The sequence below is a fragment of the Euleptes europaea genome, chromosome 2, assembly GCF_029931775.1.
Source record: "Euleptes europaea isolate rEulEur1 chromosome 2, rEulEur1.hap1, whole genome shotgun sequence".
NCBI classification, from domain to species: domain Eukaryota; kingdom Metazoa; phylum Chordata; class Lepidosauria; order Squamata; family Sphaerodactylidae; genus Euleptes; species Euleptes europaea.
Genome location: NC_079313.1, coordinates 95059382 through 95131470, shown reverse-complemented (window position 1 = coordinate 95131470; position 72089 = coordinate 95059382).

The following is a 72089-nucleotide window of genomic DNA, read 5'->3' as shown; positions in this document are numbered from 1 at the left end:
ACCACGGTTACACAGCCCGGATAACCTACAAGAACCAATGACCCTATAGGGTTTGCAAGGCAAGAGGTGTTCAGAGGTGGTTCCTTGGTGGTCTCCCATCCAAGTACTAACCAGGACTGATCCTGCTTAGCTTCTGATATCTGATGAGATCAGACTAGCCTGGCCTATCCTGGTCAGGGCAAAAAATATTTTGTTGTGTGTTGGTGGATAGTGCCATTAAGTCACAGCTGACCTATGGCAACCACATAGGGTTTGCAAAGAAAGAGATGAACAGAGGTGGTTTGCTGTTGCCTGCCTCTGCATATTAATCCTGAACTTCCTTGGTACTCTCCCATTCAAGTACTAACCAAGGTCTACTCTACTTAGCTTCTGAGATCTGATATAAGGCTATCCTGGGCCTTCTAGGTCAGGGCTGGGTTTAAATAGCCTTCTCTTTTCAGCCACACCACTGACTGCAGTGCACAAGGCAGTCATTATATCTTCCTTATCCACAGTGTCCAATGCTTCCAGTTCCCTCAGAGAGGACAGAGTGCAAAATTACCTCTGCCACTTTTTAGGGTGGAAAACATACACACTGAAATGTTATGGGAGTCTAGAGCTGTGCCATGCATGCAGTTGTAACCCTATCAAAAGTTAAGCCTTACTGAGTTAACTAGGAGTTACTCCCTCGTAAGTATGCTCAGCACACAGAGGCCAACACTGCCTAATAAACCACTTCACATAGATACCTCCATAAATAATTAATAGAAGGCCTTTCTTGTGTTTATTCCCATTTCACAATTTGGCCACCCATTCTTCGGATCTCTCTCCCACCAGGTTCTTCTGAATCTGCTCAGTTCAAAGGTATTTGAGTTTTGCAGCAGCCCATCCCTAAATCCACAGAAGGAAAAGAAAAAGAAAAAGAAGAATCACCTTTGGATTTACATTCCCTTTATTGTCTAAGTAGCGGACATGAACTGACATGCTTTGCACAAGCTTTGCTGTAGACGAGGCATCAAGCAGAGCCTGGGGTAGCTGACATCACTCACTGTCTAGAAGATATATTTCATTTCACCATCTCACGCAAACCTTTCTGTGCCTGGACTTGCACATCCAGGTAGGGTCACAATTTTTGCAAAGCTTGCATTCCCCTCCTGCAAGAGATCTAAAGTGTCCCATAGTACATTAATCTAAATGCTATTTATCTCATATAAATCACCATTGAGATAGCGTGGCATGTGAGTGTGAATTGTAGAGAAGATGTAGGGACATGTGTGAGACAATCCAATCCAATATTATGCTCACATAATATTGGATTGTTGTGACATTACAAAGACATATATATTTAGCTTTTTCTGGATGCTTCCGTAAAGTCTCTCTCTCTCTCTGTCTCTCTCTCTCTCCCTCTCTCTCAGTGGCAACCAGAGTCACCCGTGAAGTAGACTGGAGCTTGTAAGGAGGTGAGTTGCTTCTAAAATGGAGGCTCCAGCTCATAGAAGTAGATAGTTCTATCCTTCATAAATGTATCTAATATTCTGAGAATAACCTATGGTTTCATGACATCCCACGTTAATGAATCCCAGTGGTTAGTTGTATGCATGAAGAAATACTTCCTCTTTCATCCAGAATCTGCTTCTCATTAAGGTCATTGAATGATCCTGAGTTTAAATATTTTTAGAAAATGTAAATAATCTTCCCTCATGCTCACCTCTTTTTTGTTAGCTAAAGCCTTTTATACAGGGACATTTCCCCACGGTCACCCCTACCGACAGGTTCGGGCATCCTTTTGATTATGCATGCCTTGTCCGCCTGTCAGAGGTTGCCTCGCTTTCCCCGTGCATTTGTTGGAGTGAGAGCAACTCAGCATTGGGGGGGGGGGGCGCTATGTTACTCTTAAGTTTGTAGTTGCTGTTTCTTTAATGAGATGTTACTGTTTGGCTGAACTTGGGGGGGCTGCACTCTAACTCCTCCTTCTCCTTTCTCAGCAGCCATTTTGTCTCTCTGCTTTTTCCACATGGTCTGAAAAGGAGGCAGACGTTTCTACAGGTCTCTCCTGCATAAACCATACAATCATACTTGCACTCACATGATGCTGGATTAGCTAGCCACTTGTATAGGGACATGTATTCTTTGGATGAGGCTTTCTATCTTTTATCAACTGCAACAAGAATGTTAACACACTGAACCTGAATAAATGTAAGTTCTACCTTTTTTTGCAATTTACTTCTTGGGAAGACTGAATTTATTGCACTCAATATCTCGCTTCCATGACTGGGCAAACTCTGCTATATTAACCAAATATAAAATCCCAACAGGGTTATGGTGGCCCAGAGTGAATTTTAAAGTTTTTTCCCCCTACTTATTTGCTTGTTCTCTTGCTTGTGCAACTACAAGGCCTTACAGCCTGCCAGCAAGGTGACAAAAGAAGCTGGGAATTTGCCCAACAGCTACTCCTAAGCTCTGAGTGCAGAAAGTTTTTCTCTCTTCCCCATTTCTTGGAATGCAAATATGGCACAGAGAAAGGCCATCCTTGAGAAACTAAACAGCAACAATTTTAATGCATGGCTTTTAAAATTGAGCATTAGCTCAAAGAGGAAAGAGCTAATTTTTCATTAACTGCTCCACGACCTTCAGGTCCTGAAAATGAAGTCATGAGATGGGACAATGCAGATGGCAAAGCACAAAATCTAATTATAAGTACACTGGCTAATTCCCAATTGGTCTACATAAAGGACAAGAAACAGCAAAAGGGAAAGGCAACTCGGCCTTCTTTTCCCAGAGTCAGAGGTGCTCTAAGCGACCCCTTGACCTAATTCACACTGACTTATGTGGGCCTATCAAACCAGCATTGACTGGGAATAACACTTATTTGTTATCTTTTATTGATGATTTCTCAAGCTATACAGTGTGTTATTTGGTGAAAGAAAAGTCGCAAACTGAGCAGAAGCTGAGAGACTATGTTGCCATGGTTTCTAACAAGTTGAACAGGAAATCCCAAGCCATCCAGTCTGATCGTGGTGGTGAGTACACATCCAGACCAGTGCAGGCATTCCTAAGGGAACAGGGAATCAACACAGACTCACTGTGGCTCACACACCTGAGCAAAATGGGGTTGCAGAGAGCAAAAATCGCTCTATAATGGACATGGTCAGGTGCATGCTGATTGACTCAGGCCTTCCCTATAGGCACTGGGGAGAAGCGGCAATGACCGCAGTTTACTTGCAGAACAGATTGGCAACCAAAGCCACAGAGAAAACTCCTTATGAGTTATGGCATAACAGAAAGACAAACGTAGAACACATCAGGGTATTTGGATCCAAGGTTTATGCTCATATACTAAAAGAAAAAAGATCCAAACTAGAACCCAGAGCCGAAGAAGGCATCTTTGTGGGATACTCTCCAGAGAGTAAGGGATACAGAATTCTAGACCCGAGTACTAACAAAATTACTACAAGCAGAGTGGTACAGTTCGATGAGCGACCAAGGAGCCATCAGACTGCTGTGACAGATGACTGTCCAGAGGGAGATGGCGACAATGACCAACTGCTGGTGTATTGCCCAGAGCCAATGGATGCAATCACTACGCAGACACAACCAGAGGCTCAACCAGAGGAGGCTGTGAGGGCAGAAATTCCTGAACAAGCAGGGGAGCCAGAGTCCGCTGCGGAGGCAGATGGGACCCTGAATCTCAGACGCTCATCGCGAGTCAACAAGGGAGTTTCAGCTAAGAAACTCACCTACCTCACAAGGACATCGCTACCACATGAACCAGCATCATGAGCTGAATTACTGCGCATGCCTGAACCAGAGGCAAGCAAGTGGAGGAAAGCAGCACAAGAGGAAATGGACGCGCTGCATAAGAACGAGACATGGATTCTCACCCAACTTCCTGAGGGTAAGAATGCCATTGGGTGCAAATGGGTTTTTAAGGCTAAGCAGAATGCAAAAGGTGAAGTTGAGAGATACAAAGCCAGACTAGTGGCAAAAGGATTCTTTCAGACTTATGGATCAGACTATGACCAAACGTTTGCACCAGTTGTGAAATACCCCACAATTAGGATGCTCCTAAGCATCGCAACATCCAGAAACATGCAAACAGAACACTTAGATATTAAGACTGCCTTTTTACATGGCGAAATAGAGGAAGAACTATACATGAAACAGCCACCAGGGTTTACAGATGAAAAGAATAAACATCTAGTCTGTAAACTTCAAAAAGGGGCTTTATGGGCTTAAACAAGCTGTGAAAGCGTAGTCAGACAAGCTGACCAAGATGCTACTCAATCAAGGCTTCAGACAAGGCAATGCTGACCCCTGTCTTTACAGTAGACCTAAAGATGGGAGATGGACATTTATTCTAACATATGTTGACGATCTGATTATTTGCCATGAAAATCAAAATGACTGAGATTATATTCCAACTAAACAAAGAAGTGGAAGTCAAACACTTAGGAAATGCTAACTTTTACTTGGGAATTCAGATTGAACGGGAACAAGATGGAAGTTATCTTCTTAGCTAAAAGCTGAAGATACTAGACCTGTTGCAAAGCCTGGGCCTGGAAGGTGTTAATCCAATGCCTACATCAATGGAATCAGGCGTCTACAGAGAAAAGGTACCCGATGAACCACTGCCAGACAACAATAACTACAGAGCTGCCATAGGCAAACTTCTGTATTTAGCAATGACAACAAGATCTGACATTGCAACAGGTGTAAGTATATTATCCAGAAGGGTTAGCACACCCAACACAAATGATTGGACTGCAGTTAAAAGGGTGATGAGATACTTAAAGGGTACTGCACACTTTAAACTGAGACTGCCAGCAACTAATAATCCCACACTATTGGGATATGCTGATGCAGACTGGGCTGGAGAAAGATCAGACCTAGGATCTACTAGTGGTTATATATTTTTCTATGGGGGTGGTGCCATTAGCTGGGCAAGTCGTAAACAAGAAATAGTTGCCCACTCATCTACTGAAGCAGAATTTGTATCCGCTTCTGAAGCGTGCAGAGAATTAGAGTGGCTTATAATGTTACTGGAGGATTTTGGTATTAAAGAGCCTTTGCCAGTTCAAATGCTAGATGATAACCAGAGTTGTATAGCCCTCTCTCTTTCAGAAAAGAACAGTGCGCGAACAAAGCATATTGGAATCAGGAACCAGTACGTAAGGGCCTTGCAGAGACAAGGAGTTGTCAAACTACACTACTGTCCCACTGGGAAAATGACAGCGGACATATTTACCAAACTGCTACCAAGAGACAAGTACCAAGGCCTGCGTGACAACCTGAATGTTGTGAACATTGACGGCATACAGAGTCGAGAGGGAGTGTTGGAGTGAGAGCGACTCAGCATGCCTGGACATTGGGGGGCGCTATGTTAAGTTTGTAGTTGCTGTTACTTTAATGAGATGTTGCTGTTTGGCTGAACGTGGGGGGGATGCACTCTAACTCCTCCTTCTCCTTTCTCAGCAGCCATTTTGTCTCTCTGATTTTTCCACATGGTCTGAAAAGGAGGCAGACGTTTCTACAGGTCTCCTGCATAAACCATACAATCATACTCGCACTCACATGACGCTGAATTAGCTAGCCACTTGTATAGGGACATGTATTCTTTCTATCTTTTATCAACTGCAACAAGAATGTTAACAAACTGAACCTGAATAAATGTAAGTTCTACCTTTTTTTGCAATTTACTTCTTGAGGAGACTAAATTTATTGCACTCAATATCTCGCTTCCATGACTGGGCAAACTCTGCTATATTAACCAAATATAAAGTCCCAACAGAATTTTGCCTGCAATTTCCAGATTCTGGCTAAAACCACATCTAGAGAACACAGGCAAAATGTGCAGGGAGGGTGAGGCAACCTCTGAAAAGGAATGCATAATCAAAAGGAAGCCCCGAAGCAGTCGGCAGAAGTGATAGCGGGGTAACGTCCCATCATAAAAGGCCAATATCTCCCCAGTTTCTTATGCTCTTTTTAAATGATGATCAACACCCTTGATAATTTTTAATGTACCTATTCAAAACTGCATCCTTGGAACCCTTTATCCACCTGTGTGTCTGTCAAGAGGGTCTTATGCATGAAGTCATGCTGGAGGTCCAAAAGGATTGGGGAGGAGAGAGTTCCCCCTCCCAATAAGCTCTGGCCATGAATGGCACAGAAATACCTGCTTCTGCCAATAGAAATATCACTGGCCACTAGTTCCGAAATTTGTATTAACAACTTTAAATCCATTGGTTTGAAGGGTTTATCGTGTTGCTTTCAAGAAGCAAGTGTGACTCCCTTTCCTGAGTCAAAAGAAGGAGGGGCAAATTCCTCCCTCTAACCGAGCTCTCCCTGCCTCTTCCCCTCTCCCTCCAAACTGACTATGGAGGGAAGAGCAGTGAGCTTACATTTTCTGAGCCCAGGTTTCTTCCAGTTTTCCTTAGGACTCCTTCAAGGAGGAGCTGGGAGGGTGGGAGCTCAATTCCTGCAAAGGAGACTGCTGGGGATAAATTTCTCTCACAGTTCATCCCTTCTCAATCTCCCATGAATTTCACAAAATCCCTAACGCTGAAAATGCTTATTCACTGCCATGACACACAGTGGTCTGATGTTTTCCGTGACCTTTGTTTTCGACTATGACTATTTTGCCCCCAAATAAAACATTGGTGAGGAGAGGAATCCATCATAAAAAACCAAATGTCATTCCGAGATAAATGAAAAGTCTGCCTAACATTCCTATTTTCTTTCCCGAGGAACAGAAAGAGGAATGGCACTTTCCCTTTCCATCAATGTGGCATGAACTCTCCCAATTACTTTCCTAAAAATGCATATTGTAAGTTCTGTTATGCTGTTATTTTATAATGAAAAGTTTTTTAAAAATGTATTCATAAAGTAGGAGAGTGGAAATTTTGTAGACTATATTCTGATATGAGAAACAGGCATGGAAGGTTCCTAGGTATGACTGCTGGACTCCGCCTTGATGGGAGACCTTCTGGAAACCCTTATAAGCACCCTTGATTTCCATGGTGGAAGGAAAGTAAAACATGTACCTAACAAAAAGAAGTATACAGAATTTTTCAATGACATTGGCATACTTAGGCCTCGGATTGGTTTTAGTTTCTCATTTGCTTTCATTCATGATTTCCCCCCTTTTCAAGGTCTCTATGTTTTTTAAGTCTTAATGTAGGGGAACAAGAGTGAGAAATTGCAGGAGCTGTAAATCACCCATACTCCATTGAAGACAACTTTGAATTACACCAGCTGAGAGTCTAACCTTTTTTACTTTTAGAAAAGAAGCAGGTGTATGTAGTTTCTGAAACTTCCATTCAAGAAATGTGTGTCTGGAGTAGCACTTTCTGTGTAAAAGAGCAAAGGAAAAGATTAAGCTTCACATTCATGTATGTGCTTCATTGATCTTGATTTGAGCATTTCTTCTACCCAGTGGCTGTCTCTTGCAATGCCTCTGTCTTCCTGATTAAAATTAAACATCACAGGTGTGTTTTGAAATAAAAGTCTCTGTTCTTTCAAGTATGATGTGCTGACAAGAACTGCCAAATAGTTTCACTCATTCAGCTCAGTACTTTGTGAGTGAGTTTAAAAGAGTTTATAAGCAAGGAGGGGTTGGGCTATGTAGTAGGAGGACAGGATGATTGCTGGGATCTGTTGAAACGTAGGCCTTCAGAAGATATTCAGATGTGAAAAGGAATAGGTAGCTATCAGAAAAGCTGTGGCTCAGGAGCTGAGCACATGGTTTGCTTGCAGATGTGGTTGGTCCTAGGTCCCATCTCTGGCATCTCCAACTTAGGACTGAAGGAAGGATGTGGTGGGAAAGAATTTTCTCTAGCTCAGGCTCTGGAGAAATGCAGCTAGTTTGAGTAGATGATACTAAGCTAGCTGAGGAGGGTGGGGTTTGGGGAGGGGAGGGACTTCAATGCCATAGAGTTCATTTGCCAAAGCAGCCATTTTTCTCCAGGTGAACTGATCTCTATTGGCTGGAGATCAGTTGAATTAGCAGGAGATCTCCTGCTACTACCTGGCAGTTGTCAACCCTATATATATAAATTATTGGACTTGGTGGAAGTTGTCACGCCCCGGGCTCGGAAGCGCGGAGCCGAGGGGGGGGGGGCTTGAGTGTCTACTCGAGGTTGTGGTGTTTCCTCGGCCTCAGACCACTCAGCCGGGGAATCTGAGTCTGCCTCCCCATTTGAGTCTGCCAGGATTTTGGGCTACAGCTCTCTAGCCCGTCCTAGCCAGCCATCCTCCTCGGCCTCCACGCCACAACCCCCTTTTAAGCCCGTCCTCCCCTCTTAGCCCCGCCCTCCCGAGACCATATAGGCTGGGCTTTTTCTCTACTTCCGGGATCCGCCTGTTGGAGGAGTCCTCCTGGTAACTCCCGTCGGCCCCTCCGAGCGGTCCTCCGCCTGCAGGAGAAAGAGGGGGGCCGTTTGAAGAGCCAGCCTGTCGAGCCGGCTCTTGGGTCTTAAGGCCCCCGAAGTTTTCCTGTCCGGCCTCTCCTCCCGGCTTCTTCCTCCCCCTCCCTCGCTCTCCGCTCCCCCCCTCTGGCCTGCCCCCATTCTGCCGGGCTCTTGACGTCTCCCGTCCCTCTTGGGCCCCAGGTAAGCTGGTCCGGGGCTGTGGAGGGCGCCAGGAGGGGACCGAGTCCGCCCCGTCCCACGGTTGCCCCGGCCTCCCGGCGAGGGGTGGGGTAGGGGCCAAGCCTGCGCCGGCCCGCGGCTCCCCCGGCTTCCCGGCAAGCGGCGGGGTGGGGGCCGAGCCTGCGCCGGCCCGCGGCTCCCCCGGCTTCCCGGCAAGCGGCGGGGTGGGGGCCGAGCCTGCGCCGGCCCGCGGCTCCCCCGGCCTCCCGGCAAGCGGCGGGGTGGGGGCCGAGCCTGTGCCGGCCCGCGGCTCCCCCGGCCTCCCGGCGAGCGGCGGGGTGGGGGCCGAGTCCGCGCCGCCCGGGGACGGGCTGGGCGCAGGACAGAAGTCAGCTTCATATATGTTCATAATGAAACATTTAGGAAGTATTTAAAGGTTCATATGTTGTTAGCAACTTTGTGGTCCTATCTAGGGTTGCCAACCTCCAGGTACTAGCTGGAAATCTATTACAACTGATCTCCAGCTGATAAAGATCAGTTCATCTGGAGAAAATGGCTGCTTTGGCATTGAAGTCCCTCTCCTCCCCAAACCCTGCCTTCCTCAAGCTCCACCCCAAAACCTCCCACCAGTGGCGAAGAGGGACCTGGCAACCCTATTCCTACCACTCTGGGCCTGACCTGGTCAGGGAAGGGTAGCTTAAAAATCCAATCAATCAATCAATCAATCAATCAAGGTGTATCAGACTTCTTGGGTAAGATTCTAAGGTAACGGGGATATTACCTATATAAGTTATATGACTGGGTTTTTTTAAGGCTTCAGACAGTCTTTGGTGCTTTAAAGTGCACTTTCCCAAAGTTCTTCACATACATTATCCATTTAATTTTCTTTTTTGAAATGGATCTGTCTGACAAGCTGTCTAGTGGATCCTGTGATGGATGGGAGGCCAGCGGCTGAACTGTTTTTCTAAATAGCTTTAACCACCAGCTTCTGAAGTAAGCCAGTCTCACTATCTTCACCACAGAGATGGGCAGAGGCTGAGCAATAGTGGCTTAGTGAAGGCCACCAGGGAGTTGGTAACCCTTTAAAATCTGATTTGAATCTCAAACTTTTCCCTCTTAAGATAACACGGGGAAACAAAGAATGTATTGTGAAAGAACAGCTAGTAGTATCCAGCAAGGGGTGGAACTGCTTGGGGTTGTTAAATGCAGGGCTGAGGTGGTAATAAAAAGAATCAGGCTGCAAGTCTCTCCCCCCCCCCATTTTTAAAGACGAAATTAAGGAAAAACAATAGGGATTATTTCCCCAGTGAGTGGGGGAGGAGAAGGGGAAAACAATAGATTAAAACAAAGGCAATACTCTCTTTTTTTTCATTCCTGAGTAAGGCTTTTTCTGGATGCTTCCTTAAAGCCTCTCTCTCTCTGCTTGTGTACAGTTGCAGTACATTTCTATAAAGACAGAAAGAGTCAGCCTGGGGCCTTGTAGTTACACCATTTATGCTGTTATTAATTTGGGATCAGCCATTATAACCCCTTACAATATTAGGACAAGTTTCTATAGTTTATCTGCAGGGACTTGTTTACAACTGTAGAAAGGCTGGAAAGGGGCACTGTGTTTCTTCTTAAATGATGAAAGAAATACAATGGAATGTAGTCAGTCTTAGCATATTTCTTAGCTCGACTCATAAACCCAAAATGTAAAAAACAATGAACAAAGAGCTTGGTGCAGGACAGGATTGGTGGGTCTTTCACAGGTGTTCCTTAGGAGGAAAATTGCCAGATGTTGCTTTTTTGCCTTTGGTAGTGGAGAAGATGCATTTTGCCCAGACTTTTCTTTTACAAAGCTATTAAATAGGCACAAGACTCACTCTTTATAAAAAATGGCAAACCTGCTGAACACTGACATCAGCAGCACAGAAGCAGACATTTTATGTATAACTGTAGAGATCCATTGCTCATCGTCCACTGGCGGCCATGTTTTTTGCTTTATGTAAGCTTTAGCAGTGCTTTAGAAGGATACAAGTGGGAACCCACAAGGACTTACAGGTTGAATTTCCCTCTCTCCCTCTATTTCCTCTTTCCCTTCCTCGAAAGCCCCCATATAGGGTTGCCAGGTCCCTTTTCGTCACCGGCGGGAGATTTTTGGGGCAGAGCCTGAGGAGGGCGGGGTTCGGGGAGGGGAGGGACTTCAATGCCATAGAGTTCAATTGCCAAAGCGGCCATTTTTCTCCAGGTGATCTGATCTCTATCGGCTGGAGATCAGTTGAATTAGCAGATCTCCTGCTACTACCTAGCATTTGGCAACCCTACCCCCATAGCCTCTCCCCCTCTCCTGCCTCCTCTCCTTCCCATCCTCCAGCCAACTTACCATTCTCTTCTCCCCATCTTCAGTTTTCTGCCTTACCCTACCTCTTACACCCTCTATCCAGGAAAACTACGGCCTAGGACCCCCATATCTAAAGGACTGACTCCCCCCATGGGCTTGATCCAACCACCTTTTTTGCTTAATTTATGCCAACCCCCCTCCTTATTACAGCTACACATGGCTTTTATCTATGGAGGTTCCATGATTCCAAACATAGCCTTTTTGGAGGTTAAAGGGTACCTGTTCCTCCCTTTTCCACCAGTGGAAAAACTGGTTAGATCCAACCTCATATATCCCCATGCACTGACTATGGTCCTCAGACTGCCATCCTCCGGTTTCCCCCCCAGATAAAGTAATCCATGTGGCATCAACAAGAACCCATGCTTTTCTATATTAATTCACACCTTGTAGAAAGAGATTCCTGAGGAGATAAGGAGCTGTCACCTTTACAAGATTTTAAGAGATGCTGGAAGGACATTTTAATCTCTAGCACTTTTAATGAGGAGTAAAATTGAGGAGTAAATGAGGAGTAAAACTGCAAGCATTTTCTAAGGGAGAGTGATTAATTAGGATTATATGTGTGTGTGTGTGTGTGTATATATATATATATATATATATATATATATATATATATATATATATATATATATATATATATATATATATATATAAAAATAAATAAAGCTGGGAATTGTAAGTCACCTTGAGCCACAAGGGAAAGGCAGGGTATAAGCAGACTGGGAGTGTGGTCTGAATAGGGTTGCCAATGCCAACCTCCAGGTGGTGGCTGGAGATCTCCTGCTATTACAACTGATCACCAGGCAACAGAGATCAGTTCACCTGTAGAAAATGGCTGCTTTGGAAGGTGGACTCTATTATACTCCACTGAAGTCCCTCCCCTCTCCAAACCCTGCCCTTCTCAGGCTCCATCCCCAAAATCTCCAGATATTTCCCAGTTCTGCCATGGAATCTCACTGGGTGACCTTGGGGCAGTCACATTCTCTCTGTCTAACTTACCTCACAGGAGGTTATTTTGAGGATAAAATGTAGGAGAGGAGTACAGCATTCCAAACTACTTCGAGTCTCCATTGGGGAGAAAAGAAGGGTATAAATATCTAAATGATATTTAAATACATACGTACATGAAAGAAGTGTTTAAAAAAGGCCTCATGAAAACAAAGGTCAGTTTTAGTCCATGTTATCATACTGATATATATATATATATATATATATATATATAAAACACAATAATAAAAGTACCAAATTAACACATCAGTTCTCCCCTCCCGCCCCTTTGATATGTGCTTGATGTCAGGACACCAGTGGGTATTAATGGGACTTACACAAATAAGGGGGAAAACATATAGTTTAAAAGATAAACCAATTTCAAAACATGGCATTTCCAATTAATGTTGCCCAATCCTATTGGGCCTTCCCATTTGAGGGAAGCAGATAGAGCACACTCTTGAGCCATGAATTCCAGACATTGGTTCTTGTGCTCAGTTTATTTTTTGCATTTTTAGGAAGTGAGAAAAAGAGTGCTTCCTTCACAAAGAGGGTAGCTCCTTTGTTTCATTCTGTATGGATTTGACAGGGGTGTATGTGCATGTATGGGGGGGTGTATCCACTTCTTAAATTACTTACTAAACTAACTCTTGCACTTATTGGATTTCTCATGCATTCCAATGTTAAGCTGGTCTGGCCTCAGGAAAGATAAAATCTGTCTTCGCACTGGGGAGTCTTCCAGTTCATGGCTAGCTCACCTATTCAGTGGAGCTCTAGAAAGGGATTTCTAATAATGTTGTGTCGGTAGAGTAACCTGAGATCCAAACTCCAGCATAGTTATCTTTTTCCATGAACTCATTACCCTGTGTCTGGCCCCTTCAACAGTGCTTTTCAGATGAGGTGTGTAAAACAGACACTTTTTATTAAGATCCAGTCTTGAGAAATTGTATGCTGTCTCCTTAAACCCTCCTCTCTATACCATATGTGCACAACGTCCTAAACTTCTAAGAGCTGTTGTAAGCTTGCACGTTTTCAATGATGGCTATAATTGTCTGTAGTTTGAGCTAGGGCTGTGCATATTGATAAACCTGAACTGAAAATAAACCTGAAATTAGCTGTTCAGCAATATTTGGGTTTCATTTCCGCCAAATACCGAAACCTGGGAATCTAACCCGAAGCCAAATAGGTGATTCCTGAAAAGCTGAATAGATGTTCGGCTTTATTGGGTTTCAGCTATTCGCCTTTGCTCAGATGCAAAGCTCTGTGCTTTCTCCCATTTTTCTATTTTTGACTGGTTTTGTTAGGGCCCTATAGTTGGGGCCCTTTTGAAGTAGGGGTCGTGTAATCAGAGCCAACTTGGTCTGACCAAACTATCCATCTGGATAGTCTGGAGGCAGAAGTGTTATTTAACAGACGGGGCTCACCCCGTCCCATCCGGAGGGATATACCCCCCAACTAAAAAGCACAAGCTTCAACAGCTGCTGAACAGACTTCATTCTGAAGAAGACTCCTCACCCGTGCAGATGAGCAATCTCCTTCACAAGAGCTGCCTTGGTCATGACTTTGGCTGGCTCCAATATCACCGCCCCCCATGAAAACCTACTCTCAAATTGAAGGTCACCCTGAATAGTGGCTTTGTTTCCCTGCACCATGACCATCTCTTGAAATCAGATTTTTGAAGACTACAATAAAGGACAGTTCATAGGAAGTCATTTGCCACCAAAATAAATGTCTTCTGTGCCTTATTTCTATTGCATTTAAGCCGTTTCCCTCAGTTTGGAAGCTAATTTGCAAGAACATCATGCTATGTGCCCCAGATACAATCAGCTCTTTCCACCAGTTCTCAGCAATGCTGACCTTCTGAATCTGAAATCTGATTGACAGCTCAGCTCACAAATGCCTGGAGGATGGGGCGACCCCTTTGTGGGCCTATAAAATTGGACCTCCTGCCCAAACTTCACCAAACTTTAGTATCTGTCTAAAGAGAGTCCCTTGCAGCTATGCGGCAAATTTGGTGACTCTACCTCCAAAAATGCCACCACAGGAGCTTAGAGAAAAAATCCCCACAGCCTATAATGGACCCGATTTTTATTTTTTTTGTAAACCCAGAAATAAAGCCGGATACCCATTTACCAGTATGGATATTTGGCTTATTTCGAGTTTACCAAACAAAATTGGGCCCAATAAACCTGAATCCAAAATTTACTGAATCTATTGAACATGAATATGAAGAGGGGATGGGATAATAAGCTGCACTGGCAAAAATAGCCTCTTCTACAAAACAATGAAAAGTATGAGCCCCATCATGTCTTGTACCTAGTCACCCTCTGATGGGAAGCATTATGGATACAGAGTAGTTCTAGAGTTTCCTGCATGACACATCTGCCCTTTACCCATTTTAATCTGGCTTCAGGCCTGCGCTTGGTACCAAGAATGCTTTATTTCCATTGGTGGATAATCTTTGTTTAAAGTTAGGAAGGGATAATCTTCTCTGTTGATATTGTTGCACCTTTCAGCAGCCTTTGACACAGTTGAAGGTTGTTTACTCCATTCTTATCCACTGGTTTGAATATGGAGTTGGTATTAAAAGCATAGCCCTTCAGTGGTTTCACTTTTTTCTGTCTGATCGGACACAATGAGTGTCCACTGGAGGTGCAGAATCAACTGGGTGGAATTTAGCTTGTGGAATGCCACAGAGTTCTAGTCTCTCACTCATGTACTTTAATATATACATGAGGCCACTAAATGGGATCATCTGGAGCTTTGGGATTCGGTATCATCAATAGGGGTGTGCACCAAAAAAAGATTTGATATTTTTCAACTTTGGATATATTTGACCTAATTTTTTTGGGTATTTCTGAAAAAGCTGAATTCCCATACTGGTATGGCTTTTTTGGCATTTTTCTGGATCTCTGAAAATTTTCTGTTTGCGGGGCTCTGGGGGGTGGTTTTTTAAGGTAGAGGCACCAAATTTGCAGCCTGGCTGCTGGTGACTCTCCTTACAAGAACCACCCAAGTTTGGTTAGGATTGGGTCAGGGGATCCAATTTTATGGGGGCCCATTTTTCCTCCACCGCTTAAAATGCTCTCTGAAATCTTATTCCTAGGGGTCCTTTCTCCAAGAAGTTGAGCCGCTGCAGGAGGTGGGAAAATCATGCTCCATGAGTGAACATCCTTGCATCTGCAATGTATATATATATGGCTGAGGGCCTACATTTATGGTTTAGGCTCAGGCTTCTTCCTAGACTTTATGAAATCAGCTTCCATAATAGCATTTGTAACAATTGCTCCCCCCTCAAATTGAAAAAGGATAACAAGGTAGCACTGGAGAATTCTCTTCATTAGTTTTATGTTGACAGACCAGCTGATGTTTTGCAGGCTGATAGATTTATGAGGTTAACAGGCAGCTACTAAGGTCTCCTAAGCTGCATCTGAGTAAAGTATGAATGGGATGGAAGATTATACAAAGGATTCTGTCTTATCCAGTATGTTTTAGTTATAATAATTTCAATAAGAAAATTCTGTTTCACATTCTCATTTTGATATTTTTATTTATTTGATTTATAAGACTTTTTTGTTTTTAATGACTGTATTTCAATAAGAAGCCACAAGAAATTAGACATAATTTTTTCAAGCTGAATGGTGATCGTGTTATTAAATGTGCAGTGAATGATTCTGAAAATCCAGGAACTTAAAACATTTGGTATTTTGATTCTCCCAAGGGTCACTGTCTGGTCTTAGCTTTCCAGAAATCACCATTAAACAGACTACATTCTAAACAATGCAATGCGGAAATGGAATTAGAATTGACATTTTTTTCCTAGTGTGTTAAGTACATTAGGTTAAAAGTTCAATTGAAATACTCATTGCAGCATTGGGCCAAAGGCTCTTGTAGTAGAAGTGAAAAGCAATGTATTGATGGAAGTTTATGTCTCACTATAGGGGATAATGAAACACGAATCCTTTCCGATTAAGCATTGCTTAGTCTGGTATAGTATCTCCCACTATTTCCTCAAGATGAGAGGGCTGTATCCCCAGATCTTTTCAAAATGTATAATGATCCTAGAGAGAAACCATTTTTGGAATGGTAGAATCTGTAGCTTGCTTATGCATCTAAGTGAATTATTTCTCTCACCGCATCCTTTCTCCATGCTCTTTTTCATATGAAAGCACAAAAGCATATGAATGAACATATTAACAAAGGGTTAGCTTGATCCATGTAGAATTCACACAGTTGTTTGCTTAGAGTGACAATTTTTTTTAATTTACTTTCATTTCTCTGTCAGGAATGCAAGCTGAAGCATATAGATTCAGGATAATTGCTTTCTTAAAACTCTGTGGTTGGTCTTACCTTGTTAGCATACTTGTAAAAAAGTTTCAGTTGATTATATTGTGTTTTCTACATTGCACTTTCCTAAATAAAAATATGAATTAAAATCCATATTTGAATACTCCCAACACCATTAGGCTCAGAAAAAAATCTTTAAAAAACTAACTGCACCACTTTGGCTAACATTCAGCTGACCTTCCTAATAGCAGCTGAATGATTCCTCTGCAGGAAACTCTTTGACATTGTTGGTCTTTGACTGATGAAAGCAGCTCCTTTGCTCTTCAAGGCTTTAGTACAGGCATTGCTTGAGAGTTCTCAGATGAAAATTCAGTCTGAAATCCTGAAGGAGTCTTTAAGGGTGAAAATGTTTCTTTAATTAAACAAGCAGACCTTTCAATGCATATTATTCTGCTGCTTTTTGTCAAGAAAAAGAAATCCTACACACTGATTTTACTTGAGCAACTGTGGCTGAGAAGACCTCCTGGGACTCTCCCTTCCTTCCTGCTATTTTAGGGCACTCATTCTTCCTGTAAAAGGGTGGGGCTTGATACACATAGTTTCCCTGATATGTCTTTCTATTTATCTCTGTCATCAGCACTAAGGTCATAAAAAGGGAGAGGGAAAAAAGGATAAAACACTTTCACAGAAACTAGGAAAATGCCTTTTAAAACTCGGGTTCACTCTCCATCTGTGTAGCTGTAACCCACCTAGGGGCATTCTTGCAGGTTGGAATCTTGTTCATAAAACATTTCTGCGCAAGCAGAAAACTAGCAGAGCACATAGAGAGGTACTCTATCCTCTCTTTGCTAGTGGTTTTGGGTTTTGTTTGCAGGAATCCCTCCCCCCCCCTTAGGAAGCATTACAAAATGTGATCCTCCATGATTATCCACATATGATGAAGTGGATACAGTCTATTCTATTACTTCTGTCCCAGACCATTCTCCTGCATGTGTGAACCAGACCCAAGGAATCTTCAGATGTTCTGTGGACCTTGGGTTCTGTTGAAGAAAAGGGTGTGTGTGTACAAAATGTTTTAAAATCAAATCCCATCACAGACTTCCTCGCATGTTAAAAGAGTCTCTGAATAGGTGCCCTTCTGCAAACTAAGCCCAAATCTTCATGATTTAAAGGCTGCTGTGCGAAAGGACACCTCTGGGATGGGTGGAGAAATGACTGATTGCATGAGAAACGGGTCTGCTCAGCTAGGTACAGGATGGGCTGAGGGAAATATTAAGAGAAGGGCTGAGTCAAATATGGGGGCATGTTTTGCGAAGATTTCATAACACTGAAGTGTGTGTCTCTCCTCTATCATTTGTAGAATGTTAAAAGAGGTCAAACGTATTTGCACCTCCCCCAAGAAATCCAGGCTGCCATACTTCTCCTCAGAGATGTTTTTCTCCATCATGAGCTTCCCTCGAAATTACAGCCTTTCCATAATATCTGTTGGCAGTACCACAGAAATAGTCTGTAGCCAGTGAGATTTGGCTCTGCAGTGAAGTCAGTGAAGGCAAATTAAACCTCCTCAGAATGATGCCATTAGCTTCATTTGCCTTTAGAGACCTTGTTGCCAAATTTCATGTCTATGTGTCTACTTCACTATTTCCAGCAGGAAGAGACTGAGAGAGACAGTCTTGGTGATTCTGGAGCCCTGCCCAGAAGTCCAGGATGGGGCTCCATAATCACTGCCACCTACTGCTGTCCCCACCTGCCAGGGACATGCAAGGTGAGCCATTGCTGCTACAGGAAGCCAGCTGCCCAAGCCCCAGACAGGGCAGGTACAAGTGATGGCAGGAATCTGTTGTTCTTCTTTCCCCACTCTTGGGGGGCATGGGTAGTTGGGGCCTGGGGAAGCACCCTCTGTTGCCCATGGAGACTGATTTTGAAAAAGGGAAATGGTACCAAATGAAGCCACCTATTTGGCTGTGGTCACCAGTGAACCAGAATGAGCCACTGATGGCCCTTTCCCAAAGAACTATTTTCTCCCCAAAATGTTTACCACTTAGGGTTGCCAGGTGGCTTAGAATGGCGGGCAATTGCCTGCCAATCCATCAGCTGTCTCATAGTAAGGATTGTGTGCACGGCTGCAAACAACACAATCCCGTCACTTCCAGTTTACTTTGGCAAATGCCTCAACGTGATGGGACTATTTTCCACTCAAATGGGGGTCTGAGTAATAAATCGTCCCATTGTGCTGTGACACTTCCGGAAATAAACTGAAGAAATCACCCCAAAAATCTCCCGCGGGAGGAGAGGGGGGACCTGGCAACCCTATTACCACTACACATTCAGCTCACCCCTAATTCAGAATTAAGCACACCTAGAAGTTTTTAAAAAGCGTTCAATTCTAAGAGTTTCATGGTTGCAAGGTTCTGCTGGAAAGGAAGAACCATTGGCAGAAGTGATATAGTCTTAGAAAGTTTCGTCCAGTGGTTATGGTGAAAGTTTCCCACTCAGCAAAGCTAATTGTTTTGGACTGCTATGGAACTTTTGTATAAAATGCTAGTATAAATCTCTTTGGATCTAAGCCCTAGGTCTATAAAAGTACTGAAGATGCCACTGCTGCTAGAGAGGTAGCAAGGAGGAATGGAGCTAGTTCTCTGAGGTGCTGAAGAAAAACAAAACCCTGAGTACTGAAAGAAGTGATACATAACCTGTTGTTTTGTGCTGGCCAATGGCCGTAACAATAAATGTAAATGTAAGTGATACATAAAGCAAAAGAGAATGCCCCCCTCCCTGAGGAAAATAAACAGTTGCAGATATCACAATTAGAAGGGGGGGAAAGGAATGAAGATTTTGAAGACTGGGCAAAGAGTTATAGTCTTAATCAGAAAGCTCAAATATTTGATCCTCTTGTTTCCAAACTCGTTCTGAGAAGATTGTATTCTAGCTGCCTGAGTCATTCCTTTTATGAGGTGTTGGTGCCTTTCTTTTCACTGGCTCAGCTTATGATGGGTGGAATGGGGGGGCAAGGAGGAGGAGGAAAAATAATAAATCTTTACCACCTGCTGCCTAATGATCACTTCCCCAGATAATTTTGTTTTAAGGTGCATTCCAGACATGATGGGCTTGCCTGGACATAGCAAACCTCAGCTTAAAGAATTTCCAGTGACACAAAGGAAGGAATAAAGAAAGAAAGATTTCGATCCTCATCCAGTGTTTTCTTATTCTATACCCAAATAACTTCCATGTCTACTTGGCAGCTAGTTACAGAAAGTTGAATTAACCTGATCTAAAGTTAATCAAATATTGAGCAGAAGGAATTGTTGTGTTGGGGAATCTGAAGGACACAAACTTTCCTTTTATGACAGGCCAGTGAAACTTGACCTGATGGTGAAAGTAAATTGCATTTTTTTTGGTCTCTGAAAGGCATAGACCGCCCCCCTCCGAAGAACCAGAAATCACTCAGCAGTTCTTGGTAAACACAATAGCTTCTCCTCACTTAAGAACAGTGGGCGGATCACTGAGTTTAGTGTAGTTATTTCTGGCTGGAACCATGGAACAGGATCAAAAGCAGCCGTATTAACACTGTCAGCCGTATTAACACTGTTAGACTGATAGGACTTGTATTTATTAGTTTGGCTTCCAGCCTTTTTTTGGATGCTGCAAAATGCAGGGTGCAAGATTCAAGATGAAGCCAATAGTTCTGTCCCTTCAATTGTTTTGCAAGCCTAGAATGCCATTTCTAAAACACTTGGCACTTATCACAACATGTTCTCCTATGGTGAATTGATCATGAGTAGGCACATATTTTTTGAACCATAGCTGCTAGGATCAAATAACTGATTTGAGCCAGCATCGGGTGTTCCCCAAGTGGCAGAACCACCAAAGCAGAAGAAAAACCAAAAATTATAACAGGTACAAAGGGGAAATACTTTCTTACAATGTGACCATCCCAGTACATTTCATGCAATGAGCTTTTTATCAGGGGAATGTATAAATTACATTATCAGCTTGTTCCAAGAAAGCTACTACAAGCTAGTACAAGGGCTGCTTGATCGCCTACCAGTGATGCTTACAGTCTGGTTGCCAGCTGCAATCAGGAGGGCCTCATGTTTGGCAAACTGTTTGCCAGTCTTTGAACAGTTCACATATGTTCAATTGTGCACAGTCATATATTAATGTTTTCCAACAGCTCTCCCCTGAACATTGCTGGGAGTTCCTTGACCTGCAGGAGCACCTTTAAGGGGTAAAACAGGTAAAAGGGAAAATTGGGGAGGTATCTGTTCCATAAACTCCTGCTCATGGGATTCAATCAAATGTATACAAATTGCTCAGTTTATATTAATATATTCTAGTTGCAGAATTCCCAACCCTTTGTGGGGTTCTGCTGATGGCAAGTCTCTTGTGATATGCAAGAGGTTGAAATTTAGGGGATCAGAATGACCCCCTTTGGACTTTTAGGTTTGCAAATCAACATCAGTAGTGAAAATGACTGTTCAGCCTTTTCTTCATAGTGCTGCTCGTGGTACAATAAAATTTCTTTCAGTAGGTTACAAGGCATGCTTCTTTTTTTGACGGGTACAATATAAAATGCCTAATTCATGTGGGTTTTTCCTAGTGAAACAGAAAGCAGGAACAATGTGTTAGGGGAGGGGGAAAGGTTGCTGTGATAAAAATAAAATCAACCTGTAAAAGTGTTGTTGTCGAGCTCCTAACTTTCAGTTTCCACTTGTCATGCAATCTCCAAGAAAATGTGCCCTCTTCTGGGTCATAAAAATTAAGTGGCAGGCAGGCGAGTATCTTCCCATGTGAAAGCCAAAACATATCACTGCAGGACAAACGTAAGTTTGGAGCTGAGCAGGGGGTGTTTTTTCCTTCCCCAAAGGTAGTTAATTTCAATAAAGTCTGCCAGAGATTTCGGCAGCAATCCCTGCCTCCCCAACCTTTCTAAGAAGTGTTAATAAGTTCAGTAATAACAGTTTGTAAAATCATGCAGAATGCCAGTCTGAATAAGAAAACTAAACTGGAGGAAAGAATTTTAACACTAGCTTAAATCGCTTTTCTCCCAGATCATCTGCAGTTGCTCTAAATGTGCTCTCTTTAATTAATATAAAAAGAAACCCTCTCCAATTTATTTTTAATCAAAGAACTATTTTGTTCCTAAGGATATAGTTAAAGTTTCCCTGCCTTCAGAGCTGTATTATGGGCTGTAATTAAACAAAAATGAGGAGTTTAACATAAATATGCGTAAATGTGAGTAAAATCTGGCTTTTGTGAAATTATAGTCCTGGGGCTTTTGCCAGACATTGCTCCCCTCAGAATTAACTGTAGGCATGAGCAGAATTTCAGAAAAGAGAACACTACCAATAGCTTGGTGCTCTGTTAAAATATGTGGCATTTCTTGATTTCTATATGCCTGCATTTTTCACAAGACATATTTCATACCATCAAGACTGGTGAAGAATCGATCTCACTCTGGGGCCTCTGCCAGATTATGGTTCCCCACCAGCATGCTAATTAAGAACATCTCATGACCTTTGGGTCCTTAGGTCCAGTCACATCTGTAGGCTGTCCATCCACCACCATACAGAAGCACTTTGGAACTCAGAGACCATGCTCAAACTACAGGAATCAGGCAACATGTGAATCTTCCTTCCTTTCTACTTTTCTCCACTATTTTACCCTTCTCTTTCCAGCCTCCCACACCCAAGCTCTCATACTCCACTCCAGCAGATTCCTTTGAGTCACACCTGGCATAGCTCCATCTTCCTGTCCCACCTTGCCATTCCTCACATTCAACAGCCCCCTCCCTCTGTCTTTACAACACCAAACTGCACCTCCGATGAGCAGGCTGCTTTTGGGCTAGTCACAGTTCTCTCTGAACTCTCACAGCCTAACCTACTTCACAAGGTGCCTGTTGTGGGGGGGGAGGTGAATGTAAGCTGCTTTGAGACTCCTTTCAATAAAGAAATGTGGGGTATAAAAACCAACTCCTCCTCCTCTTCTTCCTACCTATCTTAGCTTGCTGTGTTCCATCCCTCCAGCATTTTCTCACAGCATAGCTGAGTTTCCGTATCAAAATCTTTTCAAGAGAAAATATGCAGACAGCAGGGCACAGTGATGTAAGATGAGGAGAGGATTAAGTCCCCTTGCCTGTGCATTTTGCTTTTCTTTAAAAGTAGACCATGAAGCATGTGATAGGATAGACCTTATATATGTGTGTGTGTGTGTGTGTTTCTTTTGAATATAATAAAGATGTCTAAGAGAGATGAGATCCTGAATCGTCTTGCATAGGGAGATAAGCTGATTCTTTATCATCACTGATTTCTCTTGGGTCTCCTGAATGTATGTGTGTGTGTTTGCTTTTTCTGTTGTGGGCAAAAGGAAACCTTAAGCCTGTCCCTCTATTTCTCTGTAACTTTACAAGCTTCCCTGCATATTCCAGCAAAGATTAAAAAGATAAAAGGAAGTATTTCTTCACATAACACATCGTTAAATTGTGGAACTCCTACCCCACGATGTGGTGATTGCTACCAACTTGGAAGGATTTAAGAGTGGAGTGGACATGTTCATGGAGGATAGGGCTATCTGAGGCTACTAGTCCAAATGAATACCAGTCATGATGCATACCTATTCTCTATAGTATCAGAGGAGCATGCCCATTATATTAGGTGCTGTGAAACACAGGCAGGATGCCGCTGCTGCAGTCATCTTGCTTGTGGGCTTCCTAGAGGCACCTGATTGGCCACTGTGTGACCCGACTGCTGGGCTTGATGGGTCTTGGTCTGATACAGCATAGCTTTTCTTATGTTCTTAAATTCTTTGCCTCCTTTGTCTGCAGCAAGTGGGCTTCCTACAGTGTGGAAATATATTCTGAATCTGAATTTCTGTTTCCCCCTCTACTCTGCCATACAGTGTATACAAGCAAACCTTTTGCTACAACCTAGTAGATAGCAGAAACAGCACCAGGGAATGAAATAGATCACATATACCAGCCTGATATAGTATCAGAAAGTCCTTCATAAGCCAGTGAGGTGCCATATTGATTGACAGAAAGTAGAAATACTGTGTACAGAAATGCCTTTCAGAATTAATCATGTTTGGCAAAACGATACGTTAACTGTTTTGGTTGGATGACACCCAGTCATTGTCTCCTGTTGTTGCCTTTCAAGCTGCTCACATAGCCACAACCCAGAATAAATAGTCAGAATGGAAGATTTCCAGCCATTCCTGAATGCTGAAAATAATTCGTTACATTAAAATCACTTACTCCATTTACAACGTGGGTATGTTTTGGTTTTTATCTAGGGTTGGTCACTATTGTGTATTAAGTACTATCAAGTTGCTTCTGACTTAATGGTGGCCCTTAGGGCTGTTGAATTAAAAAATTTTTTTTTAATTCAGATTCAGGGTTAAATGGCCTTTTTTTCGGGGAACTGCGAACCCCGAATTCCCCTATATCGGTGTAGGTAGGAATTGGGCTTTAAATTCGGGATTCCTGAAAAATTCGGCCATTTAAAGCCATTTAAATCCATTTGAGGCTTTCCATGGCTCTGGGGGGGGGCATCTTTTGAGCTAGAGGTCCCAATTTTCGGGCTAGCTTGGAGGGACCCTCCTTGCAAGAACCCCCAAGTTTGGTGAAGATTCGGTCAGGGGTTCTGGAGTTATGGGGTCTGGAAGGGGTCCCCGCCATCCGCCCATTGGAATGAATAGAAGCCGGTTTCATCCCATGCAAGAGGCTTGGATTTTAAAAGGATATTTTTCTGTGTGCTTGAAGCTGGCTCAATCTGCATATAAATCGCAAGGAGATTGCCTATTTTGCATTTGTATATGTCTCCAGCTTACCCTCTGCAACTAGCTATTGAGAAACTGCCTTCCAACTAGCTGAAGAAAGGCGAGGCAAACAGATCTCCCTGCAGTTAGAACACACTGCAACTTTTAAATCATGAGAAGAGACCACAGGCCAGGCCTAACTTTGGCCTATGCCAACTCCAGGCCACAGCAGGGATTCGAAAGCCAGAAATCTTCTTCAGAGACCAGTGCCCACTGCCCAGCCCATCCATCTCATGTTGGGTCTTCCTCCTACTGCCTTCAACTTTGCCTAGCATTATTGTCCTTTCCAGTTAATCTTGTCTTCTCATAATGTGACCAAAGTATGATAGCTTCAGTTTGGTCACTTTAGCTTCCAGGGAGAGTTCAGGCTTGATTTGATCTAGAACCCACTTATTTGTATTTTTGGAGGTCTATGTTATCCATAAAAATCTCCTCCAACACCACATTTCGAACAAATCAGCTTTTTTCCTGTCAGCTTTCTTCATTGTTCAACTTTCACAATGGGCTTTTTGATGTCAATGCACATCCTCATGTGTGGCAGTGTTATTTGTAATTGATGTAAACAAGCTCATTTGTAAGCACTGCATGTACATTACTTTTTGTCCTTCAGATATATATGCCAAGGATCATTTATAAGTATGAATGACATGGAGATGAAAAAAAATGAAAACAATTAAAAAGAACAGAGAGCTGTACCAAGAGCAAATAATTTTAGAATTCAGAACAGAAACTAATTATAGAAATTATCCATGTAAATGCAGAACTTAGGTGGCCTGGAACTCAGAGCAGCACAACCCTATAGACGAACAGTACTGAAGAATGGCAGGGGGTGTCCATCTATCTCTGGCAGCCTTACCCTGCATCATTTCAGGATTCTGTTGTTCACAGAAGGTGATAAGGCTGAGATCTACAAACTAGTTCAAATAAATGAAACTCCACATAAGATTAAACTGGCCAGTTTCCAGAACACTCAGGCTTTGCTTGTTTGTCAGTTGGCCAGTAAGTTATCTAGCAATAATAATCAGAGGTCCCTGCTATGCTGCTGCTAATACTGCACTGCTACATAAATATTCAATGAGGAAAGTAATGAAATTGCAGGATTTACAAAGAATTAAAATCTCTGTCACCATCTTTCCTCCTGGCACTTCACCTTCAATAATAGATTATCTCCCCTTCCAAATAACTTACTTGAAAATTAAATCCTTGTAAGTTTCCTTCTGCCCTCAAGTGAAAGAACTTTATATCCGAAGCTGGTTATAAAGTGAACCAAAATATCCATCATCCTCAATAGCAGTTTTGAATAACTTAAGTACATAATTCGGGGCCAACTCACTCCTATGTAAATGGCCCAATATAATGCAAATATCCACTTAAATCTCTTCTTAAAAATACTTCTTCAAAACTCCAATGGTGTCTTGCTTGCAGCTACCACATGTGAAACCATAAAAATATCATATAAATTTTCTATTGGGCAATTGCCTAAGAAGGAAACATACAAAATAATACTAGTGTTTTACATTCCTCCACCTCCATAAATGGTTGGGAGTTCCAGGCCATCCTTTTATAGGGTAAATTCTATGTGAGCAAGTTGCAGGATTTTTTTAAGAGTCCTGTGGCACCTTAAAGGCTAAAAGATTTATAGTGCATTATGTTTTTGTAGATGAAGAACCCACGTCAGTATGCACATGAAGTAAGTCCTTAGTTGGATGACTTTCTAAAGCCCTGGACAAGTCCTGGGCCCAGGCCAGATCTTGGGTTGGTCTGGGGGCACAAGCGCCTCGGGTTCAAGGATGGTAAGGTGCCAATGTGGACATGGGGAAAGGAACATCGCTGCTGCTGTGCTGCAGTACTGGGGCAGCTGCTCGCCTGCGGCCTGGCTGGTGTATGCACCACCACCCAGCACGTAGCCACCTGCCCTTCCTCATTGCCCGCACCATGCCTACTGCTTCTGTCCAGAATGGAACCAATTAGTCCAGGAGACAGGCGAGCCTGTGGTGGCGGCGTGGCAACCACCCCTGGGGTCTCTCCTCTCTCCCCCTGCCTTGGGTGCTCCTTCTCTCAGCTTCATGTCTTCCTGGGATGCAGTGGACTGGTGATGATCCTACTGTCCACATGTGAAGCCAAGCTGGCTGAAGGCAACTGAGCTGGGCTACTATTTATGTACAGAAGGGAGGGTGGGGTATGCCATTCTGCTTTGTCTTATACCAGGTGAAAGCTGGTTGCCTTTGTGTTTCTTTTAAGGCCAGAAAGCAGATGGGAGCTGTCCTTGGACTTGTTTATCCTGTCCAGATCCAGATGAAACTGGCATCTGGACTGCAGTGTTTAAGAATAGTTGTTTGTCTTTGTGTGACCTGCCAGCTAGGGGTGTCTTTGGGGAGCAGAATGAGGTGGTGTTTGATGCCGTGATCAATAGATTGTGGGATAGTGGCAGATATTGTGATAGGAGAAGAAAAGGCCATGAAAGGGGAAGGGACAGCAGACATTTCTGTGCTGTTGCCTCTTCTAGTTCTTCTTTCAGCCAGGATGATGCTGATACCATAACAATGTCCATTGGCCTATATCTTGCATTTGTAAGTCAGTTACAGACAAAACAGTGGCCATCCAGGATTTAATTCTGGATGAGAGTGCTGACCTGGCATGAATCACTGAGCCCTTACTGGGGGAGGAAGAGAAGTTAACCCCTCTCAACTATGCCCCTCAGGGTACTTAGTGATGCACCAGCATAGGCCTGGCAGGCAGGGAGGTGGTGTTGCTGTAGTTTATCAGGAATTTACGCCCCTAGCTTGATGCCCTGTCCAGGGCTCTACCAGTTTTGAGAGAGTGTATCTAGTGTTAGGAGTGCAAGACAGGATTGGGCTTCTGTTGGTGTATCACCCACCCCACTGCCCAACTATCTGCTTGCATGAGCTGATGGAGGTGGTTTTGAAGGTGTTGTTGAAGACCCCTAGGCTGGTTTTGGGAGGGACTTCAACTGCCATGCTGAGAGTCCCTTGTCAGGAACGGCTCAGGATTTCATCATCTCCATGGGCCTGTCTCAAGTAACAAGAAGCCACACATATTGTGCAGGGCACATTCTTGATCTGGTGTTCTGCCCTGAGCAGGAAGAAGATGGGGAATTGAAGGCAGTCACGTTCTCATGGACAGATCACTACTTCCTGAAGTTTAGATTTACAGGAGTGTGTAGACTAACAGGGTTGGGGGATCAATTTAGATGATCTGGCCCTGTAGTGTGATGGATCTAACTGGTTTTCAGATAGTATTCAGCGTGGTGTAGTGGTTAAGAGTGGTGGTTTGGAGTGGTGGAGTCTGATCTGGAGAACTGGGTTTGATTCTCCACTCCTCCACATGAGCAGCGGAGGCTAATCTAGTGAACTGGATTTGGTTCCCCACTCCTACACACAAAGCCAGCTGGGTGACCTTGAGCAAGTCACATTCTCTCTGCCCCACCTACCTCACAGGGTGTCTGTTGTGGGGAGGGGAAGGGAAGGAGATTGTAAGCCGGTTTGAGTCTCCCTTAAGTGGTAGAGAAAGTTGGCATATAAAAACCAACTCTTCTTCTTCTTCGTCGTCTATTTGGAGATTTTCCTAGTGATATGGTCAGCAGTGGGCAGTGGGATGGATGGTAAACCAGTTGGGTCCTTGCAAGGGAGCAGCACAGAGCACTTCCAACCAATCACATCTGGAGACAAGCTACAGAGAGATGCAGTTCTTTTCCCTTCCCTCCTCTGTTGGTAGGGTTGCCAGGTGCAGCCATGTGCACACACGATTGCAATTGCCCGCCAATCCACCCAGTTGCTCCAAAGCGGCAATCAAGTGTGCACGTGGCTGCACACCCACACGATGATGTCACTTTCAGGTTTACTCCCGGAAGCGCTGCATCACCATGGCTGCTTTAGCACTCAAACCCCCAAATTTTGTGGGTTTGAGTGCTAAATCGGCTGCAGTGATGTGGCACTTCCAGAATTAAACCTGAAAGTGACATCATCAAGTGCTTGCAGACCTATGTGCTCGCGGTTGCCCCATCCCCACCCCTAAAACTCCTGTCGATTGAGAGGGGGGATCTGGCAACCCTGTTTGTCGGGGCAGACCATTTTTGTTCTTTGTAAGTACTGTGTATGTGTGTGTTAAGTGCCGTCAAGTCGCTTCCGACTCATGGCGACCCTATGAATGAAAGTCCTCCAAAATGTCCTATCTTTAACAGCCTTGCTCAGATCTTGCAAACTGAAGGCTGTGGCTTCCTTTATTGAGTCAATCCATCTCTTGTTGGGTCTTCCTCTTTTCCTACTGCCCTCGACTTTTCCTAGCAAGACTGTCTTTTCCAGTGACTCTTGTCGTCTCATGACGTGACCAAAATACGATAGCCTCAGTTTAGTCATTTTAGCTTCTAGGGTCAGTTCAGGCTTGATTTGATCCATAACCCACTGATTTGTTTCTTTGGCAGTCCACGGAATCCGTAACCCTCTCCTCCAACACCACATTTCAAAGGAATCTATTTTCTTCCTGTCAGCTTTCTTCACTGTCCAGCTTTCACACCCATACATAGTAATAGGGAATACGATGGCATGAATTAAGTACTAGGGCTGGGGAAAGTGAGACCTGGGGTGCATCTCGTTCAGGAGCCCAAGAAATGCAACCCCTTGGTCTAAAACGTAGGAGTTCTTTAGTAGACAGGCAGCACTCACTCCATTATAATTTTGGTGGCATTTTGTTGAAAAAGAGCCACTCCAGACCCCCCCCTTGGAAAAAGTTCCCCATAAGGTATAATGGATGTGCAATTATGATGGTTGGGGGCAGTTTGTTAAGGGACCTATAAAATCTGACCCCTAATCCACTTTGCTTTAAACTTGGGGGTTCTTACTAGAAAGACAGCAATCACTCCACTGCAATTTTGGTGTTATTTGGCTGAAAAACAGCCACTTCAGCCCCCCTTCCCAAATCCCCCATAGGGAATAATGGCAGACCAACAGGAAGGGATGGGGGTGGTTCTGCAAAGGAACACACTTTCATTTTGTGAAAGAAAACAGACTATTATGTATGTGTGGGCGATGCATGAGAACGGAGATGGAGTTCGAACACAACTGCTTTATTAACAACTAGAAGTGATTTCAACTTTAACTGTGGAACTCTAAACCCTTTCAACACCCTGGCTTATATGCTCACCCAACCACCCAGAGCCACGCCCCCCAGTCTGTAATTGGCTGATAGTAGTCCATTGTCCAATGGGAGCTCAGGAGCAAGCCAAATCCGTAATTGGGCGGCTTTAGACCACTGCCCAATAGGAACACACAGGCGAGGAGCCTGGGAGCAGACTTCAAGCTCAACATGAGCCTTGCTCTCTGCTACATACATAACACAGACCACAGCAAAGACGGATGGCAAATGCAGAGTTTTCAGCAAAAAGTATAAAACAAATGTCAGTCACTGTTAGAGTAGGAAAATAAAATGAATGCAGAGCGGGTTTTTGAAAACAATGCTGTGGTCAGCTGGATCTCCGCTGCTAGGCTGGCCCTTTTCTGCCATTTTAGGAATCATTAGAGACAAGTGTGGCCAGTGGTGGATCTACTATGAAACTAATGAAGCTTAAGCTTCAAGGCTCCTAATCTCGGAGGGGTCTTGAAGCAACTTTTTTTTATGGGTGAATTTTTGAACAAAATTGATGCAGTTTTTTTAAGTGTCTGCTATTAAAATAAGGCTATTTTAGTGATAGAATCATAAATGTGCTCTAATACCCATTTAATATGGCCTCAAAATGCCCCTATAATTGGTCAAATTTCAACTTTTTCTCAGGGGCTTGCAGCACCCGAACCCCCAGCTGTATGGGCTTGCTGATTTTGGAAGCTGGATCCTCAAAACCTTTGTTGGTGCATGGCTTAATAGTTCTATAGATCAGCCCTTAGGTTAGAGCCAATCTATAAAAAGACATCTGAATTCTCAATTCAGGCTGCACTCATCTCTCTTGTGCATTTTAACACCAAAGATCAGATTTTCACCTCTTTATCCTAACAAGCCCCCTCTGATGACCTTCTACCTCTCTATTAGAGAATGAACCAATACATCTGCCATAGAACAACCCCACTGAAGAAGATAACAGCAGTTACCCAGACCTCATTGCTGGTGAGAAGGGGTTCATTGTATGGCCCATTTGCAAGGACCCTACCCCACCACCCTGTTCTCCACCATTTGGACCAAGAGGTACTTGCAAGGGCAGCAAAACCCTTTGGACCTTGTTGGATGTTGCCCTATTGTTACTGGTTGCGAAGGGGCCCCATAACAGTTCAAGCTTCAGGGTCCCAAAAATGTAGGTCTGCCACTGAGTGTGTCTGTGCAAAGAGTCACTTACTTTAGAGTCTATAAAATTAGACTTGTTGGTTCAATCTGCTTGAAACTTAGTGGGTATTTAGGTTAGAAGGAGGACTGTATTCTTTGCAAATTTGGTGACATTAACTTTATAAACAGCTGCCAGACCTTCATATACATTCCCTATTGAAAATAAAGGTCTTGAACTCCAGAACTCTAAAAAAACACACAGATTTGAATCCTAAACTGGTAATGTTCTATTGCAAAATAAGCAATTATGGTACCCCCCCCCCCAAAAAAAAAGCCTGGATCTGAAATTACAGTGATTTTTTTCTTACTGCGCACCCCTCCCAAAGCCTCTTGGTGACCCCCTTTTGCAAGGTGATGTTAAAATAAAAGTGAAACCCTGGTCATTAGAGCTAGAAAAGGAAGTGAGGGCCGCTATGTTTTCAAATTTATATTTTTAACATGCCTCAACAAATTAGGGGCAATCCTTCAATAGTACAAAATCTGACCATTTTGGATAACCTCTTTGACAATGTTAAATCTATTATATTAAAACAAGTCTATATAAAAGATCAGAAGCCTCCAAAAAACCGTTGGTTTGATGAGGAATGTAAAGCCCTGAGAAGGCGGGTAAGACAAAAGCACAGAAGATTTCATATGTATAATCATAAGCGGGACCTAGAAGAATTAGTAGGTCTGAAAAGGGATCTCAAGAAATTGATCAACCGGGGCGGGGGGTGGAAGGAGGATATGATGGTAGGTTGGAAATTGCTGCAGGAAGCAGATGTAGCCAACTCAAGTACCTTTTGGAAACTGATCAACGAGACTACAGGGTCAAGAGTGAGGTTCATGTGTCATATCGCCCCTATGGTGTGGGAACAACATTTCTGTCAGCCATTTTTTGATTCCTTTATCCATAATTCAAAGGTTCCGGATTTTTTGCTGGCTCCGGAGTGGCCCCCAGTTACTACTAATGATTTAATCATTTTAATTAAAGATCTAAAACTCTGTAAGGTGCCTGGATTTGATTTATGTCCTGCTGAGCTTTTTAACGCCAATCCAATGGGGTGGGCTGGAATTTTGGCTCCCATCTTTTCTATAATAAATAATTCACATATCATGCCAGATTGGTGGGAGTGGGCCATAATTGTCCCAGTCAATAAGAAAGAAAGCTTGTTGGATCCTCAAAACTATCACCCCATAAGCTTATTAACTGTAGTGGGGAAACTTTATGCAGTATTTTTGTATAATGAATTATCAGCTTGGGTTTATTCTGAATAGACCTTTATAGGATTGCTTAATCTACCACTGGCCGATTCCAAAACAGGGGAAATTCTGAAGTGTGCCACTCTTTTGGTTATTCTAACTCACATAATTCATCCCTCATCAGAAGAACATTTCATTGTTGTGCTCACAGCATTAAACAAGATGCCCTGCATACTACCACTCAGCTCAAAGTTTAAAGCCTTCCTCCAGCCTTCTTCTGACTTCAGTGGTTCTTATATTGTGGATGCATGCCACAGTGTCTTTTGCAGTGTCTTTATTTTCAGAATATTTTAATCCTTTTCACATCAAGCACTCCCACAAGATTGCTTTGTGCTTCAAGATATGTTTATATTTTTGTATTTGTACTCCACTATGAATACCACATAGCCCACAATGCAGTGTTTCTTGACAGCATGTCTACATCTGCATATACCAGATTCATTGAATTTTATTGTGGATTCACAGCTGATATTTCAAGGGAGATTTGAGTCGGTACTAATGAAAAATGTCATTGGTATTTGGATATCTTCAATAGTGATTCTTTTTCTTCTTCACATGATTGTTCCCAGTTGGGGATAATTAGGATTAATATTTGATTCCATTAGGACTTATATCAAGATCAACTTTTTAGAGATTAATTACTGAACTGTAAAAGGATGGTCTTGACATCTCCATAGTGCAAAAAGGAGAAATATAACATTAAAGATCTATATAGCTATAACTGGTTCTTCCCTTCTGTTTTACTTTTGCCTAGTATCTTCACTCTATCTTTGCCATATATTTCGATAGAGAAGAAACTGCAATAATTGAGTTGGAATTACAGCCAGGTGTTTGGCCTTTCGTTCCCGAGATGTAGCCATGTTGATCTATAGCAGCAAAAACAATGGAGCCTTGTGGCACCTTCAAGACTAATATATTGTGGCATAAGCTTTTGTGGCCCAGGTCTATAAAATTGCCACCACAATAAATGTCCTAGCTTTTAAGGTGTCCCAGGGCTCATTGTTGTTATAGCGTCTGATGAACTGATTTACCTGTAGCTGCTTAGACTTACTTTGAATTAGGTAGAATGCAAATCATATATTTGAAATGAGCTGAAACCATCTTCATGCCTTGAGAATCATAACTGCTGTTTTTCAAGTGAGTCCTAGGCTGTCCATCTTCTCTCCTGTCTTCACTCCTGGATTTAACCCAACAATGAATGTCTGAATCTCATTACCAGTGAACGTGAAATTCAAAGAAGGGGAAAACAGAGGGGAAAAAACCCGGTGTCTATAAATATTTGAAATGCTCAGAGTGAGAGGTGTGTGTGTTTTTCCTTTTCTTTCTTTCACCCTTCAAGTACAAAGGGAATGTTGATTTTCCAAGAGGTCAGCATTTTAGAGCTGACAGTTTAAAATGTAATCTTTAAAGCATATATATATTCAAATAAATTCAAAAGAGACTGCAGACCTTATAAAGGCCAGGCAATCTCTTTTAAGCCATTCTTCTAATTCTGATTTTCTTATCTCAATGCTTTCTACAGCTTTCTGACCATTGAGTCAATTTCAATTCAACTCTTGGGTGCACCCTGGTAATTACCTGCCCCAGACTTATTCCCTTAGGTCTCAAAATGCAAAGCAATTCGTTGCAAGATAGAGATTGCTTTCTACTCTGAGCTTTAACAAAAATAAGAAAAGGCACTGCCAGCACTGATGTGATCAGACAGAACTTCCGTGCAAGTGTGTTCTGGATCAGAATTATTTATTTGGTATATAACTACACATAAGGAACAATTGCTGAAGGGTCTCGAGGAGGCTGTGCTTGCTTGCTTGCAATACTTGAGCGGAACTTTCAGTTCATCTAGATGTTATTATTATCAACTGATCCAACCGTTATAAAGCCTTTTTACTCAAAAAATATCCCTTAGGATGGCTTACATAAACAGATAAAAATGAATAGGTTGGGTAATAGCATAACTAAAGAAAAGATAAATATGTGATCCTTTGGGTTAGAAATGAATGGAAGAAAAAATACCTGTAACCTCTAAATTTCCTATGTGTGAGTGAATTTTTAGATTAAAACCTGTTTATAATCACATATTACAAAACTCTTCCACACAGGTCACCTCTGCCTATGACCGATCTGCAAATAGATCACCACACAGACAATCTTGTGGTTTTACAGTGCATCCCTATCAGAATTATATTCTTTTAACCCCTTTGACTTCAGTGGACTCAGAACGGTATAACTCTGCTTAGGACTGTTTACATAATTGGCATATGTCAGGTTCAGTTTAATTTCATACTCAGAAACAATTTCTGAGCAGTATATTAGTAAAATGAACTGGCTTTAGAACATAAGAACATAAGAAAAGCCATGCTGGATCAGATCAAGGTCCATCAAATCCAGCAGTCGGTTCACACAGTGGCTAACCAGGTGCCTCTGGGAAGCCCACAAACAAGACGACTGCAGCAGCATTGTCCTGCGTGTGTTCCACAGCACCTAATATAATAGGCATGCTCCTCTGATCCTGGAGAGAATAGGTATGCATCATGTCTAGTATCCATTTTGACTAGGAGCCATGAATAGCCCTCTTCTCCCTGAACATGACCACTCCCTTCTTAAAGCCTTCCAAGTTGGCAACCATCACCACATTGTGGGGCAGTGAGTTCCACAATTTAACTATGCCTTCAACTCCATTGATGAAGAATATCAGTTTGGAAGCTGAGATGCTTAAATCTAATGATAGCTACGTGATTATCAGGGTTTTGAGCCGAAACAGGGCTGCTATGACTTCACAATGAGCTCCATATAAACTCCAGTGAAACTCCAATCAAGTGTGAACACAGATTGTGCTGTGCTCACATGTTCCTCCCTCCTCACATGTCATCTTGACTGATCTTCCATATCCCTTTGTGGGAGCAGAACGTCTTGGGTTCATCAAGTTCACTTTGGGTGAAAACACATGGTCACTTTATCCTCCTTTAATCCCTGTTTCAGCCAGGATTCAACGCATGCGTTTCGCCTAATGTGCGTTCGATCCTGGCTTAAACAGGGATTAAAGGAGGATAAAGCGACCGTGCGTTTTCACCCTTTGATGTCCAAATTCAGGTATTTGGTGATTTAGATTATGTTTATTCCACACACACCAGGATTCCAAACCACAGTTTAATTCCAATTTAGAATCCCAGTTTAGGTGTAACCTCAGTTTGACTTTATGCATTATGATGCACTGGAGGTTTTTCAAGCCAAGAATTTATTTGAGCATGAAGGGAGGAAGTAGAGGAGCAAGGGCGGTATACAAGCTCAGCAACTATCTGTGTTTGCAGCTACTTGGAATTTAATTGTAACAAATGAAGCTTGTTGTGATGTCAGAACACAGTCAATGTTTTTATGATTTTTTTCATAATAGTTGAAAAGTGACCCAGAGATACTGGGTGGTGTTTGAACTATCTGGTAATCTGGTCAAGGCACAAACTAGATGCTGTTCAAGAAAGTCAGCACTAGGAAATGAGAGTCCAATTTAATCCATAGAATATTTAGTCTTTTCAGATTTAATATTTGTGGTGTGGGGAGATGAATTTACCCATGCAGGATACAGAAGCACAGTGTATGATATGGGCTTATTATACAGTATTCATAGTTAATAATGTAATGGGGCATGTCTGTCCTGATGGCATAACTGAATGAGATAACAGTACCGTTTCATCTGAAGCTTCCTTGCCAAGGCACATGTGAAAAGACTGAAATGAGTTAGTCACGGAAGGTTATCAGTTTGGAGTCAGAGTTGAACTAAGGTGTTACATTTTCAATTGTACTGAATTTAACTGATCCTGATTACAAAGATTATTGGGTGAAAATGACTGAAACAATCAGTAAAATGAAATAAAATATATTGAAATAGAAATATTTATTGGCTGATAATATAATATAGTTTGATCAGAAGATAGTGCTAGTGAATAAATCAAACCAAGTAATCTGAAACAAGTCAGTGCCTAAGGATGGTGAAGTTTTCAACCAGTTCAAAAATGTGAATGGAATTTTAAGACATGGAAAAGTAAGCCACGTTCGTTTGAGCCTTACTGAGGGTCTATGAGGTGCAAAAATGCTGAGCTGCTTCTACAGGTTTGTCTCCTAAATCTCTCCTTCCTAAACTGGCTTTGTTCCACACACTATCAGCACCTTGAAGATTCACTACACTGCCTCACCCACAAAGAAAAGAATCAGGGCTCCCCTCCAATGCTTAAAGTCGTTTGGCTGCCATGAGGCTTCATTTATCTTTGCTGAAAGAAATTTCAATATTTTATGAAAAGCATTTGAATACAGAGAAAATCTTTTGGCAAATACCAGCATAATTTAGCTAAGATTTAGCAGCTCCTTTCACTGACTCATTAAATTATGCCACTCCATCATGTACCCTGTGGTCCTTCCCTTATCCCCATTGCTGATTAACTCCCACACAATGTGTGGAAGAAGCACAAATGTGCAAAACATTCTGTCAGAGGGGTGATTTAATAGCCTCTTGGTAATGGGCAGAGCAATCCTGAGGGCTTCCTGTGCCACAGTGGCCTGTCATGGCGTAACTGTGGCACCACCAGTCCGTTCCCTAAGGGTTTGGTTAGGCAGTGGGTGGCAGGAAAAAGAGGTTGCGGCTTGGTTTACATGTCCACAACCGAGTCAGTGTCCCCAGCACCTGTGGCATAGTATCTCATCCAGGTTTTGCATTGGGGCTGCTGGGCCATGATGAACAGAACAGGCAGAACCACTCAGGGGTATGGTAGGGCATGGGAGGCTGAACCCAGTGCTTGTCACAGCCTGGGGGAGGAAAGGGCATGGCCAGGGATGCTTGCTCCATGTCTGTGGCACCCCCTCATCCCTTTAAAGGGACTGGGTCCTGTCACAAGTCCCTGGTTGGCAAGGACCCCAGCAATCCCCCTCTCGCAAAGACCCCAAGCAGGCCCTCGGCCCACAATAAGCAAAGGCACCATCACCTAGGAAGGGGAATGGGGAGAGAAGTGGCTATTGACTCCAGATCCCACTTTTGAGAAGCCACAGGAAAACTGACTGAACCTCTCCTGGGTACAGAGCCACAGATGGAGCAGCAGGCAGAGAACAACACTTGACTTCTTAAGGCAGGCTTGGACAGTGGCCTGAGCAGAAGGAAGGTGGGCTGGGCCAGATTTCACGTAGTTGGATCTTCACATTCAGAACAACAAAACAGAGATACATGCAGCGACAACAAGCAGCCATGAGTACCTTGGTGGGATTAGCCATGTCTGTCATGGCCCGTCAGACACTCCACTCTGTAGCCCATGAGAGAGAACACCCCTGCAACCGCTCAGCAAAGGCTGGCACCATTCGAACCACAATCCCCTGTCTTGCATTGAAGTTCTCAGTGAGTGTTAATGATCCATCCACCTCAGCAGCTGGTGTACAAGGCTCTGTTCCAGCAAGAGAATCCACTCCACTTAGAATGGAAGGGTTCTCTCCCCCCCCCAAAAAAAACACACCCTGTCCATGGAGGAGGCCAGCAAATGAATGAGCTTTCAGCCCAGTGTGGAGCCAAACACTTGGGCACCCTCCCTCTGCCCCTCTGTCAGGATACTCCCCATGCACCAATCTCCCTTCTGCTGGGTTCGGGTGTAGGAGGCGGCATTTCCAGGGTGGCTCCTGGCCATGAGCAAAGGGAATGGGAAAGCAAGTTGGGGAACCAGGCCCCCTACTTACCTTTCCATGAATGGCTGCCACTTTGCGTCCTGCCTCCAGAGATGGGGTACCTGTGTGGGTTCTAAAATGGGAGAGGTCAGCCACAGAGTGTGGGCTTTGCTCTCCCCTTTGGGTGTTGTCGCAAAGTGCTCTTTTATTAATCCTGAGTGCCATTCTGTCCTTTTCCAACCACCAAAGTACTTCATTGCACACTCTCCGTCTGCATGGCAGGAAGCTGTCAGACAGAGTCCCATGCTGCACGCCCTACCTCATGAGTTGTGCAGTGTCCTGGCTGGGTTTTTAGAAAAGCTGGAGGGCTGTGATTGGGTGCTGAGGAGGGAGATGATTGGTAGCACCCATTGTCAGCATCCTGTGCTGCTTTGGACTTCATGGGTGTGGCTGCAGCAGTGGGGGGCATTTATTTATTTCTTACACTTTTACCCTGCCCTCCCCAGCCAAACACATCCAGTTCCTGAACTAAACCCCAGCTAGTCTGGGACTTTCTCTGTACATGTGCAGAAGGATGCTGATCCTAGCATCTGAACAAGCATCTGAATAATGCGAATGGGTTGCTCAGATACTTTAACCCTTCCTGCCTTTGTGTGTGTAAATATATGTACCGTATATACCCGCGTATAAGCCGACCCGCATGTAAGCCGAGGTGCCTAATTTCTCCCCAAAATGGGGAAAAATTAGGCACCCGCGTATAAGCTGAGGGTCGGCTTATATCCCCTCCTCCCCCAGCAGGCTTACCTGGTGAGCAGGCAGGCGGCGGCGCCCCCCCCCGCAGGCCTCTCCTAGGCGACTCCAGGCCCGGCGAAGGCAGAGGCGGGCCCTCCCAGGGCGCTCCTGGCCGGGGGGAGCTGCGTGCGCCCAGCGGGGGCGGCGGTGCGGCCCTGCAGCGGCCGCAGGAGGCCCTCCCAGGCCGGTGCCGGCTGGGAGGAGCCGGGTGCGCAGGAGGCCCCCCCAGGGCGCTCCTGGCTGGGGGGAACTGCGCGGGCCCGGCAGCAATGGTGGCGGCAGTAAGTTCCCCCCTCCCTCCTCCTCCCTCCCTCCCCTCCCCTACCGTATTGACCCGCGTATAAGCCGAGGCCGGCTTTTTCAGCCCTTTTTTTGGGCTGAAAAACTCGGCTTATATGCGAGTATATATATATATTAAAATGTAATAGAGGCACAGCCACCATGCACTAGAACCTGGTGGCAATGTTTTCTCTGCTGAAAATGATTGTGTTCCTTATTCTCAGATGATCTACATAAAAATCTACACTGGAGATTTCTTCCATTACATATGAAGCGCTACAAGATGATCTTAACATGGAACTTGGAATTTCATTACTCCAAAGAGAGCCCAGGCTCTGCCTGCAGAGAAAATTATTGGGGGTATCTGTAAACTTGGCCAATTGAGGCCATATACAGACTGCCAAATCAGATTAGTGTTATGGGACATATAGCAGTACCTCTAAAATGCCAACACTTAAAGCTGTGTGTTATAGTTGAAATTAATTTGAGATTTTGTGTGTGTGCAGCATAGATTGAACACATGTAGAAAAGCCCCCCACAATGGGGGAAATAGGGAATAAACATGGTCCTCATGATGCATTTTCCCATTCTTAAAATAGTCTACTGGATACAGCTTGTTTCGTACCTAGCCAGAAATACATTAATTCCGCCCATGGAATCTACATTTTGAGCTGAATGGAATGTAGAGATGTGTAAAAATATGTGAGGAAGAGATTAAATGACAGCCATTTATGGTGACATTAAAGATATTCTGCTGTGATCAGGAAGTGAAGAGGTGCTCTGGATTTAGCGGGATATAAACTAATCCTCTGCTTAATGCTCTCACTTTTCTGTGGGAAAGGAAATACTTAACTCCCAAAAGGGGACTTGCAAACCTAATTAAGATTCATACTGATGGATATTCACATGTGTACATCTGAGGACTTGTTGAGTTGTCTATAATGAGTAGGGCGGGGCTGAATGTCACTCATTTCTTACCATACTTGTTGCATAATTTTACTGTAGGAGGTGTTCCTTTCTACATCTTTCTGTTTATCCACCACAAATATATTTGAATGTGCACATGATGTACATTTGGATACATATTTTATATGCATTATATACACATTTCAATGCATATTTCCATAGTATTTCCCTTAAAGATAATGTGCATTCAACATTCTCCTTCCCACATTTGGAACAAATTATCATGCGGATCCTGTTTTGAAATATGGCTACCTCAGATCAGAATGGCATATTCTGGGGAGAATTCATTTTAAGGAATTTCCCATATATATAGGCAGCCCTGAAGTTTAGTACTGGAAAGGGTCTACAGGATTTAAATATTTCAGTGTTTGCATATCACAAAATTTATTTGAGCCAGTCATAATAGGCTGACTATAGCCTATGGGAGACTTTAGTGTAGAGGCACAACTTCTGCTTCTAGTGCCAGTCAAGTGGGCATCCCTCATGAAAGTAAATTGATGTTTCATAAATCTCTACCTACAATTACCTCAGGGGAGGCGGTTATTAGAGAGCATAGCATGAGGTTTCTCTTAACAACAAAGGAGTAGGTTTTGCTGTCGAAGTAGAAGCATTAGTCACAAATTCAAATTATTGCTTTGATTTATACCTTTAAGAAGAAAGGATGGGCCATCCAGTTAAAAAAAAATAAGTTCCCTGAATCTCTGCTCACTTTTAGAACTTTCTCCTGTTGTTTTTTTTTTAAAACCTTTAAATGTTTTAAATCACCAAACATAATTCATGGTTCAGATTTCCAGAAATCCTGCCTGGATTTTGGAAATTTCTACAATAGAAACTGAATCTCCATAATCAGAAATATATCATCACCAAACACTGGGTGGATGTGATGGTGGTAGGAACCCTTACAGTCCTCCAAAAATGAATTTAATCACTAACGTTAACTATCATCCAATGATTAGCATGGTAGCCTTTAGACAGATGACCATAATATTTTTCTTGCTTCCCCTTATATATCTACTGCAGCCTTGGGCCACTTAATTAATGAAAGAAGCAATCCTAAGCAGGTCTACTTGGAAGTAAGTCCAATTTTTTTCAATGAGACTTACTTCCTGGAGAGTATTCTTAGGATTGCAGCTGTGGCCTCTCATTGGTTCATATTCCCACCTCATGGGAGTGCTGAGAGGTTCCATTTAAAAACATTTAAGTGATTTAAAACAGACCTTAGATGATCCATATGTTACTTAGACCAAAGATATCGGCATCCATGTACAATATTTTAATTCCCTTCCACTATAATTTATTATAGCTCACCACATGAAAGCTATCCCTGATGGAGTTTCCCTGCTGCTGTTTGGATGATTAGGAAATTTGATAACGAACCTATAAACAGTGTTTTATTGATTGACCCTTTCCCTTAGTTTTGGCTATCTCGGCAAAGTACTTTCTCTTTGAAGAAAGTGGAGCCAAATTACATTTGGAGGGGAGGGGGTCATCCAGTTTCCAAGGCAGAGATGCTCTACCATTTTTTCCAGCTTACAAAACAAAACAAAAATGGCGTAAGACCAACTCAAATAACTGATGAACTCTAAACCATAATTCCATAATATTTAAATATGAAAAGCATGAATTACCTGAATAGAAAAGACATGGAAAATAAATTGAGGTACACCCTGCTGGGGCATTTGACTAGGGAGCTGTTCCATAACAATGAGGTGACTATGACAAATCAATGCTCTGGCATTTCATAAATGTTTCCGTACAAGACACAACATGGAACAAGACGTCCCAAACAGATCTTATTCTTAAAGGGGAAAAGGAAATGTTACAGATTACAATTAATGTTTCCTTTTTCCAGACCACATTATTGGCCTAATTACATGATTGTTGAACTGTTTGAACTGTACCCAACAGGATATCTGTGGCAAAAGCTTTTGTGAACAAGGTCCTTAAAAATATGACCCCCCCCCACAAAAAAATAGCTGCTGTGATATCATTTTAAAATTTGCTTTAAGACTGTTTCCTGTAGAACAATCTGAAATGTAAGGTATTATATCTGACCCAGCCCAATTTACTCCTTTATCCCAATTTCTAGCTCATATATCTTGGAGAAAGATCTTGGGTTTTTTTAAAAAAACCATTAAAAAAAGGAAAATAAGGACAACTATACTGTGTGAAATGGCCCAGACAGGTAAGAAAACACATGCTGTATTTATTTATTGGCCAGGCTCATTTCTTGATAGCTGGAGGACCTGTTAGTAGCAGATGAGAGAGAGAGAGAGAGAGCACAAACAGGTGACATCATTCTCCTTTAAGCTCCACTGGCTCTAATGGAGCAGAGAGGACCAAAGGAACTAGGGTTACCAAATTCCAGGTAGGGAATGTAGATGTCCTGGAATTACAACTGATCTTCGGACTCCAGACTGTAGGGATCAGTTTCTCATTATACCCCCCTGAGGTCCCTTCCTCCCCCATAGCCCATCCTCCCTAGGCTCCACTCACAAATCTCCAGGAATTTCCCAACCTGGGGTTGACAACCCTAGCAAGAATAGCAGTACTTCCTTCTCTTTGGTGGGTTTGTGACTCTGAGTGGGGAGAGTAAACAAGGCACAAAAATGGAGAACATGGATGAAGAGAAACAGCAGGAAAGTTGAAGAGGGAGGTTGCAAAATAAGAGCCAAAGAACTGTGCTGGGGCCCTGCTACTGTTTCTGGAAGGATAACTGACAAGATTATCCTTCCCAAAGAAAATGACTTCAGTGTTCCCACCAGTGAATCAATCACAATAGGGACTTCTAAATTTTGCTCAAGCATCCAAGCCTCTTGGTTATTCCAAACATGGCTAACAGTACTCGGACTTAACTGTTTTATGTCTGTTTGATCTTATCTTTCATAGTTACAACATCTTTTATTATCCCACATAGAAACATTGGCAAATATTCCCTTTTCGCGTTCCTTGCTGATTTACATTGCATACCCCATAGGCTTAGGAGGAGCTGTGAGTGAGCAAGCCTTTACTCATCATGCATATTGCCTTTACTAAAGCAGCTGATTGTACCAAAGCCAACAGACAGAACTGTTGAAGCATGATTATTCACACAACTAGGAGTATAAAAATGGCCTCAACTTGTTATCCCTTCAGGATTTGGCTTCAGTCCCCCAACTCTAGCTCTTATTAATCCCCCAAAAGGAGTAGTTTAGGCCTGCTTCTAACAAACCTTTTCCTGAAAGGCCTTTTCACTGAAAAATAAGTGCTAGTAAAGAAAGATGTAAGAACTTCACAAAAGAAAAAGATGATAATCTTAGTGAAATTCTCTAACATGGTGGAAAACAGCTTATGGCCTGAAGGTTCACCTCAGTTGCCAAGACTCCACCCAAACTATTACTCTCTCACACCAGAGCATGTAAGATTTTGCTTGCTCACAATACCCAGTTCATGTTGGGGTGGGTGGGAAAGAGGATGGTTGTTGGCTCACAGGCCATGCTTGGTCTGTCCTTATGAGTAGAGGAATAATATAATCATATAGTTTAGTCAATATGGAGCAGTGATTTTTTATTCCTTAAGTGTTTTTTTCATAACAATAAAAAAAGAGTGCTGTTCTGATTGGTGTTTCTCTGAGAACATCCTTACTTTGGGCTGGTTCAGATGATACTTCATCCAGCGGGGAGTGGGAAGAGATGAGGACTGTGTATCTCCTCTATGTTTACTGGCACACCAGCCCTGCCTCCGATGCCAGTGGACACCTTTGTCATATTGGAGCTCTGTATGCACAGTTGAAATCCTGCATATAACCTAAAAATTAGTGGCATGTTTAGAGTCTATTCATGAAAAATCAGAGAGTCAGAACAATGTGCCTAGTGGCATCAGTGGTGAAGTCAGAGCATCACACAGGCATGGAAGTACATTATGCTCCCCACTTCCTCCTGCTTCTCACTACATGTAGGGTTCATTAACAGCCCATTCCTGAAAAATGGGCCCAAAGCCATTAGCAGGGGCCCACACTGCCGGCGCCCAGAAGGCACACGCCAGCGTGAGTGGCCCCAGCGCCAGTGTGCAGGGCCAGGCGCCGCTCCCCGACCGCCGCTGCCTCCTGCTACCGGCACAGGCTGCGGCAGCGAGCCGGGAGGTGTTCCGGCGCCCTGGGAGGTATTCCCAGGCTGTAACGAAGCCCCAGGCGACGTTCCTGGGGCGTAATGGCACCGGCTGCGGGATGGGGCTGACGTTAGTTGGCCTCCTGAGCACTTTCGGCTCGGGAACGCCCCTTTTTATTTTTGTAAAGATACGCCAGCTTTTAGGGTTGCACGGGTTTTTGGCATCGGGCATGGGTTTTTGGTGTTGGGCACTGCCGAAACCTCTTTAGAAGGCAACACCACTAGTTTGCCTCCTAAGTCCGGCGCAGGCATTCCTTTCAGGAATGCGTTGTAACTGTTCAAACCAGCTTATCATTAAACATTTATTTATTTATATACTGCTTCTGGGCATGTGTGGGGGAGGTAGTGTGAATTTCCTGCATTTTGCAGGGGGTTGGACTAGATGACCCTGTTGGTCCCTTCCAACTCTATGATTCTATGATTCTTTAAAGCCAGCATGCTCCCAGAACTCTCCTACCCTCCCTCCCGCTAAGTGCAATGTGGGATTAGTTGGTTGCTTTGAAGCTAAGCAGGATTTTTCTGCGGTCTGTCTCTATCTGGCCTTGAATCAGATAAGAGGAGGGTTTACATTTAAATGCACTTGGTCAGAGTAGCCTGCTAAGGCTCCAGCTAAAGTGGCAGGCTCAGTGGGCTGATTATTGTGTTCAATGCATGCACCCTGCAGGATCTTGAGACAAGAAGAGGTAACCAAATCACACACTTTTGGCTGTGTGACCCCAGTACCTGTAAAGTGAAGTCTCTTGGTGCTGCCAGTTAACACCTGAACTTTCATGCCAACCAGCGTAAATTAATGGGATCGATTGGCAGCAATTCTTAGTAAACTTTTGTTGTGCAGGTAAAGACAAGCAAAGAGCATCTGTATTACCACTCTGGGTTTGGAGCCAGGGTAGGGTTGCCAACCTCCAGGTGGCAGCTGGAGATCTCCTGCTATTACAGCTGATCTCCAGCTGATAGACATCAGTTCCCCTGGATAAAATGGCCACTTTGGCCATTGGACTCAATGGCATGGAAGTCCCTCCCCTCCCCAAACCCCTCCCTCCTCAGGCTCTGTCCCAAAAACCTCCTGCCAATGGTGAAGAGGGACCTAGCAACCCTAAACCAGGGTGGGATTGCCCAAGCCCTGGCAAACTCATTGGGTAGCCTTTCAGGGTGTCCACACTAACAGGGTAAATATTTTACTATTACAGTTCAGCCTTTTTTAAAACGGCATTAATTTAATGCAGTCTTGGTGTCTTTATCTTCCTTTCGGGGGTGTGAGACCAAATGTCTTACTTGTAGCTGATAGGATTCACCGAAGCCATGGATGCAGATTTTTATTCATAAAAGACTATGGCAGGGGTTGTTACAGCATGAACAACACTTTACTGTACTAATAAGAACAATACTCGATATTGCTCCAGTGATCCTTCAGGGCTTGCTGTAAAGTTTAAATGCTTGGCAGTAGTACATGTGAAAAGGATCTTGGGAATTGATCAAAAGGTGAACATGATCAAAAGTTGATCAAAAGGTGAACATGAGTTGGCAGCATGATGCAGCTGCAAAGAAGGCTAATGAAATTTTTACACTCCCTTAACAGAAATACAATATCCAAGTCATCATGAGTAGTTAGGTATATTTGCACTCTGCTACACATTAATCAATCCTCATCTGGAATACTATTTCCAGTTCTGGGCACTGCACTTTAAGAAAGGTGTAGACAAACTGGAATGAGTGCAGTGGACAGCAATGAAGGTGCCCAGGAATCTGTATTATGAGGAAAGGTTGAAGAAACTGGGCGTATTTAGTTTGGGTGGGGAAAGGCTGAAGGGAGACAGGATTGTACACTTCAAATTCCTGGAGATTTGGAGATGGTGCAGTTCGGGTAGAAAGCTCAGTGGGGATGTGTGCCGTGAGGTCCACCCTCCAAAACAGCCTTTTCCTCCAAAGAAACTAATCTCTGTAGTCTGGAGATCAGTTGTAATGTCGGGAGATCTCCAGGCCACACCTGGAGCTTGGCTACCCTAACAACAGGTAGATTTCAGTTGCACATTAGGAAAAACTTTCAAATGGTAAGAGTGGTCTGACAATGGAAGCAGTTCACTGGGTGAGAGCTTTTCCTCACTTGAAGTCTTAAAGGAGAGGCTTGAGGAATGTTCTGCTTTTGAATTTTCTGCATTGAGCATCTGTACGAGAGCCGCAATAATTTTTTTAGCCCTTTGTAACTTCATAATTGTGCATAGTTGACTCATAGCCCACATTCTTCTAAAGAGATTAAGAGTATTTACAGGGGTTTCAGATGTTCTCCTTCACTTCCATCTGCCACAATTATACCATCTACACAGTAGATATTGACCCTTTTGTTTCCCAGAAAATGGCACATTACGGCCTTGCGGCCAGGAAAATCAGGGCAAAAAAAGCCATCAAATGAGGAAAGGAGCCAAATAGGTGTATTTTAATGTTACGACTTTTAATGGTTATATTTTTGGTGACTGACACAGTAGTGTCCTAATGATATCTTGCAAAATGTGGTCCATTGACAATTACCAAACCTTGGAAGATTATTCTGAATTTCTCAATCTTCCATCTCTGCCATCTGAACTCAGAAGTCCCCGTTGTGATTTCACTTCTCCCTTGTGTGAATCAAAACTCTGGTTCTTCATTTCTGGTGCCATTTATTTGTTCTCTCACCAACTTTTGCCTGTCAACTGTATGCATTTTTCAACATTGTTTGTGCATCAATAAATCAGCACTGTGCATTATACATATATGTATGAATTGTGTTAAAAAAAACTCCATAAAACACGCATACACAATACAAATGAATGTACAAAACCAGCAGAGAAAAGCTATGAACTGAAATTCTTAAAAATATAAACAAACATAAATAGAAATAAGGAACACTCACTCATTTCTTAATGGCAAGGAGTGCCTTCTTTCAATTCTGTTTGCAGATAATCCATCTTGCTGAACCATTTTCCTTCTGCCAGTTTCAAAAGTCTATTATTTTACAGTTCATATGCCTCCTTTCTTCTGTTATGGTACTCAAGGTGGCAAGCATAAAGGGCCTGGGATGTCTTCCATCCAGTTTCTGACCAGGACCATATCAGCCTAGTTTCAGCAAGGCTGGTACATCATATTATACCCTCCAACCATAGCCATCTATCATCAGTTCACTGCAAAGGATACATTTCAGTGTTCCAGGCTGGGTTTAAGGTAACAAAGGCTTTAGTGTCCGACTTCTAAACTTTATGGGCACAATAAGAGTTGGTGGCTCATGCTGGGCCCTTTCCCAAGTGGTCCATTTCAGCATCCACCTTTTAGCAAACACGATAAGGAGCCAGTCTGACTTTGCTGGGTAGTGCATTCACAGCTAGTGTTATTTTTTTCCCTTTACTTGCTCTAGAATTTCAGTGCCCTTCTGAAACACATCTGACGCCTGGTTCAATATACTTTAACTGTTCCTTGACTCTTTTAATGGGGTTTGGTAGAGTGACTGCACAATCTTTATAGATTTTTCAACCCAGGGGAAGTTTATTTACCAATAATGCTGGTCCCCTTTTCTCAAAGACATACAAATCCAGCAGCCATTTCTTATTGTTAATAATGGTATCCTGTCTGTACTTGGCTTTTATTCGAAGTTGAAATGTGATCTCTCCTGTTTAATGTGGTTTTATTTACTACTTTTTTATTTATTCCTGTTTCATCAACTACTTTTGTGTGTTTCTATTTTAAGTTCTGAGGTTTGATCTCTCGAAATTTATTTATTATATGGCTTCTGGTGCTTTTGAATTTTTCTCTATTCATAGTTGTTATTATTTGACTGTAAGCTGTCTTGGTAGATTTTATCTGAAAAATATGTTTTAAATACCAACATAAATTGATACGTTCTGCATTAACTTATCTATCACCACATACACACTATCGTCATCCATATATGTTTTTTTCCACAAAAGTGAATGATATCTCCTTCAGTCCCGTCCCCCCACCCCCATCTCAAAAATGGTAGCTCTTCTGTCTCCAGTTCCACCTTGGGAATTATTCCAACTACAATGGATATTATTGACTTACCATTTTATTTATTTATTTATTTAGTGCATTTATTGTTCCCCCTTCCAGATAAGACTCCAGGTGGATTACAATTGCAAGAACAATTAAAAAAGTAAATTTCCTACAGTGAACAATGAATAAAACTGGGTTACACAGTTAAAGAACAATGGAATACAAACAGTATAATATATACAGTGCCATAGATTTCACAACTTACAGAATCCAATGAATTGGGTTTCACAATTAGAGAAGAATAAGTTGAAGGCATTATAACATATACAATAAACAAGGCAGTATGATGACAGAGGAAAAACAGAGACGCCAATTAAAATGTCAACAATATAACCTCTATAGGAAATGCCTTCCTGAATACCTATTGCATATATTTCTAGACTTGTTACTCATTTTCATAGTCAGAATATTACTGCCCAAATCCAGGAAATGGATGTCACTATTTTCTTCCTATGTATGCATGTAGGAAGAAGCATTTTCTTTTTGTGATGCATATTTTTGATCAGCTTATAATGAAATCTTAAGGGGGGGGGGGCAAATGGGAGCTGACTGACCCCTTTTTTTCCTGTCAAGTCACAGATGACTTTTGACGACCCTGTAGGGTTTTCAAGGCAAGAGATGTTCGGAGGTGGTTTGCCATTGCTTCCCTCCACATCATGACCCTAGTATACCTTGGAGGTCTCCCATCCAAATATCAACCAGGGTCAGGGCTGACAATGTGTGACCAAGGTCACCCAGCAACCTTCCATGGCACAGGTAGGGATTTGAACCTGGATTTCCCGGTTGCACCTTAACCACCACACCATGCTGGCATATTTCTGAGTTATGCCAGCGTAAGGGCCAGTTGCACTGACCCAGGCCCACAGTGCTGCTCTGCTGCTCTCAGGCACCTGCACAGCCCCATAGCCGCAATCTGTCAGCACAATTGAGGTGTAGGCCCTTGTGCCAGAGTGGTTGTGGACCATTCTGGAGACATGGCCAGAGTTAGTTGGCTCCCTAAGCACTTTTAGCCCAGGAATACCCCATTTCAGAGACAGAAAGTTATGCCAACAAAAAACCTGGTGTAGCCCATAGGTGCCAAAAATCAAATGCCCTGTCCACCATTGCTGCGACCATGCACATGAGGCCCAAAGCAGCTCATGATATTGACTACAGTCAATCATCTAAATTTTCAGTTCTGTGGTAGAATGTTGTAAATGATTATGTATGGTCGATTAGAGTAGAAACATCACCCTTCTCTGACGTAATTAATTCTGAACATGGTTCTAATGAGTAACTACACCAGACTTGAGAAAAAGAACATCAGGAAATCCTGGTTGAAAGCTTTTGCTTCTCTAAGGCAACATTACATTTCATCTGTAACTGAAACCTTTCAACGTCTCCAACAGTTTGTCATGTTTTCATTACATGAAAATCCAGTTTTGTAAATCGTAATTTCCCTAAAGTACAGGAAACCTCCCAATGCAATGAACAATCTCAAGTCTTTGAAAGGGTTGAGTAACTGCATTCAGAAAGGACTGTGGCTGTATTTAGGGATAGGGAAGGAAGGAAGGAAGGAAGGAAGGAAGGAAGGAAGGAAGGAAGGAAAGAAAGAAAGAAAGAAAGAAAGAAAGAAAGAAAGAAAGAAAGAAAGAAAGAAAGAAAGAAAGAAAGAAAGAAAGAAAGAAAGAAAGAAAGAAAGGCAAGGGGGCAAGGTTTGCAGAGGGATGGAATTTTTCTGTCATTGCAAAGTCTTGTTCCAACCACTGGAGTGCTTGCAAGATGCTACATGTTTCCATTTGTTGTTGCCTGGCTTCCTGCACCCCCACCCCACCCTCCAGGCTTAGGCAGCAGCAGCTGCTACTGCAGCTCTGAAATTTTAATGTGACATTTTTCTCATTATTATTATTTCTTTTCAGCCCATCTTTCTCCTTGCTACTTTTCACCTCATCTCTCTCCTTGCTGCTTTCCTAGAACTGCCTGCCTACGCAACATATGAATAAACTGCTCTCTCCTTTAAAGAGAGAGACAGAGACAGAGATAGAAAGATTTATGAAGACAAAAGAACATTGGTGAAGTAAAACAATTGGGCTTTTGTGACCCCCTCCTCCATCTTGCTTCTTTTTTTGCAGACACAGGGAGCGTGAAAAGGTTTGTTCTTTGTAAAAAGTGTGTTTTCCTAGTATATTTTAATATTAGAGATGTCAAGCTAGATTCTCTCCTCACTTACATTAATTGGATATGAGGGCAACTTTGGCTGATCTCTCCAGTGTTACACACATTGTGACTAGGATAACAAGACACAGAACCAGAGATAATGAGCACTATTTTGGAAAATCAATTATCTTTGATAAAAACTCCTTAACTCTGGCCTTGCAGCTGTTCATACGACAGGCAAGGTTAAAGAGAGGTAAGTGAGGAGATACAACTTTGCTTTGAAGTCTGAAGAAACAGAACCTAAATAATTTGTTACTGCACACTGATCGTGTAAACTCCTGTGAACAGTCCTTTATTATAGTAATCAAAAATCTGATTTCAAGAGATGGTCACAGTGTGGGGAAACAAAGCCTCTACTCGGGGTGACCTTCAGTTTGAAAGCAGGTTTTTTCTTGGGGGGGGGTGATATCAGAGCCAGCCAAAGTCTTGACCACAGGGGCTGTTCTGAAGGAAACTGCTCATCCGTGTGGGTGAGGAAGTCTCCTTCAGAAGCCTGGTGGTGTGAGCAGCTGTTGAAGCTGGTTCTTTTTAGTTGGAGGGCATATCCCTCCAGACGGGACTGGGTCAACCCCATCTTTTAAATAACCCTAATATTTGATCCAGATTAACCCACTAAAAGGTGATGGTTGGTCAGACCAAGTTGGCTCCAATTACATGACCCCTACCTCCAATTACATGACCCCTACCCCTACCTACATGATCCCTACTGTTTCCATGACCCCTACCGATTACATGACCCCTACCCCAAAGAAAACCAGTCAAAAGATAGAAAAAATGGGAGAAAGCACAGAACCGTGCATCTGAGCAAAGGTGAATAGCTGAACCCAAAAAAACCAAATAATTATTCGGATTTTTCAGGAATAGCTTCTTCAGCTTTGGGCAGATTCCCAGGTTTTGGTATTCAGTCTCCCCGAAACCCAAACATTGCCAAAAAAGCCTAGACCAGAACACACCAGGATCAAACTTTACTCTCTGAACTTCTAAAATGTTAACAGAAGAACATAAGAGGAGTCCTGCTAGATCAGACTAGTGGTCCAGCATCCTGTCTCACACAGTGGCCAATTAGTTACTCTTGGAAGGCCAACAACTGGGCATAGAGGCCAAACCCTTCCCCTGATGTTGTCTCTTGGCACTGGGATTCAGAAGTTTATTGTCTGTGGTTATGGAGGTTCCTTTTAGTCACCATGGCTAGTAGCCACCTATTCTCCATGAATCTGTCTTATCTCCTTTTAAAGCCATCTATGCCTATGGTCATCACTACATCGTAATTATGCAGCATAACTCAATTTATCCCCCACCCCAATTTGTGTGTGTCTACTAAAGTAGCTCAACAAGTTTCTGCAGGAATACATGGTTTGACTATTGACTGAATCTGAGAGCAAGCATGTGGATTTCCACCCAGCCACAATTTCACAAAACCACAAAGACAGGGAATTGTCATTTCATGTGTTTTATATAATTGTGTATGTTTAAAACAGAACACTACCACAAAAGACATTTCAGAAGTATTTTATGTAATGCTTTATTTAAACAACATGTGCTGCCCATAATCACATCCTTTCACAGTTCTAAAACTAGAGGCCAATAACTCAACATGCTCTGAAACTATTTGACTCAATTGGTGTCCCATTCAAGAGCTCCACACCCATATGGGTTGGCCAGTCGTCTTCTGTACCAAGGTAGTATTTGATACAACAGGGCATCCTCATTATACATCACACAGGGCCTTCCTCTACCCCTACAGTAGCACAGCCTCCGTTGATATATTCCCATCCCCATAGGTGCTCCAAATATACTAAATTGTGGTCACTTATACAATGCAAAACATCTCATGTAGAAAATAAATTAGCATCCATGTGTCCAGCATAAGAGGATCCTGGCATGTTATTTTTTATTCATTCTCTAACACAAAAACATACATCATCCAAAAATAGAACAAACTCATATACTAAGACCAAATCCTTTGTTTCTAACTATACTATTAAATTATGTTTTCTATTAAATTATTGACAGCTCTGTTTTTGTAAAAACAAAAAAAAATTAACCGGCAGAATGAAACCTTTTTGTGAACGAGAAACCTTGTAATTAAGTTGTTTGTGAAGCTTTAATTTCATTGGGCAATTAAAAAGAATAATGCTCGGTGCTAAGGAAAAGAACAATGCTGCTGAGTGTTGTGGGTCTTATGTTATCAATGGAACCTTTAGCCAAAAGATTTTTCCATTAATTCTCATGGTTTTAAGTGGTAATCCTTTTAGCCCACAATCGTTACCAGTAGTTAATGACTTCTCTCATAAGCTAGGATCGATAGTAACAGCTGACGAGGGCTCTAGTGAGACCTGCCAGTTTGGAAAAGATTTATTAATGTCCCAAGATAAATGCTTGTCATTCTATACAAAGATGTGAGGAATGGATAAATCAGATTTTCTTCATTCTGGGGTAGAAGTTCTGGAAACTGGTTAAAGTTTGTCATTGATTTCAGTACTGCAAGCACAATACTTCGTAGCTAGTTATCTGTAAAGAGGGCCTGGCTTTTAAAGTAAAATTTCTACTTTTCTTTCCCAGTTTCATATTACTATGGAGGGATAAGATGGGATGCAAAGTTGGACCAAAGCTCTGATAATTGCTCAGGTGATTTTACCTCAGTCACAAGTGCAACAGCAAAAAAGCATGCATGTTGTGCAACAAGTTTAATAAAAATGCCTTGAAATCCCCTTCACACCCCCGGTCACCCCAAAGTCAAGCCAATAAATGACCTAGAAAATGCATCTTCGCTAACTCTGTTTTGAAAATATGCACGTAGGCTCTATTTATTGCAGATGATTAGGGAAAATAGTTGGTTATCATTGCATCATGTGCATCTATGCAATTTACAAATCGTAATGAAGTCAGAGCACATTTTATGAACTCAATTAAGGTAGCTCACCATGAAGTGTGCTTGATGTTATTTAGTATCACACTATAAACACAGTTTAGCATTTGGATCACTTGGTTAAATCAAGTGCATTAATAAAGCCTTATTATTAAGCAAAACAGGTTTGAAACAAGATTTGCTCTAACAGTTTGAATTTTTTTTCTTTTGCTGTATCATTGATTTTCAGTGCAACATATGAAATATAAATGAAGTGGCTCATATGATATTATGAGATTATTTCCCCTCTTTTCCTTTATATACAAGAAAAATGGCAGACAGCAAAACAAATAGCAGACAGAGAAGGCAATTCCATTGGTGGAGGGGGTCCATTTTCACCAATTCCATGTTGTACTTCAGACCTCGATGTCATGACCAATATTATCTCATGGAAAGTGTTTCAGGGGACATTCCTGCAAGAGCAGGAAGTAGGAAAATCCTGTTCTGCAAGTAGGGTTGCCAGGTCCTCCATGCCACAGGTGGAGAGGGGTGGGAGTGTGTGTTCTGGCTGCATGCAGCATGCTAGGCACAATGACATTACATCCAGGTTTACCCCGGAAACGCTGGCATCCTGCAGGACACTCTCGCACATTTCTCTAAAAACTATGGAAACCATAGCGTTTTTTAAAAATAATTTTCTATTTTTCACACTAAATGTTACAAACTAAAACTGCAATACATACAATATCACATAGACAACACAACCACATGTAGGGTTGCCAACTGCCAGTAGAGATTAGATCACCTGCAGAAAAATGGCCGCTTTGGCAATTGAGCTCTATAGCATTGAAGTCCCTCCCTTCCCCAAACCCCACCCTCCTCAGGCTCTGTCCCAAAAATCTCCTGCCGGTGGCAAAGAGGGACCTGGCAACCCTAACCACATGCCATATACTACAGTATACCAATATAACCTTACAATCATTATATTCATACTATGGCTTAATCTCATGTCATGCACCCCCCCATCCATCTATAATTATTATCATAGAGTTTTGAGGGAGAATGCTAGAGCATCTCTGTCACGATGCTGGCACTTCCAGGGTAAACCTCGAAGTGACATCATTGCACCGTGTACACATGGCATGTTTGGTTATGGCAATTGCTTGCCATAACTGGGCATATGGTAAGCCAATTTGCAAATGGAATTGATAAAATCCTTTTTTTGTTTGTTTGTTTGTTTGTTTGAAAAAAGTTGTTCACCAGAAACTTTGAAGACTGGAGAGATTAGACTATAGCTAGATAAGAATGATATCTTAAAGTGAATATACTGATATTTCACAATTCGGTAAATGTTTATTAATTTGGAAAAACAATATTGTAACACTGGATAGATGATACTTATGTAACAACCATAAGTTGTTAGACCTATAATAAAGCTAACGTTGTTGATTGTGTCTCTTGACACAATTGCTGAAAACATGATTGTTGCATTCCTGTGAAAACATGAACTGTATTAAAACAATAAATCTCCAATTGCTTCAGCACAGCCTTTCCCCCAATAGATTCTCTCTATGCCTGTTGTGTGTGTATGTCTAGAAAATAGCACAGACTTAGTTGATATTTCATTGCTAGTTGGCAAGCGTCGAGGACATACTTTTCTGAGACGCTGAATAACGTTCCTAATATGAGATGGCAAACAAGGTGACCATTTGCATAGCAAAGAAGGAAACAAGCAACCTGATAGGTGTTGTGAAATATGCTTTGAGCATGCTGAATTAACCAATCATTCTTAGTAATGTTGTGTTTAAGGCAACCCGGTTTATCCTGCAGGCTTGCTGCTATCCTAGTTTATCCTGCAGGCTTGCCGCTATCCCAGCATCTGCCACAAATTGTATATTTTATATTTTGCATGTTTTAACCTAACTTTCATCCTTAAAATTGGCCCTCAAGTTAGAGCACAATAAGTAAAATTTCAAACAATAGTATTTAAAACAATGTTTAAAAGACAGTGGATGAGGGTTGAAACCTATGACACCCATCTACTAAGCGAGGAAATTTTCTTCCATAGGGTTCCTCATTTAGTGGGAGTGGTAAGTTCCCACCCTTAAATACAGCTGGCATAGCGTTGACAAACTGCTCTTATTGTTAATACAGATGTGGTGTGAGAAGTACTTAGAACAATAAAAATTATTAAATAGGTTTTGTTGCTGTTAACAACAACAACAACAACAATATGCTGAACTTTTTGTTTGCATGGTTAAACTCTTGCTTTTAAAATACCATAATGGTTTTAAAAAGCTTTTGCCACAGGCTCCGGCTGTTATACCTCAATGCATTAAGTAAGAATAGGAGCAAACATGACAATTCTAAAAGAGATACAATGAAATGGTGGCAAAGGTTAGCAGCTGTCCTTCAATAATGGGTCCAGGAGCTTCAGAGATGCCTTTTCCATCAACACTGCATTTGAATTATGCCTCCAGCAAAAAAAGAAGAAGAAGAAGAGTTTCTACACATATCTGGCAGCTGCTGCAGTCATGCACCTACTAGCCACTCAAACCTAACCATTCAGGCTTTGACAAGCTGGATCTTGAAAAAATTGAAAACTACCCTGACTCTCTCTCTCTCTATATATTCCTATAAATATTGGGCAATTGGTTCCATACTGTCACTAATGCTATCTCTATGAGTGCTAGAAATATTAAAATTATTTAAATTGGATTGCAACTTGGGAACAGGTATGTCATAAATTCCCTAGAGAAACAATCCATTAAAAATGCTATAACTTTCTTAAGGTTTATTGGCATGCTTTCTTATTTTTTTACTTCTGAAAATACACACTGACTCATACCACCAAAGGGCTGAAACGAACAATGCTTTGAGAACTGGATAATTCACACATACTTTTTTCCAGTAGCTGTCATGGGTGACTTTCTTATACAGCTTCCTTTCACATGAACTGGTTTGCATGAATGGAAGCTGTATGTGCATGGAAAATCCATGCATTGCCCAATTTATGTGAGATGGGGACCATGTGGCCAGCAGGTTCCCAATTCATGTGAGTTGAATGGTTTATGTCACATCTACAGAGGGCTACACATGTTTTCATTGAAGTAATGTTCCATCATAGTATTTGTAGTCTACAAACAGCTGCAAAGCCCATTTTGCAGTGCTACTGAGATTGGTACGTGCATATGTTTAGATATCTGGTATTAATTAAATATTGAGGATGAAGTGTGGTGATACAAGTGGAAGATAGTGTCACTGCTGGTCATATTTGACCCAGGGAAATTTTTACTTCACATTCTTCCAAATTAATTTTTATAATAACTTCTGAAAGAACAAGCCAGGTGAACAACAATTAAGAAGAGTAACCAAGAATGCATTTGTAGGGATAATAGGTTTCACTTGAAATGTGTAGCTTCTATCTATGAAGATAAAGGATCAGGCAGAGGCAAATAGGAAGGGTTTTGAGAAGAATGGAAACTAGCTGGATAGTGATCTACTTTATAGATCATTATTAATAGTACCTTTTGTTTAAGACCCACTGCAGTCTGTCTCCTGTAGAGACTACAAAATTATATAGTATTAGGAATTTGCATTTATTTTTGAATGAATTAAAAAAATGAACCCCCAAAGTGCTTGTTCTCTCCATTTGTTTGGACAATGAAAACAAATTCTAAAAGCAATGGATGAATGAATGCTATTTATTTACTCATTACCTTGAGCCTCCCTCCTCCCTTCTCTCCTGCTGCCTGCCCACATATACCATCTGCACATCTCTGCATGCCACCAGCAGTAGTGTATGAGAGAAAAAGAAGGCAAGAACAGAAATAAGGGGACAAAACCAAGGGCATTTCAGCAGAGTTAAGAAAATGGAATAGCTTAAGGTACCATAGAAACTGAAGCTCAGTGACAATGCATCAGATTCATTAGAAAGAATCTAGAATAACGTTTATATCACTTATTTGAAAGCTACAAGGATGAATGAAAAAGGGGACCCTTAAAATGTAGCAATTATTAAGAAAAGAAGAAGAAGAAGAAGAAGAAGAAGAAGAAGAAGAAGAAGAAGAAGAAGAAGAAGAAGAATTGGCATTGGGGATTGGGGATTGGCATTGGGGCAGTGCACAAACACCTAGTTTCTTTAAATGAAACTAGTCCTCAGGGCCAGATGAATTGCATCCAAGGGTACTTAAAGAACTTGCAGATGTAATTTATGAACCTCTGTCCATTATTTTTGAGAATTCATGGAGAACAGGTGAGATGCCAGAAGACTGGAGGTGGGCAACTGTTGTTCCAATCTTCAAGAAGGGGAAAACGGAGGATCTGTGTAACTACCGACCCATCAGCTTGACGTCTATATCTGGAAAAGTTTCCAAACAAATCATCAAACTGTCAATCCTTGAGCAATTAAAAAGTATGGCTCTGATTACTAAGAGCCAGCACAGGTTTCTCAAGAACAAGTCATGTCAGACTAATCTTATCTCCTTTTTTTGAGAAAGTTACTACCTTACAGGATCAGGGGAATGCAGTAGACATAGTTTACATTGATTTCTGTAAGGCTTTTGATAAGGTTCCCCATAATATTCTTGTTGAAAAATTGTGAAAATGTGATCTAGATCCTATTACTGTTGGGTGGATCTGTAACTGGTTGACAGATTGCACCCAAAAGAGTGCTTGTTAATCCACTTGGAGAGGAATGACTAGTGGAGTGCATCAGGGATCTGTCCTGGCCCCTGTGTTGTTCACCATTTCATAAATGATTTGGATGAAGGAATAAAGGGGATGCTTACTAAATTTGCAGATGATACTAAATTGGGAGGGGTAGCAAATATGGTAGAAGACAGAGCCAGAGTACAGGATGATCTTGACAGGCCGGATAATTGGGCTAAAACTAATAAAATGCATTTCACAGAGATAAATGTAAAATTCTGCATTTAGGTAGGAAAAATCAAATGCATAATTATAGGATGGGGGAGACTTGTCTTAGCAGTGGTGTGTGCGAAAAGGATCTTGGTGTCTTAGTAGACCAAACACGGAACATGAGTCAGCAATGTGATGCAGTAGCTAAAAAGGCAAATGGCATCTTGGGCTGTATCAACAGAAATATAGTGTCCAGGTCATGCAAAGTGATGATATCGCTTTACTCTGCTCTGGTTAGACCTCACCTAGAGTACTGTGTTCAATTTTGGGCACCACAATTTAAGAATAGGGCTGTTGATTCGGTAAAAACCTAACTGAAAAAATACCGAATAAATGCCATTTTGGTAAATTTCTGGTTCGGGTTTACCAAATCAGCAAAATCCAGGAGGTTCGCAAAGCTGAATTTGCCATTCCCAAAAATTCGGCTTTATCAGGTATGTCTTTCCTGAGAAAGCATTTTTGCAGGTAGAGGTCCCAAATTTTCAGGGTAGCTATAAGGGACTTGCCTTGCAAGAACCCCCAGGTTTGGTGAAGATTGGGTCAGGGGGTCCAAAGTTATGGGGTCTGGAAGGGGTTGCCCCATCCTCCATTGAAATGCATTGGCAAAGTGGCTGTGTTCAGAATCCTTAGTCTGATCTTTGCAATGTATCTTTGCAAAGTTCACCCCGTGCCTCCATAGAGATACAATGTATTTACAATGTATCTGAAGTTATGGGGTCTGGAAGGGGTCGCCCCCTTTCTCCATAGGAATGCATTCAAAACCGTTTGTATTGGTTTTAATGGAGAAGGGGGCGACCCCTTCCAGACCCCATAACCTCAGACCCCCTGACCCAATCTTTACCAAACATGGGGGTTCTTGCAAGGAGAGTCCCTTCAAGCTACCCTGAACATTTGGGATCTCTACCTGCAAAAATGCTCCCCCAGGAGCTGCAGAATGCCGCAAAATGGGTTTAATGGGTTTAAATGGACAAATTTTTCAGGAATCCCAAATTTAAAGCCGAATTCCCACCTTTACTGGTATAGGGGAATTCGGCATTCGGGTTTTCCCAGGAAAAAAAGGCCAATTAAACCCGAACTCTAATTTTCCTGAATTTTTCCCCTCAACAGCCCTATTTAAGAAGGATGTAGACAAGCTGGAAAATGCCCAGAGGAGGACAACAAAGATGGTGAGGGGTCTGGAGACCACGTCCTATGAGGAAAGGTTGAAGGAGCTGGGTATGTTTAGTCTGAAGAGGAGAAGACTGAAAGGGGATATGATAACCATCTTCAAGTACTTGAAGGGCTGTCATATAGAGGATGGTTCCAAGTTGTTTTCTGTTGCCTCAGAACCAAAGGGTTGAAATTAAATCAAAAGAGTTTTCGTCTAGACAATAGGAAGAATTTTCTAACAGTTAGAGTGGTTCCTCAGTGGAACAGGCTTCCTCGGGAGGTGGTAAGTGCTCCTTCCCTGGAGGTTTTTAAGCAGAGGCTAGATGGCATCTGTCAGCAATGCTGATTCTATGACCTTAAGCAGATCATGAGAGGGAGGGCATCTTGGCCATCTTCTGGGCATGATGTATTGGGAAGGTAGTTGTGAATTTCCTGCATTGTGCAGGGGGTTGGACTAGATGACCCTGGAGGTCCCTTCCTACTCATGGAGGTCCCATGATTCAATGATTCTATGAAAAAGAAGAAAAAGAAGAGTTGGTTTTTATAAGCCGACTTTCTCTACCTCTTAAGGACGAATCAAACTGGCTTACAATCACCTTCCCTTCCCCTCCCAACAGACACCCTCTGAGGTAGGTGGGGCTGAGAGAGTGAGACTAGCCCAAGATTATGCAGCTGGCTTCATGTGTAGGAGTGGGGAAACAAATCCAGTTAACCAGATTAGCCTCCGCCATTCATGTGGAAGAGTGGGGAATCAAACCTGGTTCTCCAGATCAGAGTCCACTGCTTCAAAAAACCACTCTTAACCACTACACCATGCTGGAGAGCCAGTGTAGTGTAATCTACTTCCAGTAGACTTTCAGTAGACTACTTCCAGTAGAGACTAAAACCATTAAACTGTTGACTTATGATACCTGGGATAATCATTATCACTACACGTTGCATTTCTCCATACAGAAAACCTTCTGCTAAATAAGAATGTGCATAGTGACTGTGCAATGGCATGAAATGATAATTAAGGAACAGATGCTAAGTGAGGAAAATGTTCTATGATGACATTACAAGACAGCCTTATATACTATGATTGTAATAATGTTATTAGATGACCAGTATGACACCAAAAGTCACTTTTACTCTGGTTTTTATAGGGTTATTCTACAGGGTCGCGACGTGCCAAAGGCCACAGATGATGATGAGGGGCTGCTACTGGCGCAACATTTGTAGTTTAGGGCAGATTTGGCTCCTGATCTGTAGATTCAATTTGCTTCCAAAATTCACAAACACAATTCAGAATTCAGATCAAATATTGTGGTTCCAGCTCTTCAAGATTCTAGCCTAAAAATCCTGGTAATCATATCAAAATTTGCCACATTCTTATCAAAATCCATACCATAGATTTTCAAATTAGCACAATGTATTATCAACACATCTGTATATTTTATTGTATTTTTACCAAACTATCTCCCATTATCCACCAAATTCCATAATGTCAGGTGCAATCTAGAGTAAAATATACCTGTGACAGAAAATGAATGTTCATACCCATTTTGATTACAAACTGCATAATGGATTTCATGTCAAAGGAAACACATGTGCAGAAACATTCAGGCTCTGTATTGATGCAAGAAATTGATAGTATGGAAGGCATGGCAATGCAAACCTACTAGCTGAAATTTTAATTGGAAACCTGCTGCTCGGGCTGGCAAAATGCAATTGGAATCTGCAAACAGGCTTTCCATGTTGCTCTTTTAGAGTATGCCAGCAACAGTACTCATTACTCTATAGTTCCACCGAAGCGATAGAAGATTGCTGAGGTTAGGATAATGGAGCGACCAGAAATCATCCATGTGGTGGTCTTTGAGCTTATCCTAGTGTTCCTGAACCTCACTACTCTGCACTTGCTGTACACTGTCTTTATTTGCTCTCTGAGCCATACTGCTGTTTCTTTAGCTTCCATGACCTTGCTTCTGTTTCAGTTTGATTCTACTTTTGTAGCCTATTGCAGGCTGGCTCTGGAGTATCCCTGAAAGGTGTCCTCTGATTTGCTGACACTTTCAGCTGGTTACGGCTATAATTCTATAGCCATTCTTTTCCCAGCCATGCCTTTCCTCGAGCGTTAATGCACAGATCCTCAACTTCCTTTCCTTGACAGTTGTACTAGGGAAAAAGTTGATAAAAGCAGCGCTAAGTCTTTGAAGATAATTCATACATTGGTTAACAGTTGTAATAAAAGGAGGAAAAATTGCAGCACAGCTCATGGCACTAAACATTAAAGACCATTGGATTTTATAAAAACCAATAAATCAAACATTCTTAGGCTGTAACTCCTGGTTAAAATCAAGATAATTGGTGCAGCTTCCCTTCTCACAATGAAAGCAAAAGATGGGCCATTGAAAGAATTATGACTTTGTGAGCCCATAGTGGTTTTTTAAAAAGCAAATATATGCAACTTCAATATTGACTTGGTACAGACAGCACTCACTTAAAGAGGAATTGGATGGCATCTGTCCTATCATATGGGTTATCCATCAAGGTGGAACAAGAAAGGTTCAAGCTGTTAGTCTGCCTTATGTTTGTGGTTGATTCTATCCAGCAGATCTTCTGTAGAAGGCCCCAAGCCTGCTCTGCACAGAGTTAAATTCTAGTGGGGGGGCCTAGAGAAGAGCTGGAGTAATACCAGATAGATACTACCAGCCTCATATATTAAAGTATTGATTCCTAGAATGCCACTAGTTCTGCTCTTCTACTAGGGTTGTCAACTTCCAGGTGGTGGCAGGAGATCTCCTGCTATTACAACTGATCTCCAGCCGATAGAGATCTGTTCACCTGGAGAAAATGGCCGCTTTGGCAATTGGACTCTATAGCATTGAAGTCCTTCCCTCTCCAAACCCTATTTTCCTTAGGCTCTGCCCAAAAACCTCCTGCTGGTGATGAAGAGGGACCTGGCAATCCTATCTTCTACCCAACTTAGCTGAGTGGTGGTTGCAGTTTAGCTTGGTGGCAAATATGCAGTTCATCAGATCTTGGAAACTAAGCAGGGTTAGTACATGGAATGTAGACCACCAAGGAAGACTCTGCAGAGGAAGGCAATGGCAAACAACATCTGCTTCTCACTTGCCTTGAAATCCCCTTTCTGGGGTCACCATAGGGTTTCCAACCTTCAGGTACTAGCTGGAGATCTCCTGCTATTACAACTCATCTCCAACCGGCAGGAGGTTTTTGGGGTGGAGATGAGGTAGGGTTGCCAACTGTCAGGTAGTAGCAGGAGATCTCCTGCTAATTCAACTGATCTCCAGCCGATAGAGATCACATCACCTGGAGAAAAATGGCCACTTTGGCAATTGAACTCTATGATATTGAAGTCCCTCCCCTCCCCAAACCCCACCCTCCTCAGGCTCCGCCTCAAAAATCTCCCGCTTGTGGTGAATAGGGACCTGGCAACCCTAAGGTGAGGTGAGTTTGTGTGTGCGGCCGCACCAGCATGATCACATCACTTCCGGTTTAAACCCGGAAGTGCCGCATCGCAAAGGGCCTTTACCACTCAAACGCATCACAAGTTTGAGTGGTAAAAGGCTCCTTGTGATGCATTTACACCTGGAGTTTGAGTGGTAAATGGCCCCTTTTGAAACTGGGAGTTTGAGTGGTAAACGGCCTTTTTTGATGCAGCACTTCTGGGTGTAAATCAGAAGTGACGTGGCACCATGGGCAGGCACGCATGCACGCATTGCCTGCCAACCCTCAGCTGGTTGGCAGGCAGCCAGGTGGATTGGCGGGGGTTTGCCTGCTACCACCTGGCACTTGGCAATCCTAATTATGATGCTTTCTGCTATCTACCTGCAATTTGGGGAGGGAAGCCTCTCTAGTGTAAAGGGTGTAATCCCTGAGCATTTCATCCAATTGGGAAAGCAATGTTAACCTGGAAAGTGAAACCAGTAGAACTATTTTTCCCCAGAGGGTAGCTGTGTTGGTTTGCAGTAGAATTGATCAGTAGGGGCAGATCTACATATTTTTGAAGGGGGGCAAGAGGACAAAATGATGCCCCCTATATATTATATACCTATTTTTTTCTTTACATATATGTATATAATCAATGTATATAATATACATATATAATCAACAGCTCTTTTAAATGATAGAATAAATTGTAGTGCCTCCCCAACATTTAGACATGTTTTGTTTCATTAAACAGATTTTAATTTACAGCAAGGGCGCTTTATTTTTAGTACTTAATACCAACCTCGTTTGGTTTTTGAAAGCAGCTAAAAAATGTGTGTCTATCACAAGTCCAAAACACTAAATAAATCCTTAAATCTGAAGGTGGGGGAAGTTACACAGAACAGCGCCATGCCTGCCTTTGTAGGAGTGAAACAAGATTCAAAATTGTGGACAAGCAGCATGATTAGGGACACTACAAGGCAACTGTAGATGTTTTAAATCTATTTGTTTAATCTGTTTGTACCTAAAGATGGCCTCACAATTTATTTATGCATTTATATGCCACTTTGCTTCCCAGTGGGGAAACAAAGAAGTTTAGGATACAAAAACACAATAGAAACATACAGGAGCAGAGGGGGGAAAGGAAGGGTCTTTCCCATATGGTGATGGCCAAGACCACAGATAATTTTAAAAGTGGGTTAGACAGATTGATATGGAGGGCAGGTCCATCAGTGGCTAAGCATGAGTGTCATCTGTCAGTTATTTCACTGTGAGCAATAAGTGCACTCAAGAAAACAAGTGGAAGAAGTAGTAGAAGGTCCACAGACCTCCAGAGCTTCTGTCAGTGAAGGAATGAGCCAGTTTCTCTCAACCGCAGCAAACAGGAGCCTGCAAGCTCACACTTATTGCTTTGGAGACTACATTTCCCAGCATGCAATGTCCTGAGATGCCTAACATGCTGAGAGTCATAGTCAGCCTTTCTATAACATAGGAAGATCCTCTTGCTTGCATTTTGAGGCTGTTTTCCCTTCCAGTTTTCATTCTCCTCTCCTAACTTCCTCCAATCACAACACCTCTCCCTGGTCCATGTAAAAGGATCCCCATGTCTAGCAAGCTGTCAACTGATATATGAAGGGGGAGGCAGAAAGGGGGATGGAGACTGAATGTGGTAGTGGTGTGTGTGTGCCCTAATAGGCCAACATGTGGGTGCTAGAACTAGACGCCGTCTGTCCTCATGCCCACGCCAAAGTTGGCATTGATGGCAGACATGTGGTGTGTAGAACAAGGCAGTCCTTACTGGAGGTGGGGGAGAATAAAGGCAAGGGAAAGGTGGTATGCGCAACAGCTGAGAGGGCAGGCATGCCCAAAGCCTCCGCCTGCCTTCCCTCTGCCTGCCGCCAAGGACAGCCGCTCCCCCCAGCCTCCCCTAGATCTGGCCCTGATTATCAGATATCCTGTGGATCTTTAGTCCCAATATTACATAATCCTTTATACATATATTTAAAGTGATATACCACCTCAGTAGTAATCAGATCCTCCCCATAACTGCCGTACCCTCTTTACTCTTCTCAACTAAGATGACTCCTGGAATCTAAGTGGCAAAGTAGGAATTGAAATACATCAGAAATCTAAGACCCCTTTCACCTCAGTCCCTGATTTCAATGGAATTTACTTCCAAGTAAGGAGTGCAGGCTTAATCAGGTTTCATATGTAGAGTTAAGGGTAGAAAATCAGAATATTAAAAAAATGGAATCTAATTGTATCTTACCCTTTTGAAACATCTTAAAATTCATATTGGTGAGGACTGAATTTCAGCTCTGAGCCATCTCTGAATTCTGAAGTATTATTGCTACACACTCTAATCTTTTTAGGAAGCAACACCCAAAATGCCTCCAGTGATTTAATTAAAAGTAATGAAAGACATCAAATATAAAAATCAAGTTCCAAGAACTGCTTGCATACCTCTCTGACAACCCCTGATGCATAGCAGAAGAGCAATTCCACATTAAATAACACCAGTCAAAGAAACAAGGTAGTTATGAGATTTATCCTAAAAGATGCTCCTGGGACAAAACTGAAAGTGTGGGCAGGTTAAGATGGATTGCTGTGCTGTCATGGAAGAATGTAAGAGGTTTAATCTGTTAAGAACATAAGAAGAGCCCTGCTGGATCAGACCAGTGGCCCATCTAGTCTGGCATCTTGTCTCACACAGTGGCCAGCCAGTTCCTCTGAAGATCCAACAACAGGACACAGAAGCCAAGAACTTCCCCTGATGTTGTCTCCTGGCATTGGAGTTCAGACTAGATTTACTACCTCTGAACATGAAGGTTCCCGTTAGTCACTATAGTTAGCAGCCACTGATAGATCTGTCCTCCATTAATCTGTCTAATCCTCTTTTAAAGCTGTCTATGCCTATGGCCATCACTACATTCTCTGGCAGCAAATTCCACATTTTAATTACCCATTGTGTACAGAAGTATTTCATCTTCTCTATCCTGAATCTACTGCCTATCAGCTTGATTGGATGCCCTTGAGTTCTGTATTTTGGGAGAGGAAGGAAAAGTTCTCTCTACCCCTTGCATAATTTTATAAACTTCTATGATGTCCTCCTTTAGACGTCTCTTTTCGAAACTGAAAAGTCCCAGACTTGTCAGTCTTTCCTCATAGGGAAAGTGCTCCAACCCCCCAATCATCTTGGTTGCCCTTTTCTATACTTTTTCCAGCTTTGTGATGTCCTTTTTGAGATATGGTTACCAGAATTGTACATAGTATTCCAAATGAGGCCGCACCATAGGGGCATTACATAGGGGCATTCAGGGCATTATAATATCAGCTTGGATCACAGCTAATTCTCTTAAAATGCAATCCTGAGCACAGGTATACCCTTTTAAGCCCCTTGGGTCCAGTGGATTTAGGAGGGTGTAACTCTTCTTAGTATGGCACAGTTACTCACTACTTTCCAAATGCTCTGCAATGTAAATAACTGACACAATGTTGACAATGCTGCACAAGCCACCATAGTGATGGAATCCTTCAGTTGTGTCTTGCTTTGCTCAATTAAACCAACCGGTGGGCTAAAAAAGAAAAGAAAACTCATTCCCTAAGCAACAGTTGTGTATTTTTTATTGTTCCTTTGGTAGAAGAGAAGGAAAGCAAGATATTAATTCTGATACTTATCTAGCGCTTACATTTCCTTCACTCTTAATTTGCCTTTTTCTTGACCTCTTCTCTGGCTTTATTTTGTGGGTGACTAAGGTCAAACCTTTGAGGCATTTTTTTAAAGTAAGTATGGATTCCTTTCTGGAAATCTTAGATTATCTTACTGTAAAGGTTGTCAGTGAAACCAATTTGTGCAAACTGACAGCTTTGTTGGCACTTCAGACACAAAGCTACAAATGCTGTAAAAAAAAAAAAATCCTGCAGAAGAAAGAAGTCGACTAAAACTATAATAAGATAAAGACACAAATGATTAGTTAATAGTAAGCCCTTGGAATTGCATCAGTGGTTCATTTAACCAATAGCTGCAAACTACTGCTTGTGAGTTCCTGAGATTTTCATCCTGAGCAGGGTCTCTTATTACCCTTATCTGCCAGTGAATTGTTTGCTGCATTTATTCCACTGAACCCAGCAGAGCTGATGGAGTGTAATGATGTTTTTCACTGTAGATCAGTTGCAGCTTTAGAAGGAACCATGTGCTGAGCTTCAAAAATGAATGAAAATGGAATACTCAGGCTGAAGGTGATTTACACGCCCAACATTCTAACTCCTTTTCATGCTTTGGACAGCAACTTCAGGGTGAATTTATGTGATTAATTTATAAGACATTGCCATGAAATGGCTTTTACCCATTATTTTCTTGTGGCAACAGATGTCAGTACATCCGGTGCATGGTCACACCTAATGTAAGCACATCCTGAGAAGGGTTCACATTTGATTGTTACTTACTATGTGACTAAATATATGATGGAGCTTGAATGGAACCATTCTTAAGGAAGCTTCACCATGGGAAAATGATAGGGAAAAGTCAGATTGTGGTAACTTTTCTGTATCCAAAGGGTAAACTGATTGCTCTGTTTTGGAAGATAACGGCATAGTAGTATGAAAGCTGTATCTCTGCTGTTGCAAGGAGGGAGCAGCAGTGCCCATGGCTAATGTTGCAGTTGTGGTGGGGCTAAAGTTATTTTCTGTTATGGGTACAAGGGCCCAGATTGGGGTCTTACTCCATTAGTGGAACCCTGAAGGTTTATTCTACATATGACTTTGCGCATAATCCGTTATTAAATTCTAAGATCTTTCAGTAGGGACCAGCTTCTTGCCTTGTCCTGAACACATGAAGTTGCCTTACACTGAGTCAGACCATTGGTCTGTCAAGGTCAGTATTGTTTACTCAGACTGGCAGCAGCTTTCCAAGGTCTCAGGTAGAGGTCTTGATCCTACCCGATCCTTTTTAAACTGGAGATGTTATGAATTGTACCTGAAAGCCCCTGTGATTCCAAACAGGTGTTCTTCTCATGAGCCACAAGTGATGGGTAGAACTGGGGCCTTCCTATCACTGCTGGATGTAAGAGCTGGTTAAGAAGAAGTTGAGGTGAAGAATACACATATGGTCTGTCATGCCAAATGCTTCTGATTTGTTCTTTATTGAAGTAACCTTGAGATCCTTTGATCTGAAGACCAAGTGGTGGAGACAAGGCAAAGACCAATGGATTTGACTAGAGAATTATTTTAGCAACATATGTGCTATACCTTTCACTTTGAAACCAAGGGAAGTGTAACTTGGCTAATGAGCAAGCCAGAAAAAAATGAGTTACATTTAAAGGGGATATGGAGAAAAAAAAATAGTGATTTTGTGTGCAATCCTGAAAGGGGGGGCAGAGCCTCACAGGAACCGGCGTGACCCCCATGCTGGCATCTGTGCCACTTGTGCCATGCAAACTAGCATAGGCTGACTTACGCCGGTCCCCCTGGATGCTGGCAGCAACGAGGTGCTTGGCTGCTGCCGCAACCTCCTTATGTCATTCCAACAGTACAATTCCCTGTGCCGGCATCCTGGGAGACATTCCCGGGGCATTCTGGGGCAGAGATGCCTTTTGACAGCTTCCTAACCCCTTTTGCCCCGGGAATACCCCCTCATCCAGCAGCACTGGTACGCCACCTTTTTTGGTGGCACAGCCTGGTTGCAGTCAATGGGGGTATTTTCCTTTTTCTAGGTTTTTAATGAGTTTAAATTTCCTTTTGGCTGCCAGGAAGCTTCTAAGGAGGCGGCGCGCTGCCGCCGCTCCCACCTGCCATGTTTCTATCCCTCTTTAGGAATGGGCTGCTGGAACTTATTCCAAAGGTCTTCCCTTTTGATCCCGAGGCTCTAAAAGTTTGACAATGAAGAAGAATGCATTTTAATTTGCTGAGACAGTATATGGGGTGGCAGATCCTTTTTACTGTCATTTTTCAAACTATAACAAGACTTCTGTGTCATTTGAAAAATGGGATAACAACGCCAACCTCCCTAGGATGCTGAGAAGATTAATGAAGTAATTATTGTTAAAATGTGTTGGCCCCAAATTAGAATATTGGTGGCCAGTACTCATGTACACTGAAGGGAGAAGTTTCCTTACACCATCCTGGCAGTAAAAGAAAATGATACAAGGAATTTATATTATGAGCTAGCTTACCAAACCCTCAATTAGAAATTAGTCCATTCTTTTCTCTAATTGCCAGAGGGGCTCACTTATGGAAGACATAGTAATGTTAAAGTAGTTATTATTTTCCATGTTCACACTGTGTTCACTGAACCTATAAGGATCTGATATTCTCCTCAATAAATTGTTATATCTGTATCTTGTAAAAATTAGAATTTGTGTAAGTGAGCTATTTGGTTTTTCATTTAAAATAAAGTATTTCAGACAATTCACTTCGAAAGGGAGAGGAAATTCACAATCGCCAAGCCTTGGTACAAAGACATGTTCTACTGAATTTGGGGCATCCAAGTAATAAGAATATTATCTAGCATTTATATGGTGTTTTTTAAAGTGTTCTGAGGCCTTCACATAATTTTTTCCTTACACAGTTCTGTGGGTAAATAGCTGAGGCTAACAGAATAGTATTTTGCCTATAGGCATTCTTGATACATCTTTCACATTGAACTTAGGGCTTCCGCTGGCAACTGGCAGGAGGCTTAGGAAGGTGGGGACATGAAAATAAGCATTGTTCTGATGCTGCAATGTCACTTATGGTGAGACACTGCAAGTGACATAATTGCATCAGCGCAACAGTCTAGGATTCCCCCCCAAACTCTATAAGCAAGTCCTACAGCCTGACATCAATGCAATGGTATGGCTGTGGGGGCATACGGAAAGTGACATTGCAGTATTTTCCCCTGCTGCACTTCCAAGTGGCAATGAAAAACCAGCCTTAGCAGAACAACACATTAAATGGGAGATTTGGGGGGCTTTTGTCGGGGGGGGGGGGACGACTGAATTTTAGCTTCCAGGATCTGCCACTTTTTTAATGAAGCAGTGCTGCAGAGAGAGATTTTCAGCTGTTTCCTCTTTGCCCTCTTCCCAATAAAAAAATACATTTGATTAAAAACAAAAACAAATGTTCTCTCAATTATAAAGCTAACTGGGTGATCTGAGCCCAGTCACTCTCTCAGCCTAACTTACCTCACTGACTTGCTCTGAGGATAAACATTGGAAAACATACTCATGTACGCCACTCTGAACTCCTTGGAGGAAGAGAAGGTTTAAAAGAAACAACAACAACACAACAGCTACTAGATCATTAAAATAGTCCTCCAAACTGCTTTTTGCCCATTGGGGGAAAATACAGATATCTTCTTAGTATTGTAGTGTATTTATTGGAATTGTCTTATAGCTGTGCCGATTGCCTTTGAGCAACTGGAAGTAGTTGCTTCTTTCTCCAAGGCTTTATTTAGTCTTGCTGAAACATGCTTTCTCCAGGAATATCTCCTTTGAAGCTATTGTCAGTTTAGCTTCTCCTAGCACGCATCCTGCGACTTTCCCTAGATATAAAGGCTTGTAATGGCTCACTTCCTTCATAGGAAGGTGTGTAAAGTACCCTTTACCCATCTTCCTATGAAGGAAGTTGTCACCTCCAGGTTGGGAAATACCTGGAGATTTTGGGGGTGGAATCTGAGGAGGGTGGGGTTTGGGGAAAGGAGGGACTTCAATGGGGTATAATGCCATAGAACCAACCTTCCAAAGCAGTCATTTTCTCCAGGTGAGCTGATCTTTATTGCCTGGAGATCTGCAAATTTTCCTAGAGTAAAAGACATTCCTTCTCCAATCCTTCCTCTCTTGAAACTGACCCCCACCTGTCTCATTCTTCCTTTCCTGTTAGGAAAAGCTGAAGCTTGTTTAAAAGATGGTGCACCATTTTTAAAATATGCAGAGAAAATACCCGACATCATCACTGTCATCTTAAAAAAATCACATCTAGTAGTTCTAGAAATACAGGAGGCAAAACTTTGGGTGAAATCAATGATCAGCAGTACAATCCTAAGCAGAGTTCCACCTAATTCTGCTGAAGTCAATGGACATAGACTGAGTAACTCTTAGATGTGGTGTATATTATGATAATTATGATTGTAGTTATGACTGTAACAAACAGGGGAGCTGCAGAGATTTACAGGGAATAGCTAGGGTTGCCACCTCCACCCTGGGAAATTCCTGTCGGTTTAGGGATGATGCCTGTGGAGGGGGGAGTTTGGGGAAGGATTTCACCTAGAATCCATGCTATACTATAGCTTCTACCCTTGGAAACTGTCATTTTCTCCAGGTGAGACTATCTCCATAGTCTGAAGATCAGTTGTAATTCCAGGAAAACTCCAATCCCCACCTGGAGGTTGGCAATCCTAGGGGCACCTCAGTTTCCCCTTTATCCCCCTCCCCCACTACTTACTCTTCCCTGACCATCTCTCCCATTTTCCTGCTTCCTTTTCTCCCTCACCAGCCAACCTAGCTTTACCTGTCTCTTGTTCAGGTTTCCCGCCATCTGGCAGCCTTTCCCCAGGACAAGTTGGCCCAGTTGTGCAGTGGGAAAGAGGAGGGGCACTCCTCTTTCCCCTCTGTCTTTCCTCCAACACTATTTCCTTTTTTTCCTCTTCTCCAGGCAGCCCCCATATCCTTGGCTTTTCTTGTTTCTTTTTCCCCTTTCCACTCACCAGCCAACCTACCTTTTATCGCCCACCCCCTGTCTTCAGTTGTATTTTTTTATTTATTTACTTTATATATACTCCATTTCCCCCCCAACAGAAAACCAACGTAACTTACATTATTCTCCTCTCTGCCATTTTATCCTCACATGAGCCAGCTTTGCTGGGAAAGGTGGGGGCAGAAATCAAAATAAGTATTTTTTTTTTTAAATGTGAGATAGATTAGGCTGAGAGTGTGTGACTGGCCCAATGTCACCCAGTGAGCTTCCATGGCAGAGTGAAGGTTTGAACCTGGGGCCTCCCAGATCCTAGTCTGAAACTCTAACTTCACAGGATTTTGTGGGGTGGCTTCTGTTGAACAGTAGCAAGCAGTCAGGCCAGGGTGAGTAATGCAAGTCGCTTAGTGGTTGGTGTCAGGCCTGGCTCTGAGAAGTCCTCCCTCAAAGGCCAAAGCCTTTAGATTTCAAATTTTTCCTGGCATTTTCCTAGGGTTTGAAGAAAGCATGCACAACAATGGCACTTGTCTCCAAGAAGAGTACAACTGGTGTAGGTCAAAGATAGTAGCATTACCTCCTGTGCCATAAAGTCTACCTGGTGGTCCAGAAGGAAATCTGGATCCTGAAACACTCCCTAATAGCAAATTGCTTTTTCAGGAGAACTATGTCCCATCCAGAACAGGTAATTCCACCACTGCTTCAAGGACCACCCACCATGAGCAACTCCATCTTGTCAGGATTAAGCTTCATTTTATTCACCCTCATCTAGCCCATTACCGACTTCAGGCAGTCATTCAAGGATGATCCACCACAGCCACAATTACGACTCCCAGACAGCATTAAGATTCCAAGCTGAGCTCAGTGTCATCCCAGTTGCCATAGCAATTCAAGGAAATATAGTTTGTGGCCAATGGTTATTTCTTCGTGCTAATGAAATGACCATTTTTCTTCAGTGAATTGAATCACAACTAATTGAGTAGTAATCAGTGCAGGCCCCAAAGTTCAGATAAATGTTGCCTTCCTAATGCTTTGTAGAAATGCAGAATCCATTAACCATCTTCAAATGAGATTTTTTTTTTAATTAGTTGAATCTTAGCAAACTATTACAGGCAGCATTACCACTATCTTGCCAAACTTTCCCATTTGTTTAGCACTGGGAAAGAGAGAGAAAAATTATTTTCAATTAACGCAAGTGCTGATAGTGTTTATGGTTTGTTTTCCACTCTGAGAATAAATATACAAGACTGATGAGTGAATGGCCTTGTCTCTTTTTAAAAAAAGCACAATTCATAATTTTCTTTCCCAGATGCTTTTGGAAGGCAGTGAATGGCTACCCAGATGTCAGCTGCGTACAATCTCATTCTGCCCCTCTCCTCCTCTTTTAAAAGCAACACATTTCTATAACATTGAAACTTCTGTAA